General features: G+C 38.8%; 1 protein-coding gene across 1 annotated transcript; it reads left to right on the forward strand.

Moving 5' to 3' along the window:
- The first annotated feature begins 4,341 nt into the window (after positions 1-4,341).
- Positions 4,342-35,877, forward strand: LOC127443906 (mothers against decapentaplegic homolog 1). The gene is made up of 7 exons (XM_051702950.1): positions 4,342-4,419; positions 18,637-19,269; positions 23,642-23,920; positions 25,626-25,742; positions 31,462-31,683; positions 31,901-32,157; positions 35,668-35,877. Exons 2-7 carry the CDS (start codon positions 18,870-18,872, stop codon positions 35,809-35,811), a joined length of 1,419 nt encoding a protein of 472 aa, XP_051558910.1. The 5' UTR covers positions 4,342-4,419; positions 18,637-18,869; the 3' UTR covers positions 35,812-35,877.
- The last annotated feature ends 36,212 nt before the right edge of the window (positions 35,878-72,089 follow it).

A 72,089-nucleotide genomic window follows, 5' to 3' on the forward strand; every position in this document is an offset into this window, starting at 1 on the left:
TTACACACTGCCCATTTACAAATAACATATTGTCCATTTGAACAAATGCCAGTCATCAAATTGTTATCCTATCAGAGAGCAAAATAGGAGGCACAGTCAGCTGTCAAGGCTACTGCTCACTCATCTGTTTGGCTCACTGTGTCTTTAACTCATAAACTCCAATGACTACTGCAGTTCTATAGGAACTCAAAACTTCAGTCAGAGCAAGAAAGGCTGAATCTTTGTGTGTGTGTGTGTGTGTGTGTGTGTGTTGAAAATGGTTAGTGTGAAGTCAATGGCTAGTATAACTAAGCAATATCACACAACCAAAAGTAAACTTACCAGTTAGTTTGTGCATTTCTTCTACACCAGTGAAATTAGTTCTACAAGAAGACAAATCTTGAAGCACAACTCCTGTTTCTGCACTGCTCTCAACACTTTGTTTTGAACTGATGGTGTTTCGCTCGTAAACGAATCTGTTTTTTTTTAACAAATCTTTTAAATGGCATATTCCGGTCTCAATACAAGTGAACCTCAATTGACAGCATTTGTGACATAATGTTCATAACGTCAAAATACATTTTGACTTGTCCCTCCATTTCTTTAAAAAAAAACAAAAAAAAAAAAACAGCAAAAATCTGGGATACAGTGAGGCATTTACAATGGAAGTGAATGGATTTTATGCAACAAATGCTGTCGATTGAGCTTAACTTGTATTGAACTCGGAATATTCCAAGTGTACAAATCATTCTCGTTCACTTCCATTATTTCGGTGATGAACAACTCTGAACAACTTTACGAATCAGTTGACTCAATGATTGACTCGTTCATAACATAAAAGACGTTCATTTGTCGCCACTTACTGGAGTAAATATGCAAATCTCCAGAAATGGTCACTAAACGAATCAGTGAATGAAACCAAAATGAAAAATGAATCAAAATCCCCACCACTATTTGGATAGCTGCGAACATGGAGAAGCCAAGTGATACATGCCAGAGCTGTTTTAACTGTATATGAGCACTCTTGGGGCACCGCTTGTCCAATCAGATTCGAGGACCGGGACTGTTGTATATAATAAACCAGATCTTTTCAAACAGGTTTTTTCAAAGCTTACGGGTGCTTTATTTCATGTATTTACTATTTACTTTTATGCCATCTTTTTTTTCCATACAATGAGAGTGAATGGTGACTGAGGCTAACATCCTACCTAACTTCTCCTCTTGTGTTTCACACAGGAAAGTAAGTCTTGTGGGTTTGGAATAACATGAGGTCAGTGAATGATGAAATTATTTTCAATCCTGGTTAAACTGTCCCTTTTAGGCATTAAACTTAAGAGTAACAACTTATGGCAGTTCTAAAATTCTTCACAACTAACTCAAGCAACAGATTAAGACAGTTTCTGAGCCACGCAGGTGAGTATATGTTCTGTTGTTGTGAGGGTTCACAGGATAAATAAAAAGTCCTTGGAGACGGTATTTAAATATTACCACTCCAGATTATTTCTAGAAGAGCAGGAGTGCGGTGTCAATGGAGGCGCCTGTTTGAAATGTGAGCTGCCTGATTCTCTGCCATCAGGTTTAGCATTACTGAAAACACCAGTGCTGAGCCAAAGACCACTGATGGCACCAAAACACAAATGAGTTGCATATTTATGCAAGCTTAAATACCACTGATTTAGAGACAGTTCCTTAAGGTCCAGCTTCACATTTGCATTACTGTTCTTCGATTAGCAGCATGCTGGCAGAACATTTCAGCACTACATTCCTATGGCACATCTTCCCGGCTCCTTTGTGATGAGGGTGACTGAGGGCTCAATGGCAGAGTTGAGAGGCCGTCCTACGACCTCTCCTACCTCTTTGACAGTGGGTGATGCTAAAGACAATAGGATTCAAATTGAAAGTGCACCTGACAACAGCCCAGTGGGAGCCAAGATGAACATTGTAGTTTGCTTCCTCATTAAGTAGAGATTTTATCCTCAGGGCGTACTCACACTAGGCCCGGTTGCCTTGTACCATGCCCAAGCACGATTGTCCCCCTTCCCCACTCCCCCGCTGGCCTGCACTCACATTGCACATTGTTCCTGGCCTGAGCACCCTTACATCATTACGATGCAACTTTTGGTTTTGAAGAAAACAGGAAGAAAAACACTCTTGCACAGCACAATGGAGTCCATCATTGTAACGTTACTTACTTTGTGGCTTATTTGGAGTCGTTTGGGGCGCAGTGACACATGGCCCTCTCACATGCCTAATTGTCCACAGTGTCATACCACTGGAATTCCTCCTTTTCGTCTGATGAGCTGCCAGATTTATGGAGTGCATCCCGTACCTTCAGATCCTGAACTCACAGTTTTTTCAGCTTGACATTGCTCAGTGGTTCTTTGCTATCCGCGATCACGAAGATAGTCGCAAATTTTACCAAATAACTCAGATGTGTTATTGTGTGTTGTATCCAGTTGTTCCTGTATACTCTTGTCTGCCCAAATTTCCAGTAAACACTACACCTCTGCCGTAGACCAAAGTGATCCCTTTGACCAGTCGCATCATTGACGTCATGTTTCGAGTTCCGTGCTCGGTCACGGTTAGCGATCACTAGATGCGTACCGTGCCTGAGCCAACTGAACTGTGCCCGAGCCCACCTCTTCAAGTGGGCCAAGGCATGGTTCAGCGTACACACTAGTCAAACAAACTGGACTTTGGAGGTCAAACATGCTCGGGCACGGTACAGATCGCCTAGTGTGAGTACACCCTTAAATATAAGTGTACTGTATGTCATTAAACATATATATATATATATATATATATATATATATATATATATATATATATATATATATATATCAGAAAGGTCTCCATCCAGGTCTTTTTTTATCATTTGTGTCTATGATTATCAGTCTTATTCCATAGATGTAACAATGACATCATTTAAGCAGACTTTGCACAGCTGCTGGATATGCTCTGATGCTTATTTGGTAGCATGCTATGACTGGAATTCTTAAGGCTTTATTTAAGGACAACTGCTGAGTTAGTTTTATTGTTACTTGTTTATTGTAGCATTGTTATTTATGTATTATGAAGAGAGATAACATGTTATAATAAACTAATGCAATGCCATTCTAAGAGAATATGCTAATAGAAACGATTTAAATACATAAAGTAAAAACAATAAACTTGTAGGGCGCACTTAATATGACACTTGCAAGTCACAAATATTACTAAAAGAAGATCAGATTATTATTTATTTTTTTATGATGATCACTTTCACGCAATTTCACCATTTAAAATGACCGTTTAAATATTAATCTTTATTAATATATGACTTATTTCAGAAATATTAAAACTGTCTTACAGTTATACACGCTTTGCTCGCAGTGTTTTCCCAGATTTTACATTCACGTGCAGCTTACTCGCGCCTCACTCAGACATTCTGTCGCCAACCGCGTGACGTAATCCGCGCAAGCAGCACTCCTACTCTCGATGGTCTCCCTCCGCGCCGCGCCAAAGGATAACATAGTCCCACGAGCCCACACACTCAAAAACGTAGTGAACCTGTGTAGCTGGATTACTAAACTTTCTAAACGAAGAACAAGTTTTTCTACTTTAATATATGGGTAGGTTACTTAAGCTGGTTCGAGACATTAACCGGACATGCCGTGGAGAATTGAGGAATTTAGTGAAGACATTCTTAAATAACTTTGATATTCTTAGTTGGGCATTTGGAGGTAGAAAATATGAGGGAAGAAAACTTTTCAGCACGTTCTTTCGGAGCAGTTACAAAAAAAAAAAAAAAAAAAAAAAAGTTTTTTAAAATTACACTAATAAATAGACACATCAGCCTTCATAGAATGACAAAAAACAAACAACAACAACAACAACAACAACAAAAAAAACGCCTATTTGTTTATCATTTGGATTTGCTTGATTCATTATCATAACTTAAAATATATTAGGCTACATTGTAAATCACTTCCAAAGAAATAGCTTTTTAGGCTTTCTCATGGGCAAATGAAACTTGCAGCTACCAATTGTCAGTTAATTAATATGATACCTTAGTTAATCACCATGCACTGTATTGCACATAGAAACATTTACACCAGCTTAGAATTACAGTAGCATCACTTGTGTGCTAAGGCTTTCCCATGGTCCTACCCACCCAGGTCAGTGCCATGCTGGACCACAGACCGGCCTCCTCGGGTCCTAGAAAGAGTAGGATACGTTGTTACAATGTTACATAATTCATTCCACAGTACTTTGAAAACGTTGAATGTGTAAAAAAAAAAAAAAAAAAAAAAAAAGTAGGACTTGATACCCGCGCCGCCCCTCACTATGTCCCGCGGCGTGATACGAAGTTTAGTGCGGAGGGTGCGGCGGTCCGCGACACACTGACGCCAGCCGCTAGAGCTGCTCGAGCTGTATGAATGCTTTGAAGGAACGCACCAGGTACAGTAAACTTTACTCTTCTGTTTAAACGCGTCAACAAACTGTGAAATTACAGACGCCAATGCTCATTAGAGGAATGCACAATTTATAACTTCTTACCGAGTCTTAACATTGCGTTCACAACAGTAATGAAGCATCAAACTTGGGTGCTCTTTATAATAACTAAAGAGAGTCAGTTACTCCGCATTTGTTATGCTGTTTGGCATTTGCTTGCAGTAGCCTACTCATAGTTATGCTGTTTGTGACAGTAGATTTTGTTTGCTGTTTGTGAAAGTTGATGTTCTCTGGTTTCTACCATAGGAACAGTAATTTTCAATAATAGAAGTGTTTGTAGGCTATTATTTTTGTATTATAATGCACTTTTGTAATGCTTTTCCAAGTCAGCATTAAATCTGTACAGTCATTCTTTTATACATTATTCATTCATTATAATTACCACCCACTTTGGTTTGTGCTCTTGAAGGGGGATTGTATGATTTGTAGGAGGAGTGCACAAAAATGACAATAAGTCATGTCACTTGCTAGCACAGTGAATATTTTCCCCAGTACATGATGCATGCAGAGCCTGTGAGACCTGAGCTAGATTTCCTGACATTATTGAAGATGACATATCAGATTACTCAAAGGACAAGAATTTGTCCTTGTCCATGATTTACTTGGATTGTTTTATTCTCACACATAGTCTGTCGGGTTCAGAATGAGAAAGGGAGTGTGTTTGTCTTATAATGTTACATAGCAGTGTGTGTGTGTGTGTTTTCCCTAATGAGAAAGGGAGTATGTGTGTGTTTGTCGCCCAAACAATACAATAAGGGCTTAATGTATTGTATTGTTTGGGCAAGCTGTTACTCTGTTGGTTTGAAAACTAAATGTTAAATCTTTAAAATTTCAATTTACTTACTTTCTTAATATGGGTCACAATTAATACTGTTAGTGTTTGTAAATGAGGTGTTTTCATTAGGCTGTACAACTATGGGGATGCTCAGATATTTTGAGCAATAAATGAACTAAAAAATAAAGAATAATTAGAGATTTCCCTGTCGTCCTCTTTACCACTATGATTGGAAACCATAGCAATCATAAATCAGAATTTAAGAAGTCTGACATACATATTTGTTTACAGACCATTATAGTGCTTTTAATGGTGCCTTGATTCCACCATGGAATAAAAAAAAGAGGGTAATTCTGACTTTATATCGCACAATTCTGACTTAAATTCTCGTAATTGTGACTGTTTTGCAAATCCGAGATATAAATTCACAATTGTGTGATATAAACTCCCAATTGTGAGAAATAAAGTCTAAATGTCTAAATAAATAAATAAAGAGTTTATTTCAATTTCGACTTTATATCTCGCCATTTCCACTTTATATCTTGCAGTTGCGAATTATAAAGTCACAATTGTGAAAATATAAATCAGAATTTTGAGATATAAAGTCAGAATTATCATTTAATTTTTTTGCAATTGTGAATTTATATCTCGGAATTGCAAGTTATAAAGTCACAATTATAAGATATAAAGTCAGAATTACCGCTTTTATTTGATTTATTTTATTGTGGCAGTGTGTAAAAAAGTGAATGCATCCATCTCATTCTCAGGTCTGTGTGTATATATATCACAAGGGGTGTATATATGGTATATGTATCTAAATATGAAGATCTAAATGCCTTTTCAAACATTTGTTTTCCATAAGTGTAGCAGGATAACTGTATTTGTATCATCTGGTATGCTGTGTTTTCTTGGCTCACAGCACTGGTATCAGTGAAGCTCTGCAATGACTCACAACATACTGAGAACAAACGATTAGCCATCAGTTTACAGAGCATTAGCTGTTGTGCAAGAACCTTTGGCCCTTTTGATTTGAATGTGGCATCAGAGGGAGTTTGAAGCACACTTGCTCTTGGTCTAATTGTCTTTCTCCCCTCTCTCTGTCTCTTGCTTTCTCTTCATCTTCATCCCTCCTTCTCCATTTGTCCAACCCCCCCTTTCTTTATTTGAGAACATCGCAATTGAGCTGGTGCTTAATGGAGGGCCCCAGTTCCAGCCCTTGATAAATAATGTACGTTTTTTATAATGCAGAGTCCCCTGGGAGGGCCGAGAGAGCATCATTACTGCCTCCTAAATTGATTAACGGCACTGAAGCAGCGCAAAATGATACATAGAGATGATGCAAGGGGTCAAGGCTGTCAAAGTTGTGTGATGGGAGCCACAATAGCTCTGCCCGCTGCACCAACGCTCAAGCTAATGCTAATATTTACATGCACTTAGGCCTGGAGAGCACAAGCTGAAATACGCAATGATTGTGTTTTAATGGGCGCCCTGCATCGCAAAGGTGGAACCGAAACTGCCGTTTTGGAACATTTGCGGCATTTTTCAAACAGCGAACAAGTGCTCAGTCAGGCTATCTTATTATGCTAAGTTTACTTGATGCTCATCTGTTTAACAAATCTTACATCCCAACTAGAGGTAGGCATTTTCGTGTAATTATGTATTTGAGTACTCTAACCCAAAAGGGGGTTTAGAAAATGAACCATATGCATTATTAAAAAAGATTTAAAAATAACAGTAAAACTATTTGCACTCACCTGGAGCTTACATAGAAACCAGTACTGATGGCATTATGGTAATGCACATACTGTATATAAACAGAGTCTACATAAAAAAAAAAAATCACATTTTTATAAATTCACATGATATTATTCAGAAAAACAAGTGGTGAAAGTTTTTTTTTTTTTTTTTTTTTTTGTAAAATGCGCTCTGCTGGTGTTCAGATATTGATTGCACATACTGGTCTAATAAGCTTCTGAGTTTCTCGTACCGCTTCACATTTCCATTCCACCATAAAGACAGATCATTGTCTGTTGGTTTGCATGACTCTAACAAGAAATGAATACCAATAGAGTGGGATTCAATAAGAATCAATAAGTATTGCCACACATGGATTTGCTTGCAAGCACACAAAGATGCCATTATGTCTACTTCTGTCACTCTTAAGTCCTCGTGGTGGCATAGTGACTCGCCTCAATCCGGGTGGTGGAGGACGAATCTCAGTTGCCTCCACGTCTGAGAGCGTCAATCCGCACATCTTATCACTTGGCTTGTTGAGCATGTTACCACGGAGACGTAGCTCGTGTGGAGGCCCACGTTATTCTCCGCGGCATCCACGCACAACTCACCACGCGCCCCACCGAGAGCGAGAACCACACATTATAGCAACCACGAGGAGGTTACCCCATGTGACTCTACCCTCCCTAGCAACCGGGCCAATGTGGTTGCTTAGGAGACCTGGCTGGAGTCACTCAGCATGCCCTGGATTCGAACTCATGACTCCAGGGGAGGTAGTCAGCGTCAGTACTCGCTGAGCTGCCCAGGCCCCCCCAAAAAAGACTAGTGTTTTTAATCAACTGTCAACTAGCTGGTGTAGAACAATTACTTGATTAGTCGATTACTCTTGCACATCTCTAATCCCAACCCAAGGTTTACCCTTTCCTCTTCAACATGCACGGCACTAGTCAGGTGGACAGGTGGTTATATCAATTCCTCTGCTGTTGCAAGTGCAGCTTGTCTTAAATACCTTTAAAGGGATAGTTCATCCAAAAATTCTAAGAAAATTCTGTCATTATTTACTCAACCTATTGTTGTTCCAAACCCGTATGACTTTGGTGAAACACAAAAGATGTTTGGGAGAATATTAACCTCAGTCACTATTAACTTTTTATTGTAAGCTAAAAAGATTCAAATTAATGCAATTAAAGTAAATGGTGACTGAGACTAACATACTGCCTCCTTTTGTGTTCCACAGAAGAAAGAGTCAGATGGGTTTGGAAAACATTGTGTGAGTAAATGATGAGAGAATTTTCATTTTTGAGTGAAATATCCCTTTAAACATAGTAGGCAATGGTTGTTTTGACTGGGCTCCAGACAGCCCAAACTAACATTGTCTGAGGCATCAATACTAAGGTAAATTGACTTTTTATGTAAGTGTGAGACTAGTGGTCAGATTTTATGAATCCTTAATAATGTGTCTCAATTCTGATGACACAGACAGTGTATGCCTTGGCCTTGATGTTTAGATTGTGGAATTCCCCTCAATATCTGACATGGGATTGATTTAAACAAGGCAGCTGAACAGCAGCTTGGAGACCTGTCAGTGGCCATTAAAGACATGCATATTTTAAACCAGACAGACAAGAGAACATTTACCAAAACCAAGAACCTGGTGTGAGAAAAAGGGTACACGGATATTCAGACAGCCCACCTGCTGTGGGTATACTTGATCTGTGCTGTGTTTGGGCTAGGGAAGGGTGCCTTCAACATGTATGACAACTTCCCTAAGGGAACAGCTGCATATGTGTTGGAGTTTGAAGTGGGCTGTAGCCTGTGACAATGAAAAGACTGCCTGTGATACGTAAAAAATAAAGAGACTTTTGATGTGTGTCAGGGCGATACTTTTAACAGTCACACACAGGTGTTGTGGAGTTTTCGCCTTCAGCAAAGTCTTAAGCCACGTACACACATGCAGCGATTTCCAGCGACAAAGCGACCTCATCTCATTCATTGTCAATGAGAGCTGGCATGAGCGACAGCGAACTCTAGCGACTAGATGTGGGTAGGGTTGCAACGGTATGAGATTTTCACGGTACGATAACCGTCTCAGAAAAATATCACGGTATATGGTATTACACATTTATTATTACCAGTTACAATGAAAACAGAAGGGTTTTCTTTTTTTTTGGTTGAACAAACGCTTTATTATAATTGAAACTTGAAACCATTTTTTCAAGTATGTGTAAAAAAAATCTCCCTTTTGAAAATAAATAAAATAAATAGAATAAATAAGAAAGCTAACAGAATTATAATAAACCGAATTATAAACATGATTAAAAAATAGCATGTCACTATAACGTTACATAACTAAAGCATGTTAGTTTACATGTTAGCATAGCTTGTTAGATTAACTACTAAATGAAAAATAACATCAGCTGTGTGAGCTTTAAAGTAATGTCCTATGATTATTAATAATTAACATATACTGTAAGTGCGTGACAACGCAGCCAGACTGCTCCTGTCTGTACCTTTAACTCAGTGGTTCTCAACTGGTTTTGCTTCAAGACCCAGATTTTACATTGGAAATCAAGTGGCGACCCACCATAGTAAAAACGTAACCTGTATTTAATGTATCCTGGGTCGCATTTCCTTTTATGTTGCATAGTTTTGTTCATGGTTTTCAAGTACAAGGACATGCATCAAGTGACATTATTTTTGTTGTTGACGTCAACAACAAAAGCGACAAGAAGTTTTCTCCCCCCCTTTTAAAAATTGAAGAGCATATTTACTTATATGAGCCCATTATTATCCCATTTGTTTCTTAATTTCAAACATAATTCAAACAGAACATACATATTACACAGGACGAAAGGCTCCTCATTACCATGGTTAGGTCAGTGTAGCTAATCTTGAATAATAGTAATAGTAATAATAACAAATTATAGTATTTATGAAAAAATAAATACTAGCTGAAACACATCTTGAAACTTTAACTACAAATGCCACTGTTGATATAAAATGAGGTCTAATAGATTCTATCTTTAGATTATTTAATATGAAACTATAACATTTTGTCAAAACATAACAGTTACTTTTACTAATTTAAAATCGTGAAACATATTTGGAAAGGCGATGATGTATAATGAAGAAAAAAATAGCGCATAACACAGTGTTGCTCTTTTCCTCCTCAGTGCTATTTGGCATGTCAGGGCTGCCTACTGTTTGAGAGGTTTGACTTGACTTCCTCTGTAACACTCTAAACTAGAACTGATGTGAAATCGGTCACATCAGTTTTGAGGTCTGCGCGCTACAATATTGAGGGAAGCCCGGTTGTTGCACGCACGCGCCAGAGAGAAGAGCAGATCATGATCACGAGCTGGTTCCGTTACACTCGTGCGAAAGTGCAGATGAGAAGCCTTTAGCTGATTGCGAGATTATCAATAATCTGCCTCAGCAGTCCTAAATAGGCTATCACTTGGGCGGCCGCCAAAATATCTTCAATGGGAGAACCATGCCATTGTTCTTTCCATGCTGTCCGCGACCGAGTCCGAATAGACCTGCGACCCACTTTTTGGTCGCTACCCACCAGTTGAGAAACACTGCTTTAACTCACACACACACTCACTTATATCAGATCCCCTCGCCTCACTTCTTTCTGATATTTTCTCCGCTGCATGTGTGTGTGTGGCGCAAGTTGACGAGTCTGACAGGCAGTCGAGGAGGAAAGGAGATGCGCACGCGCAGGTGAGATTCTGCGTCCGGTTGCATTTTTTTTTCTCAATACTGTAGATAAGCAAATGTACATGGTATGAAAACCGTCAATTTTCATACCGTGGTATACCGTGAAACCGGTACACCGCTGCAACCCTAGATGTGGGTGTGGCGAGCGACACGACAAAGTTGAGAAAAGTTTAACTTAATGCAAATGAAGAGCGACTTTCAGGAGCGACAACAAATAAGAGTGAAGACGGTGTTCACTTGAGCTCACATCACCTGTCTCCTTTGAGATAATGGAGTCGAGTGCAAGCAAGGCAGAGGAGAAGTTAAAATTTCTGTGAGCAATTTCACTGTTCTATATGATTCATCTGTGACCACATGGATATAATTTAAAAAAAATGAAGCGTGGAAAAGAAATTGTCGTCAGTCTGAGTGAGTTTGATTCATACATTTATAGTTCATTCATCTTATTTATGAAATGATGCAATGAGCACTGCTGCAGTTCATATAAGAACACTCTCCCCTGCAGAATTTGCATTTTTAGGGACAATATAACTGTTTCCTTGTCAAATTAGAATGAAATTATAGTTTTACTAACAAAATGCCTCATCTGTGATCATATTTTCAAAAGACATAGCCAGACATGCAGTCCACCAATAACGTTAGAGCGACAGCAATAGAAACGCCCACTAGCGAATTTATTGTACAGAGACTAGTGACATCAAGTGATAAAGTCGCTGCATGTTTGTACAGGGCTTTAGTCATCAGAGAGAATGTAGTGTGTCGTAATAAGTTTCTTGTACTATGTATTGGCGCCAGAACCTCAGTTACTTAGTCACATGTACACTATGTTCACTTTTCTCAAACATTAGGTTTGTCTTTCTTTACACACAAGAAGGTTGACATCTACTATTGATTTTATACTTTCCAATTGCTCAATATTTTTTCACAAGAGTCTTTTGTCCCTAGTGTTCCTGTAGGTTAACTGGTTGAGCGTGGCACTAGCAACAGCAAGATCATAGGTTTGATTCCTGGGGAATGCAAATACACAGGGTTTGACATTAACGCTTGTCCACTTAACCAGGACAAGTGGATTTTTTGGTGGACCAGACAAGTAGCCAGATTAAAACATAATTAATGAAAAAATAACTGGATATACACTCATGTACCACTTTATTAGGAACACCTGTACACCTACTTATTCATGCAATTATCTAATCAGCCAATCGTGTGGCAGCAGTGCAGTACAAACAATCATGTAGATACAGGTCAGGAGCTTCAGTTAATGTTCACATCAACCATCAGAATGAGGAAAAAATGTGATCTCAGTGATTTCAACCATGGCGTGATTGTTGGTGCCAGATGGGCTGGTTTGAGTATTTCTGTAGATCCTTGGCTACGGCACGAATAAATAATCAAGTATTATATTTAAGCAATATCTCACATCTATGATGCTCTGTTATGCAGCACTTTATTTGACAAAAATAATTCAAATTTTATATTTTGGTTTGTGCTGTGAGGTTCTGTATATACAGGTGCATCTCAATAAATTAGAATGTCGAGGAGAAGTTCATTTATTTCAGTAATTCAACTCAAATTGTGAAACTTGTGTATTAAATAAATTCAATGCACACAGACTGAAGTAGTTTAAGTCTTTGGTTCTTTTAATTGTGATGATTTTGGCTCACATTTAACAAAAACCCACCAATTCACTATCTCAAAAAATTAGAATATGGTGACATGCCAATCAGCTAATCAACTCAAAACACCTGCAAAGGTTTCCTGAGCCTTCAAAATGGTCTCTCAGTTTGGTTCACTAGGCTACACAATCATGGGGAAGACTGCTGATCTGACAGTTGTCCAGAAGACAATCATTGACACCCTTCACAAGGAGGGTAAGCCACAAACATTCATTGCCAAAGAAGCTGGCTGTTCACAGAGTGCTGTATCTAAGCATGTTAACAGAAAGTTGAGTGGAAGGAAAAAGTGTGGAAGAAAAAGATGCACAACCAACCAAGAGAACCGCAGCCTTATGATTGTCAAGCAAAATCGATTCAAGAATTTGGGTGAACTTCACAAGGAATGGACTGAGGCTGGGGTCAAGGCATCAAGAGCCACCACACACAGACATGTCAAGGAATTTGGCTACAGTTGTCGTATTCCTCTTGTTAAGCCACTCCTGAACCACAGACAACGTCAGAGGCATCTTACCTGGGCTAAGGAGAAGAACTTGACTGTTGCCCAGTGGTCCAAAGTCCTCTTTTCAGATGAGAGCAAGTTTTGTATTTCATTTGGAAACCAAGGTCCTAGAGTCTGGAGGAAGGGTGGAGAAGCTCATAGCCCAAGTTGCTTGAAGTCCAGTGTTAAGTTTCCACAGTCTGTGATGATTTGGGGTGCAATGTCATCTGCTGGTGTTGGTCCATTGTGTTTTTTGAAAACCAAAGTCACTGCACCCGTTTACCAAGAACTTTTGGAGCACTTCATGCTTCCTTCTGCTGACCAGCTTTTTAAAGATGCTGATTTCATTTTCCAGCAGGATTTGGCACCTGCCCACACTGCCAAAAGCACCAAAAGTTGGTTAAATGACACCAATGGTGTTGGTGTGCTTGACTGGCCAGCAAACTCACCAGACCTGAACCCCATAGAGAATCTATGGGGTATTGTCAAGAGGAAAATGAGAAACAAGAGACCAAAAAATGCAGATGAGCTGAAGGCCACTGTCAAAGAAACCTGGGCTTCCATACCACCTCAGCAGTGCCACAAACTGATCACCTCCATGCCACGCCGAATTGAGGCAGTAATTAAAGCAATAGGAGCCCCTACCAAGTATTGAGTACATATACAGTAAATGAACATACTTTCCAGAAGGCCAACAATTCACTAAAAATGTTTTTTTTTATTGGTCTTATGATGTATTCTAATTCATTTTTTGAGTGAATTGGTGGGTTTTTGTTAAATATGAGCCAAAATCATTACAGTTAAAAGAACCAAAGACTTAAACTACTTCAGTCTGTGTGCACTGAATTTATTTAATACACGAGTTTCACAATTTGAGTTGAATTACTGAAATAAATTAACTTTCCCACGACATTCTAATTTATTGAGATGCACCTGTAAGCATTTCAGTTTATAAAAATATAACAATATTATGTTGAATATTAATTGTTTTATTTTTATTTGATTAAAGTTTTAATGAATTCATTTATTTAAACACAGTTTTGATGATAATTTTTATCTAAACATTTGATATGGAGCTCAGAAAAAAACTAAAAAAAAAAAAAAACAGGTTTGGACTTGGTATTTGCGAGTACCAAAAAGGAAGGATTTCTGTAATTTCTGGATGGGTGTTGATATGACAGTGTGTAATCAGGGCCGTAGCTAATGGGGTGAACGGTGGTAACAATTCTAAAGGGCCCACAGTTCCAGGTTGTATTTTTTAGTATGAAAGGGGCCCAGAGCAATATACAGTCAGGGGGCCCAGATATTACTTGCTACGGCCCTGTTAAAGATACACGTTATGATTTTTGTTGTAATTAGCCTAGTGGGATTTTCTAAAGATGAATGAATTAGCAGTAATTGTTTCCTTGTCAAATTAGAATGAAATTATAGTTTTACTAACAAAATGCCTCATCTGTGATCATATTTTCAAAAGACATAGCCAGACATGCAGTCCACCAATAACGTTAGAGCGACAGCAATAGAAACGCCCACTAGCGAATTTATTGTACAGAGACTAGTGACATCAAGTGATAAAGTCGCTGCATGTTTGTACAGGGCTTTAGTCATCAGAGAGAATGTAGTGTGTCGTAATAAGTTTCTTGTACTATGTATTGGCATTGGTGCCAGAACCTCAGTTACTTAGTCACATGTACACTATGTTCACTTTTCTAAAAAACAAAACAAAAAAAAAAACAGGTTTGGACTTGGTATTTGCGAGTACCAAAAAGGAAGGATCGATACTCGTACTTGTACTCCTTCTCAAATGGTATTGGGACATCCCTAGTAATTTCTGGATGGGTGTTGATATGACAGTGTGTAATCAGGGCCGTAGCTAATGGGGTGAACAGTGGTAACAATTCTAAAGGGCCCACAGTTCCAGGTTATATTTTTTAGTATGAAAGGGGCCCAGAGCAATATACAGTCAGGGGGCCCAGATATTACTTGCTACGGCCCTGTGTGTAGTTAAAGATACACGTTATGATTTTTGTTGTAATTAGCCTAGTGGGATTTTCTAAAGATGAATGAATTAGCAGTAATTGCAACAAAAATTGCATTTCTTATTTCCAAATATTTCTTCTTCAAAAGTACTATAAGAATCGGTAATAGAACCATTAAGGAACCTGAATTGTAATTCTGAGATTATGTTATGACTGTATTTTTTTTAATAATTATTTTGTATTAGTCCTACAAACAACCGAGGAAGCTAAGAATCGAATGAGACAAGTTAAGGCGAAAGAACTGAATCACTTGTATTCATGTTGATTCGAAAGAGAATTAAAAGATAAAAAAAATCACACATTTCAGATCTTCCATGAACTCTTTGCAAACTCACCTTGATCGTTATTCCACAAAAACAGATGGAAAATTATCCACATATTCTTCTTTAACCTATTTAGTTGTCTTCCTTCGCTTGTAATGTTTTTAAGAAGATGCAGCTCGGAGGTAAGAATTTGTTATTAACTCCTGCTAAATACATCCACACAGAAACCTTTAACTTCTATAAAGATCAGGTATCAGATTTATTGTGTTAGTCAAGAGAACCCAAAGATGCTTACTATTCTCTCCACCCCAAAAGGGAGATTAGTGTTTTCTTCGTTGCAGGCTGGTGATGCTCTTCCTGCCCCCTGCTCATCTCCTCCCTGACAACAGCAGAAGGTCCCAGGCTTTTAAATGAGCTTTTGGCTGCGAGAATGTGCTAAATTTAGGAGGAACTTTTTAGCCTCCCTGTCACTGTGGTCCCTGATAACAGCCGCTACACTCTCTCCTTCCCAGTTGTAAATTGCACCTGTTTTCATTGAATGACTGCAAGTCTGATGTGTCTTTTCTCAGCCACCATAGAAACAATTTCTAGCCAAGTTCATGCTTGTTTATACTATTTAAAGGCCAAAGACATATTGTCTAAAAATTCTCTTCAAAAATTGTTGATTTATTACACGACTCTCTGTAATATTTGATACTGATCAGTCAATCGTGTCATTCAGCGGTCAGATATTTCTAAATAATGACTGTCCCTACTGTAGTACCATTGTATAACTGACCGCTCATCTGGGCAATCTATGTTCTCTATGTTGCTGTGCTCATGTTCTGTCTCTGGTATCACTCGCAAGCTAATCAAATAATTTCCACTCAGTATCGATATTTAATTTCCATGTATTTATTTGTTTGACAAGTATATGTGTAATAAGACGAACATTATTGCAAAATAAACTCCTTCGGGGGTGATACAAGACCACGTTGGTTGCCCGATCACCCTGTTGATGTTTATTTTACTATAGTGACTGACTGTTTATTTTCCCTTAATTAATGAATATGTTATTACAAATTCCATTGTCATTCTTTGCCTTGATTGTAACCTACATCAGATGAGCTTTCTAAAATGAAACAGTAGCTGAGGGCAGTCACACTCACTGAGGACAACATTATTCTTAGCACTCAGCATAGTTCAAATAGCTGCTCTCTGATGTCACCTCACTTATCTAGTGTTAATAGGCCAGAACAGAGTCAGTGGATAATACTTACCTGACACTCAGACACTGATACAATGGAAGAGCGTCTCGTTAAAAGTGGATTCATGTTGATCACAGGCAAGTCCTCATATCTTGAAAAATAACCTTAGACTCTGTGTGGACAGTAAAATAATGAAAAATATAATCTGGCAGTTAAAAAAAAAAAAAAGAAAATGGAAAAGACATGAAAATTAATAAAATCTTAAAAAGTGATGGAAAAGTCATAGAATGATTCTTTCTGGTTGTGCTTGACTAAAGATTGTCAATCATTATAAAATGATTTGTAAAAATCCTTATCCATTAATCACAAGGAACTGGAAAAGTCTTGGAAAAGTAATGGAAATTAATTGGTAAAAGGTACGGGGTCCCTGGAAATAAGTATTTTCTAGAAAGAGTGTTTTGTAAGTAGAAAGATTCAATTACACTGCAAAACTGTTTTGTGAGGTAACATCTAAATTAACTGGATGTTATTTAATCTGACTAAATTTACCTGACAATTTAGGTTATACCAACAAAAGTAATTTTTATGGGTTAGATCAAGCAGAAATGTAGGTCACACTGTATATTAGGTGTCTTTAACTACTATGTACTAACATCAAAATACATTGTACTTACTGTATAACTAAATTTTGTTCTGCAGAATTCTCACAAGATTAACATTTGCTGCTACTGAGGTTGAGGAACGGGTAGGTTTAGGGGTTAGGTTTAGATTAGGGTAAGGGTTGGGGTAGGTTTTAGGTTTAGGATTGGGGTAAGGTAAACAGTGTAACTTCAGATGCAATGAAATGCAGGTTAAATGTAAGTACAATGCAACAACACATATGTACATAATAAGTACATTGTATCAAATGCATAAGTACATAGTAAAAGACACCTAATATGAAGTGGGTCCGAAATGTATCCTTCAGGAAACAATTGCAGGTTACCACTTTTCTCAATGTATCTTACTTTGATTTGAAGGTGTTCTGCCCTAAGAAATGTACCATTTCTTGCTTTAATCCAACGTGGATGCTATGTTAAACCATCTGGTAACTTCAAAAGAAGTGTGAAGTCTTGCATTATGCGCTCTTATTTCCCTTCCCATTACCATGAATGCTAGTTTGAGAATGGCTGCCTTGGGATCTCTCTGAATGGGTACTTTTATCCGTAACCCAAATGTGTTTCCTTTCTATTCTTAGGATGCGGAAAGGCTCCTGTTGTTAAATGTGTGTGTGTGTGTGTGTGTGTGTTTTGGTCTATTGGCCAAGTGACCAATTGCATTAGTTGCAGTTCCAAAGCCTATAGCAGTGTCTTGAATGGTCTTCTGTTGTAAACTACAGCATCTTTGCATATGCGGAAATGGATATGGGTCAGGATATTGTCCAGTGCTGTTCAGCATCACTCAGCAGTGTGTCACACCAGTGCTGGTGTAGTGTGGCATGTGAACACATCCCACTTCCCATATGCTGAAAGCCATTTTGAGAGCTTACCGTAGAGCGGATGTAATTGGAAGCTCAGTGCTGTGACTGAAGGCAGCCATTCCGAGAAGCCATAATGCAATGATGTCATCACAGTGTTCTCAGGGTAGAAGATGTATTGCCTCAATTGTTCTTTTTTTTTTTTTAAGTCAGTGTTAGTGCTGGGAATACCAGCATGCCCTCTTAAAGGAATATTTCACCCAAAAATGAAAATTCTGTTATCGTTTGATCACCGTCCTTTCGTTCCAAAACCGTATGTCTTTTTTTAAAGCTTAAGAAAGGACCTAAAAGTGTCATAAACGTAATCAGTGCAACTTGGGCATCATATTCATAGTCTTCAGAAGGTATACAACAGGTTTTGGTGAGAAACAAAACAAAATAAGTTATCTTACAGCCAAAGTCTCTCTTTTGCATGTTCATAAGTGAATAGTGAATAGTTGTGATAGTGTTTTTTTTTGCTTTTGCATTCACTTTTCACAGTAAAATAACTTTCGGCTTGTTTCTCACCATGCCTCGTATGCCTGCAGAAGACTTGGAATATGATGCTCAAGCCGCATTGACTACTTTTATGAAACTTTGAGTCCTTTTTAAAGCTTTATCAACTGCCACTGATTTTAAATCATCGTGTTTCACTGAAGAAAGAAAGACATACGGGATTGGAATGACATGAGAGTGAGTAAATGTGGACATAATTCTCATTTTTGTTCTCAACTATTCCTTTAAACGAATCTCAATGTTTAAATTTATGACTGTGCTGTCTGTCTGTCCACAGGTATACTAAGATAATCCAACCTAGCCTTGGAACAACGCACCTTTCTGCAATACTTCTGTTCCTGTGTCGCAGTGGTTACATTTTTGTTACTTTTGGAGGAGGTAGAGGAAAAGTTTCCTAGTTCCTGCGGGTCTCGCCTCTCATATTAAGCAAAAACACTAGACTCTTGTGTGTGTTGCTGTATCCTACGGAGTCACTGTGACAGTGCTGGCTGGGGCGCACATAGCGCCACAATGAACGTCACATCACTCTTCTCCTTCACCAGTCCAGCAGTGAAGCGGCTGTTGGGCTGGAAGCAAGGCGACGAAGAGGAGAAGTGGGCAGAGAAGGCGGTGGACGCACTGGTCAAGAAGTTGAAGAAGAAGAAAGGTGCCATGGAGGAGCTCGAGAGGGCCCTCAGCTGCCCTGGTCAGCCCAGCAACTGTGTCACTATCCCTCGCTCGCTGGACGGAAGGCTCCAGGTGTCGCACCGGAAGGGGCTGCCACATGTCATCTATTGTCGCGTGTGGCGTTGGCCTGACCTGCAGTCACACCATGAGCTCAAGGCCTTGGAGTGTTGTGAGTTCCCCTTTGGATCAAAGCAGAAAGATGTGTGCATCAACCCCTACCACTACAAGAGGGTGGACAGTCCAGGTGAGTGACTAAATATATTCAAGCAGGTTTCGTGAGTAGCACCTAATTCACATATTGATTGGGGATTTTATTAATGAGGTAGTACTTAAAATAAATGGAGTCTATTCTGTGACCTTTCAGAATATTTAGTTTGAAATAATGATTTACAAATTAGTATCAGGGCATCTTGTGCATCATGTGTGCATGCAGATCAAGGGTGCTTACACACTAAGGAAAGCTCCGATGGAGCGTTTGACGCTTGGGAATGGCAAGGGAATGCGTGTACCACAGAGGGAAGAGGCAGTCACAGATAGAGATGGCTATTTAAAATATATCATTCTGTCAATGTACCAGTAAACATTGAAACTCTTCTCCAGGATCTCTCTGCACAATTACTATATTTTTAGCCTAACAAAGAAAGATAATGAAGGACAGGGAATGAATATACAGCATGCATGTTTTTTTAATTTTTTCGATTTCACAGAGCAACATGTCCCGCCTCTCCGAGATTCCCATTGGTCAACGGATGCCTGCATCAGAGTGCGTTGTATCAAAAGTTTAAATGTTCTCAACTTTTGGTCGCATGACAGAGCTTCACTATCGGAAAACCCTTGCATTTTCCCTCTCTGTCCTTCAGACGCATGATCCCCATTAAGATCGATGCATTCGCAGAGTTCTCTGATGCAGTGTAAACTCTAGTGTGTAGGTGCCCTAAAGCTCAAAGACATTCCTCTGTTTGTCTGATCGACCCGTGCACCCTGACACATTAGCTCAACCAATGGTGTGAGTTTGAGGCAGCACTGTTTGTACAACCAATAGAAGACAGGGAGACTTTTCAGGAAACTGTTAAAAACAGTTATTTTTGCAATTGCGTTTGGTGATGATAGTGGTGCAGAAATTACACACTGCAGCTTTAAGGGAGAATTCATTAGGGCTTGGTAAAATGATTGATTTTCCAATTAATCATGATCCTCATTTGGACAATCCCGAAATCAATTTTTTAAATCCCAAGAATTATCTTTTACTTTTATTAAATTTACTTCAGTTTTGGTTGTGTTGATTAAAGTGCTGTCAGTTGATTAAAACTTTTAATTGTATTAATAACATGATTTGCAAATTAATTAATTGAATTAAACGCAGTTAAACACATATAAAAAACATTCTGAGAAAGGCCCCCAAATAAATATCATTTTGTATATAATTATTTAAATAATTAAATACAAATAATAATACTATTTTAGATAATTTAAGATAAAAAGTGGCTTTAGAAATCTTTTTTATTTATTTATTTATTTCCATATCACTAAACATTATGGCCTACTCTAGACAGCAATCAATTTTTCAATTGAGTTTGACAATCTCTCACAAGATGCATATCGCAGATGCTTTTGGAGCATCTCACTTTGGTTGCATTATTTTTCCTAAAAATAAAAAACACAGAATTAACAAGTTAAAACGACAGCCCTAGAAGATCATTTTATCTGTTAAATAAATAGTAATTGAACAGCATTGTTTGAGCCCTGTTGGTAATTTTTAGAATTAATATTTTTGCCGTGTACCCAGTGAGAAGGTTTCCTGAATAATTTACATCATTAGCTGAGAGAGAATTTCTTTCATATGAATGTAAAATGGACATTATAACTCAAATATACCCAAATGAATCAGAATCGTATCAAACTGAAATTAGAATCAAATTAAATCGAGAGCTTGTGAATTGCAATTGAATCAAATTGGGAAATCTGAAACCCAGACCTAAAACAACGCAGTCAGTACAGCCAAATAATCATCAGCACGCACAATTCATTATTAGTGAACTCTTTTTTTGTTTATTTTTAATAAAAAATAAAAGTTGAATTGCAACTCTTGTGAATCACTTCAACTTTCCAGATGGATTTTCTGTACAGTTGATTAAGTTTATTTTTAAACCTGAATAGTGTGAAAACAAAATCACTCCGTCATTGAATCCCATATGGAATATATAGCCCATATGTACCCATTTCCATGCATGTTCCTTAATTTTCCTTTCCCATGGTTCCTGCAGATGGTCTTTCTTTTTATGTCCTTCCCTTTCCATATCTCTCTCTGGCCTCTGCCAGGTGTTTTTCTCCTTTGTTTGATCCTGATACTGCATGAGAGAATCTGGTTGCATCGAAAACTGTGGAGTCTAAAACCTTCTGTACTCTGTGTGTGTTTGTGTGTTATTGGGAAACAAGAACATTTACTTTACCTATGCTTATAGTGAAAGAATGGACTTCAAACACACAGCCCCCTTTTTGTTGGCTAAGCAGAAGATGAGGGTCAGCTGACAACACAGAAACAGCTGTCCACAGTATGTGTGTGTGCGCGCATTATGAGAGCAGGGGCAGGAAATTCCAGGCGGGGGCAGAATAAGGGCTTTGTTCAGGGTCTGTGTACACTTGTGTGTGTGTGTGTGTGTGTGTGTGTGTATGTGTGTGGGTTTGGGTGGTTTACGAGGACATTTTTTTAGGTTACAAACTGGTAATTAAAAGGGTATTATGCTATAAATGTGGTTTATGAGGACATTTCTAGTGCCCTCATAATTCAAATTGCTTAAAAAAACATACTAAACTATATTTTTTAGAAAATGTAAAAATGCAGAAAGTTTATTGTGAGGGTTAGGTTTAGGGGTAGGGTTAGGGATAGAATATAGTATAAAAATCATAATGTCTATGGAGTGTCCTCATAAGCATAGCCGCACCAACATGTGTGTGTGTGTGTGTGTGTGTGTGTGTGTGTGTGTGTGTGTGTGTGCGGCAGCTGAAACAGACAAACATGTGGCTGTGTAGAGGAAGAGTTTTACAGGAACTCCTGTCACCCACACAGACAATAGCAGGAAAGACTGTTTGCCCGCCTAGCACACGCTTGTTTAGTGTGGGCCTGTTGGATGTCTGGACACCTGTCTTTCCCCTCCTCTTCAGAAAGTCACATACTGATTGTCTACATTAGTTTTTTAACAATACCAGTTGCAAGATCCTTTAAATGCAAGTTTCTAATCATTTTTATGCTAGACCTCAGTGTAAATGCTTTTTGACAGTCTACCATATTTTCCTGTCTAAATGAAAAGGCATGTGGGCAGCTTAGGCGGAAAGATGTTTATAGCAAAAATCCACTTAAAAGCACCACAGTTACCACATTTTAGTGCTGTACTATTTTTAGAGAGTGCAGGCGTGTGTGCCTATGAATAGACTTTTAGATGAGATTTGTGATTTGTATTTTTACAGAAAAAAATAATTTTTAAATGAAAGAATAATAAAGTGATAATCTCCAGCATACACACTTAATGTTCCTCAGGTTTATTATATTGCTGCTAAGTGCACAGTTGTTTAAGGCAACATTATAATACCAATAGTTGACTACTTGACTAATCATCCAACAACTAGTCAGTGACTAGTTAATCAAAAAATTTTCTTCTTTTTTGTTTCTCTTTTTGTTTTGTGTTGATATTTTTCTTTGATTAGCATATTGAACATGGACATGGTTTTGAACAATATAAGGATGAATAAATGATGGCAAAATTGTTAAATTGATGAAAAATTAAAATTCTCTCATCATTTTCTCACGCTCATGCCATCCCAGATGTGTATGACTTTCTTTCTTCTGCAGAATACAAACAAAGATTTTTAGAAGAATATTTCAGCTTTGTTTGTCCTTACAATGCAAGTGAATGGTGACCAGACCTTTAAAGCTCCAAAAATCACATAAAGGCCACATTAAAGTAATCCATAAGACTCCAGTAGTATAATCCATATCTTCAGAAGCAATATGATAGGTGTGGGTGAGAAAAAGATCAATATTTAAGTCTTTTTTTCCCCATAATTCTCCAATTTCGCTTTCAAAATGTGAAAGAAAGTGAAAGTGGAGATGTATAGTAAAAAAAGACTTAGATATTGATCTGTTTCTCACCCACACTTATCATATTGCTTCTGAAGATATAGATTTAACCACTGGAGTCGTATGGATTATTTTTATGCTGCCTTTCTGGAGCTTCAAAGTTTTTGTCACCATTCACTTGCATTGTATGGACCTACAGAGCTGAGATATTCTTCTAAAAATCTTCATTTGTGTTCTGCAGAAGACAGAAAGTCATAAACATCTGGGATGGCATGAGAGTGAATACATGATGAGATAATTTACATTTTTTGTTGAACTATCCCTTTAAGACCAATTATTGCACTAGTCGTTCAAGCAACCACTTACTAGTCAATTTTGAAAATATGTTGTTTTGCACATACATAATAAAAGCAAGAAGTCCATGCTGAAATTAGAGACATTAGTATGTATGGCCATGAATTTATATCGGACTGATGTTCAGTGGGTTCTTGAGATTATTGTTATTGCTTATGATTGAAATCTTTCTCTTCCATTTCTACAGTGCTGCCTCCAGTGCTGGTGCCACGAAACAGTGAGTTCAACGCTAAACTCTCTATGCTGCCACGTTTCCGCAACCCACTGCACCAGACGGAGCCCCACATGCCTCAAAACGCCACCTTCCCTGACTCCTTCCCCCAGCAGCCAGCAAACACCCTTCCCTTCACCCCAAACTCCCCTACCAACAGCTACCCTAGTTCACCCAACAGCGGCACAGGCAGTACCGCCACCTTTCCCCATTCACCCTCCAGCTCTGATCCAGGGAGCCCCTTTCAGATGCCAGGTGAGACAGTTCCCCAAACTTCAATTATGCTATACATTTTGGATGTGTCTTGCTCTCTGCTGTAGTACATAATAGAAAGTATTTCTGTGCTCAGTTAAACTAATATTACTTCAGGTGTGTGAAGCCATGAAGACTTATGAAAAAAGAAAAATTGCTGTCAGCACACCGAATAAAGATTCAGACCTGTGTAATTTTGTGCAAAGCCGAACCAACACTTAATTCACTTGGCACTTTTTTCATTATGCAAATTTAAAAATCAAAAATCTATTTTTGCCAGACCTTCCTAGTCTGAACTTTTATTCAATGTGTAGAGATACATTTTTGTTCTCTGATGTAGTACACAATGTAGACGAGGTTATAGTGGATGTTTTGAGACAGAACCATTGGAGGAACATCCCTTTCAATAAAGCACTGTGCTTCTACCATTGCCATATTCATATAGCATGGTATTCAAATGCACTGTAAAGACCCCAGCATACTCGCACTTCGTTGCCAAAAAGATGTTCGAAAAAGCTGAGCAATGACATACTGTTTGCGAACATTCAGACACAGTCCACACCGCTGTGGGAAGCGTTTAGAGGAGCATTTAAATATGAGATGCACAAGACTACTTGTAAAACCTAAAATATGTGACATTAAAATGTGTTTTCAATGACTTCATGCCTCATTTTATAAATAGAATTCACATGAGATCAGTAAAAGATGCTTTTTTTAACCATTTAATTATGATTTAAAGTAATATGTGCAGTAGAAAATGCGTAATTTGTCTTGTTTATATTCTGAATTCATGGTGGTAATGCGACCATAATATGTGCCGATTACACTCTATTATTGTGATTTATGATGATACTGATACTACTGCAGAGATTGGTGTAGAAAAGAGTGTTAATGGGCAGAATACAGACAAAAGAATGATGATAGGCATACCTTATTATGGGCAGATGTGTGAATGGCTTTTGGCTGCAGACGGCATATGAGTGAAGCAGCATATCATACAATAGAGTGAATGGGCACTTAAGAGAATTTGAGTAGATTTGATTCCTTTTGTAAACTAATTAAAAAAATTGCATGACATGCTTAAAAAATGTCTCTACGCAAACAATCGTACAGATGTAGGTACATTTGCACCAGCTCCCTAATAACGCTGCACGCCGGTGTGTTCATGTTGACTGATCTTAACTGACTGAACGGGAATTAGTTGTCGGCCTCAAACTAGGTGGAGCTCCAGTTCACACCTACCAATGACATTGACCAATGGCAGTTAGAAGGTGTTTAGCAGCAGGTAAGAAGTTTTCCTGAAAGTTTGTCCTGGCGAGCTGTTATGAACCACCAAAACGAATGCAAAAACATCTTCATTTTGGCAAGATTTTGTTCTAAATGACGTCACACACATATTTGTTCTTCGATTGCGTAGAAAGTGTGTAGGGGCCTTAAGGCAGGGCTGTCTTTTGAATTCATGTGTATTTATAAATACCATGTATTTATAGTAACACCATGGTACTTTTGTTAGGGACACATTGTTTGCTACTTGAATTACCTTGAATTAATTTTCATGGGAGGAGACCATTTTTTAGTCTGTGAGTAATGAAGGAACACATTATTGTAGGTACAGTTTTATAAGAGGCACGTTGATTCAGTGCAGCAGTTTTTATGTTCTTACATATCTATATCTCTTTTGTCTATGTTTTGGGTGTTGCCCCAACAGAAACTCCCCCACCTGCTTATATGCCCCCAGAGGAACCAATGACGCAGGACTGTCCCCAGCCAATGGACACTAACCTGCTTGCTCCGAACCTGCCTGTGGAGATCAGCAACCGGCCAGGTACACTTCATGAGCACCATAATGCGTTACACACAATGGACAAAAATGCACAACCATACTAAGCTTCAGCCACTCCAGCAAAGATATCGGCCATCCTTACAATCTGACATGGGCTACTTAGAGCTGTCAGCAGCTGCCTGCCCACACTGCAGGTGCAGGAAGTGCACACACAACCTCACACACAGTCACAGACAGTCTGCTTTTTTGTCCATAATATCAGGTTCATCTTGAAGCAAAGTATGTGGTGTGATCATAAACAGAATTCAGTATTTTAAAAGACTCAAGGTTATATCATATCAACAAATAATTATGTTCTTTTAATAACTGTGAACAATTATTTACCATAGAGTTCTTTCAGCTGAGAGTTAGTATTAGCCTTGGCTCATTATTTACAAGCTTGTTGAAAACTGAAAACGGAGTCACATCATATCAGTCGTTCGGACTTAGCAAAAGATTGAAATGAACTAACCAAACAACTAAACAATAACCCCTTAAACAGAGTCCAAAACGTTGATCCATTTCCAAACCACATTTTTAGAGGTAGTCAGAAATGCGTGAATATTTTTTTTTCTTTTCTGTGCTGTATCAACATGCAGTGATACACTGATGTAGTAAATGATGTATGAAATGAAAGATTCAGAGAACTTCCCCTAAATGAAATCGGATCACAAGTAGTCACAGCAGATGCATCTGAGATGAATATAAATAGCAGTTGTAAACATTAACGTGCCTCGACTGACAACTTGTGATAAGATCACCTGAAGACAGATGTTAAATCCAGGTGTAAATGGGGCTAGTGGTACATAAAATTTGATTTGAATGGTTAGAATTCTCTAATTCGGGGTAAATTACTGCTTTTCCTTTTCCAGTTTTAATTTTTTATGCACCCCATAAAACATTAGGGGCCTTATTTTAAGAGCACTGGCGCTAAGCGCAGTGTTATGCCATAAATCATACAAGCAAAGTTACTGGGCATGGCCATTAAGTTTTGGAATTTTCGTGTAAGCATGCACTAAGTCTAGGCGCAACAATTTTTCAGATGTTCACAACTGTTAACACTGAGCACCATAAACTACCAAACAGTCATGACATTTGAAATATTCATGAATGAAACGGTTTACTTATGTTTTTGAAGTGTTTTTAACTGCCCCATCCTTGAATTGTATTTTGACTGTTCACAAGCAATCCATGCTGACATGAGCCGAAAAAAATTAACACATCATAGTCTAAAGAACGGTGAAATTATACACACACATACTGAAGGCGCACTGAGGTGCACGTTGCCGGAAATACACTGAAATGTTCAAAGACCTCCATTGTCAAAGACGTCCATCATCAAAGACGTCCTATGTTTACATACACCAACAATAAAAAATAGCGCAGATGTGCGAAAGAACGTGTCCATGACAGAGGCAGCAGCTGAATGAGAGAATTGCTTCTCACTTTCAGTGTTGTAACTTGACACTGCAACTTTTAAAAGCAGCACAAGATATGTATCAAGCGGTCAAAGATGTCTGTCTAGTGCATGAATATATTCAAAAATAATCCAAAATAGTCCAGATGGGTCCCCTTTGGTGTTATGTTTGAACTAGTTAGCCACACAAGGCCTGCGCTATTGGCCTGCGTGTCAGTGGGCGGGGCCAAGGGTGCTATTATGCATGTTGTGGGATGTTTAAATACAAATGAGCAATGTTTTGTGATGTCCAGAACAGACAGATTTCAAAACGAGACTTTTAAGCAGGGTGGTATCTATACATGCTCTTTTTAGACTGGGGAGGAAGTTTTGAGTTCTGAAATTTACAGTATGTTTTTATAGTACAGTTACCACTTATATGTCTAAATTCAAATTACAATGAAACAAAAATATAATCAAAATAACGTAGTGGTCAAAAAATAATTCCAAATCCAAACATTTTACTCTCTCCAACTTCTTCCACTGGCACCTTTTGCAGTGACTTCAAAAATGACCCCCAGAGTCCCACAGGAGCTGAGGGCGAGTGTACAGAGAGAAAGTGGGCTGTTGAAATATTTGTGGAAGTTGCTGTACAGTCGCAGTTTTGAGATGCATGTCCAAGCTGCATCCTGTGCAGTGCTGTAGCTACACTTCCATTGTGAAAGGCTGATGGGAAAAGAATAGACAAAACACACCTGCAGCTCAGTTCCACAGTGTCAGAGGATGCTCAGAAGAAATATGCCTTAGATAAACACATTTCACTGTCTTTATTAGAACTGCAGATACCAGAGAGAGGACATTCTAATGAGTGCCATAATTTGTTTTGTAAGACTGGTACACTGAAGAAAAAAAAAAAAGAAAAAAAAAAGGTAACCTTAAGAATGTGCTTCATGTGGAAACATCTAAATTAACTTGTTTTATTAAAGTCAAAATATTATCTAAAGCTAAAGTATGTAATTTCTGTGCCACTAGCGCCACCAAATGGAATTGCAAAAATAAACATTGTTTTCAAAACAGCTTTATGAAAATGCCTACCATTGATCAAACAAACAGATAGTCCCACCCCCAAATCCCCCAACTCACGCCATCTTGCAACGGGTCACTCAAATCAAAGACACAGTGTTTACAGTTTTCAAGAAAATTAACTTTTGAACGTCTTACGTATAGTTATCTCTGCATATTAAGCTGGGATATAAGAAAGTATTTTAACACCGAAAAAGTAACAAACTTCAGCTTTAATATGACTGAATCAACCTGACTACATACGTTTACATAAATTAACCTAATTTAAATAAGGTAGAAATAGCTCCTGCAACAGTTTCCTCAGCCGATTAGTTGCGGTAGATTGGTAGCAGATTAATAATGTAAAAACACTGTGAATCAGGCCTAGGTCTGATTTTCTCATTCAGTGCCATTAAGAAGAAAACTGCTGTGTTTTTGGGGGCTTTTGAACATCATATTGATGGAAAAGCAAAAGCTAAAAAGCATCCTCCCAATATTACATAGAACCTAGTACATTTCATCCGATTGATTGTAGTTAATAACTTTTTCATTAATGGTAGAATAAAAAAAGAAAAAATGAAACAGAGTAATAAAATTACCTTTAATATTTTTTTGTAGTGATTTTTAAAGTTTTAAGGTAACAATTGCAGCTCACCATTTTTACAATATATTTTATGGGACCCACAAATGAAACATTTCTTGTTTGCATGTGCTATGGTGGAATTTGGTATGGCCAGCTATCTGTTTTTGCCAGACACTTATACTATGCTGACTTGGTCTTGTTCTTTTGGCCCTTGAACAGTGCAGTGTTATAACCAATCACTGAAGCCTTTTTCAAGAGTGTTACCATTAATAGCCTAGCAACAGTGACCTCTTATAAATACACTATTAAAATCGATATGCCCAGTGCTGTAAGAGATGATACATACAAATGCAAGTCAAATCCCGTAATTAATACTGCTAAAACTCAATCCTGCAAACACTAATGATGCCAAAATCTTTATTGCTATAAATGTCTTTAGATATCCACTTATTTGTCTGCAGTGCCAATCAAACTAGTTTGAGGTTTGTGTCAATAATGTTAAAAATAAACATATAAAATACATTTTGAAACCAATGAAAAGCAGTGAAACTGTCAACTTGTCACTATTGCCATGTAGTCTTACGCTGTAAAATATGTTTTCTCAGGTGACCTAAAACATGTGCATCTAAATTAACTGATTTTATTCAAGTAAAAAATAAAAAATTATTTTCACAGTGTAATAATATTTTAACTTTACAACACATTACTATGTTTTGTTTTAATACGTCTCTAAACATCTTAAGTACAGTGCTGTGAAAAAGTATTTGCTAATTTCTTCTGTTTTCGTGTATATCTCATACTAGATAGTTTCAAAGATTCAAACAAAATCTATCATGAAACAAAGGCAATCTGAGTAAACAGCATACAGTTCATAAATGATAATGTTATTTATTGAATCAAAAAAGTTATACAATACCAACTGGGCCTGTGTGAAAAAGTATTTGCCCCCTTAGTTACTAAATCCCCAAATCTATGAAACTGCATTCACAATGTGGCTCAGCTGGACTAGACACACCCAGGCCTGATTACTGCTAGCCCTGTTCAATCAAATCAACACCTAAATATAACTTTTTCAGCAGCATGAAGTTGGCTAAAAGGTCTCACCCAGTAGCACACTATGCCAAGGTCGAAAGAAATTCCAGAAATGATGAGAAAAAAGGTGATTGAAATACATCAGTCTGGAAAGGGTTACAAAGCTATTTCAAAGGCTCTGGGACGCCAAAGAACCAGAGTGAGAGCCATTATCTCCAAATGGAGAAAACTTGGCACAGTAACGAACCTTCCCAGAAGTGGCAGACCTTCCAAAATTCCTCCAAGAGCACAGTGACAACTCATCCAAGAAAAAGCCAAAAAAGCCAAGGACAACATTCAAGGCCTCTCAGGCCTCTCTCACATCACTAAAGGTCACTGTTCATGACTCCACTATCAGAAAGACACTGGCCAAAAATGCCATCCATGGAAGAGTGGTGAGGTGAAAACCACTGCTAACCCAGAAGAACATTAAGGCTCATCTGAATTTTGCCAGAACACACATTGATGGTCCTCAAACCTTTTGGGAGAATGTTCTGTGGACTGTTTAGTTGAAAGTGGAACTGTTTGGAAGACAGGGGTCCCGTTACATCTGGCATAAATCAAACACAGAACTCCACAAAAAGAACATCATACCTATGGTTAAGCATGATGGTGGTAGTGTGATGTTGTGGGGATGCTTTGCTGCTTCAAGGCCAGGGTGACTTGCAATAATTGAGGGAAACATGAATTCTGCTCTCTACCAGAAAATCCTATAGGAGAATGTCTGGTCATCAGTCCGTGAGTTGAAGCTCAAGCGCAACTGGATAATGCAGCAAGACAATGATCCAAAGCATAGGAGTAAGTCCACCTCTAAGTGGCTCAAAGGAAGCAAAATTAAAGTTTTGGAGTGGCCTAGTCAGAGTCCTGACTTGAACCTGATTGAGATGCTGTGGCAGGACTTTAAACGGGCAGTTCATGCTCAAAAACCCTCCAATGTGGCTGAACTAAAGCAGTTCTGCAAAGAAGAGTGGGCCAAAATTCCACCACAGCATTGTGAAAGACTGATCTCCATTTATTGGAAGTGTTTGGTTGCAGTTGTTGCTGCTAATTGTGTTGTGGCACAACCAGCTATTAAGTTTAAGGGGGCAGTTAGTTTTTCACATGGGTGATATAGATGATGGATTACTTTTTTGCTTCAATAAAAAAAAATATATATGTTTGAAAACTGTATTTTGTGTTTACTCAGGTTGCCTTTGTTTTATGTTATATCTCGTTTGAAGATCTAAAACAATTTAGTATGAAAAATACACAAAAATAGAAGAAAAAAAAGAAAAAAGGGGCAAATAATTTTTAACAGCACTGTATGTGTATGTGGGTCAGGGTTTTTTTTTTTTTTTTTTGTCAGCATTATAGGGACAAAATGTCCTCACAAGGATAGCAAAAACGTTAAATCTCTGATATTGTGGGGACCAGCCAATGGTCCCTATGAGGAAAACTTCTTAAATAAACTGCTTAATGCTAAATGTCTTAGTAAAAATTTTAAAAATGCAAAAAGGTAGAGTAAGTGGATATAAAATATAATTAGCTCAGTATAAAAACAATAGGTTGTATGTGTGCGATTGTGGGGTGTTTGTATTCATTGAGTTAATTCATCCTAATCTCCTGTGCAGATGTTCAGCCTGTGGCCTATGAGGAACCCAAGCACTGGTGCTCCATTGTGTACTATGAGCTGAATAATCGGGTGGGAGAAGCCTTCCAGGCCTCTTCCACTAGTGTACTGGTGGACGGCTTTACTGACCCCTCCAACAACCGCAACCGCTTCTGCCTGGGTCTGCTGTCGAATGTCAACCGCAACTCCACGATTGAGAACACCAGACGCCACATTGGAAAAGGTCTGATTAGAATCAACTGCCCCAATGCTGATAACCATTATAAGGCCTGAATTAAATACTGTGCACTGAGGATTCATTTGCACATAATATAACACAATAATATAGTTGAAATTACATTAATATGATTTTGATGATGTGGTCAGTCTCACATAGCTGTAACTTAGCTAAATATCCATTAAAACTTGAGCTTGCAATGACCTTTTCATGCATTTTACAGGAGTCCATTTGTACTATGTGGGAGGAGAGGTGTATGCTGAATGTTTGAGTGACAGCAGTATCTTTGTCCAGAGCCGCAACTGCAACTACCACCACGGTTTCCACCCCACCACTGTATGCAAGATCCCCAGTCGCTGCAGCCTCAAAATCTTCAATAACCAGGAGTTTGCAGAACTCCTGGCACAATCCGTCAATCATGGTTTTGAAGCCGTCTATGAACTGACCAAGATGTGCACCATTCGCATGAGCTTTGTAAAGGTAAGCTATAGACCAGATAAATTTTCAAACAGATGAAACCAAGGTTAATATTCACTGTAAATTATGCGTTGTCAGGCAACCTAACAAATGTGCTCCATGTGGTTACATTTAAATATCCTGGTTTAATTCAAGTCAAAATATGATTTAACATGACTAAATCAACTTGAAAACATTAGGCTACACCAATGGAAGTCATTTTTAAGAGTTACACGTTAAAAAAAAAAAAAAATGTCAGGTAACCTAAAAATGTCATGGTTACTTGTGTAACCTCCGTTCCCTGATGGAGGGAACGAGACATTGTGTCGATGTAGTGACACTAAGGGTCACTCTTGGGAGCCCGAGACACCTCTGGTCTTTGATAAAAGGCCAATGAAAATTGGCAAGTGGTATTTGCATGCCACTCCCCCGGACATTCGGTTATAAAAGGAGCTGGTATGCAACCACTCATTCAGGTTTTATGCTGAGGAGCCGAGACAAGGTCTGGCCATTTCAGCAGGTAGTTCAGCATTGTGGCAGGATGGACACAACGTCTCGTTCCCTCCATCAGGGAACCGAGGTTACACAAGTAACCATGACGTTCCCTATCTGTCACTCACTCGACGTTGTGTCGATGTAGTGACACTAGGGGTCCCTATACGAAATGCTACAACTGGCTGAACTGTGTTACGTGAACTGGCGGTGTGTGGCGGGCAGACCACTCTGTGCCTCGTAGCCAGCACACCAGGTCGACACGTAACCTCCCCCTATGAGTGTTGAACGACTTGGGGACAAGTCGACTACCCAAAAGATAGAGACAGGCTAACCCAGTCGTGGCCTCTTTTCCCCTTCTTTTTTTCCACTCCCTAAAAAAGAAGGGGGATTATCCGACTGGGCCGCCAGGTCTAGTCGGCGGGTGTCCCTCCCAAGGGGAAGACACTGCGGAGACCACACCTTGCCCAAAGAGAGGGGGGGATATTTAAGTGGAAAAATACGTCACATGGTCTTTCCGACCATGTGGAGAGTCTTCAAGGTAGATCCTACCCAATGGGGGAGGAGTTACTACAAACATGGAGATTGGGGCAGAGGGGCCCTGCCCAAGGAAGACGCAGTTTGCCAACAGGGAAACGAATTAGCGGAAGATATACATCGCATGGGGTTAGCCTTACAGGGAACCGCCACATGCGGAGCACCTACCCCAGAACAGGACTCTTAGTTAGCACGTGTACTGGGCCGGCAGCGAGTCTCTCTGAAAACTCGACTGTCACAGGGCTCGGAGGAAGTCAACCAGGGAACAAAGTTTGTGAATACTACTGGGAATTAATGGCGCACGTCTTCAGCTCAAAAGGAGGTGGAAGGCACTATGTGCAAGCGATACACCCGGCCGGCTATCCTGGGCTTATCTGCTTGTATTGCGTGCCACCGGTTCCACCCGGAGGTTGTAGAACCTTGCAAAGGTGTTGGGTGTTGCCCAGCCTGCTGCTCTGCAAATGTCTGTTGGAGAGGCACCCCTGGCCAGGGCCCAGGAGGCCGCTACACCCCTGGTAGAATGGGCTCTTAGCCCTACCGGGGGCGGCATGTCCTTTGCGTGATATGCCATAGTTATGGCGTCAATGAGCCAGTGGGCGATTCTCTGCTAGGAGACAGCGCTTCCTTTCCGCTGTGCACCAAAGCAGATAAAGAGCTGCTCAGAGATCCTAAAGCTCTGTGTGCGATCCAAATAGATGCGTAAAGCGTGCACTGGACACAGCAACGACAGGGCTGGGTCTGCCTCCTCCTGGGGCAGCACTTGCAGGTTCACTACCTGGTCCCAAAAAAGGGGCCGTGGGAATCTTGGGCACATAGCCCGGTCGGGGTCTCAGGATCACGTGAGAGTAGCCCGGACTGAACTCCAGGCACATTTCGCTGACAGAGAACACTTGCAGGTCTCCTACCCTCTTGATGGAAGTGAGCGCAGTCAGGAGGGCAGTCTTCAAGGAGAGTGCCTTAAGCTCGGCTGACTGCAAAGGCTCGAAGGGGGCTCTCTGTAGACCCTGAAGAACTACAGAGAGGTCCCATTAGGGAACGAGGCGCGGTCTGGAGGGATTCAGCCTCCTGGCGCCTCTTAGGAACCTGATGATCAGGTCATGCTTCCCTAAGGACTTACCGTTGACTGCATCATGGTGTGCTGCTATGGCGGCAACGTACACCTTACGTACAACGTACTCCTGCAGAAAGGAAAGCACTGATCCGACTGCGCATCTCTGGGGGTCTTCCCGTCGGGAAGAACACCACTTAGCAAACAGACGCCACTTAAAGGCATACAGGAACCTCGTAGAGGGGGCCCTAGCCTGAGTGATCGTGTCTACCACCACGTCCCGTCCAGGGGCCAGACATGGAGATTCCAGAGGTCTGGTTGCGGGTGCCAGATGGTGCCCCGTCCCTGAGAAAGAAGGTCCTTCCTCAGGGGAATTCGCCGGGGGGGGGGGGGCTGTCGCAAGGAGTGTGAGGTCCGAGAACCACGTCTGGGTGGGCCAGTAGGGTGCTACCAGGATGACCTGCTCCTTGTCCTCCCTGACCTTACACAGGGTCTGTGCAAGTAGGCTCACTGGGGGAAACACATATTTGCGCAGGCCAGGGGGCCAGCTGTGTGCCAGCGCGTCTATGCCGAGGGGGGCCTCGGTCAGGGCTTACCAGAGCGGGCAGTGGGAGGATTCTTGGGAGGCGAACAGGTCCACCTGTGCCCATCCGAATTATATATTATATATATATATATATAGTCCTGCCCCCAACTCATGCCATTGGTTGAGTTAATGTTGTTGTGTCAGGCTGGACAGGTCGCTCAAAACAAACGAGCAATTTTTATAGTGCCACAGAGACAAAGTGTTTACAGTTTTTGAGGAAATTCATCTACAAATAGCTTACTTAGTTGTCGCTGCATATTAATGTGGGATAAGTGAAAAGTATTTTAACATTTCATTTCAGCTTTAATTAAAACACTTTATTAATGACTACACCATGTATCGAAAACAAAAGCTAAAATAATTTGTGGTAATTTTTATTTTAATTTAGTTCGTTTTGGAGTCATGAGTCAAGTTTAGTTTCAGTTTTTCCAATTACGCTCACTGAGCACTTTATTAGGAACACCTGTACACATCAGCCAATCGTGTGGCAGCAGTGCAATGCATAAAATCATGCAGGTACGGGTCAGGAGCTTCAGTTAATGTTCACACCAACCATCAAAACTGGGAAAAAACAATTGATCTCACTGATGAATGTGCAGCTGGCAAATCTGCAGAATTTGCGCAATATACTCATGTCAACATGGACCACAATCTCAAAGAAATGTTTCCAACATCTTGAGGAATGCATGCCATGAAGATTTGAGGCTGTTTTGAGAGCAAAGGGAGGCCCTACCAAGTATTAGTATAGTGTTTCTAATAAAGTGCTCAGTGAGTGTATGTTTCAATCAACAGAAACGTATACATTTAGTTTGTTCTAGTATTCATCATCGATAATAACACTGGGTGAAATGCATATCTACTTGTGTTTCAGGGTTGGGGTGCAGAGTACCATCGACAGGATGTGACAAGCACCCCATGCTGGATTGAGATTCATCTTCACGGTCCCCTGCAGTGGCTGGATAAAGTCCTCACCCAGATGGGCTCCCCTCACAACCCTATTTCCTCTGTGTCCTAGACAGAGCTGACCATAAAGCAATGGCTGTTGGAACCCTCTCAATCTAGGTTCCCACAGAGCAGTTGATTGGTTAAAGGGAGGGAGGGAGGGAGGAAGGGTGGGAGGGGTGGCATTTGTATTCTACTTGAAGGAAGATTGATTGGGGGCATAAAATTTGGCTGAAGAGTCCTAAGTTCTCAGCCTGAGAGAATCTGGAAGATACTTGACAACTTTGTGTGACCAAGCATGTTAAATGATGAGGCCATCATACTTGTGGCAAGTATCCCCCTTTGGTCTTGTGAAAGAAATTGAGTTTTTTAGCAGTTTGTTTCTTTCTTTTTCTATTGCATTTCTTCTCCTTTTTTCAGTTTACATCTCAGTATTCCATTGGGGAAAAAAGATCTGAATTGTAACTTAGAGGCTAGTACAGTGTTGTACATGTACAGAGTAGTGGGATAGATGAACATGGCTAAAAAAAGAGACAATATTATTGTAACAAGGTTTAAAATGGGCAAGGAGGAGGCGGGAACCAGAAGAACCATCAAAATAATGTTTAATGAAAACTTAAAAAGACACAAACAACTATACACACGGCAGCTGCGTGTGGCTCTCTCTCTCCTGAACTGCTGCATCCAGCTCAGCCTTATCCCTCTCCTCGGCTAATTAGCCTGATTGGGATCCGGCCGTGCGCACTCATGGCCCGGCCCCGCCCTCCTCCTCGTCACACTCCTCCTTCTTTTGCCTCGGGCCGGGGGGTGGGGCGTTGCCCTTCCGGCCGCGCCTACCGGCAGGCTTTCCCCACCTTTCGAGACCTGGGAGGGAGACAGGGGAGGGAAAAGAGGAGAGGGAAAGGGCAAGGCGGAGCAACAGTGAGAGAGAGAGAGAGAGAGAGAGAGAGAGAGGAGAGAGAGAAAAAAAATTGCTCGCCGGTTCCCAGACACGCCATCCCCTGGTCCTCGACCACTCCTCCACCCTCTGGCAGATGACAGCCGCACCTTTCCGGTTGGACCGGAGCGAGTCCTCTGACCCTTGGCGGATGGAACGCCCCTCCACGTTCTGGCAGCCGGTAGTGAGCCCCTCCGCCCCTGGCAGCAGCTCCACCGCTCCAGGCAGCCGGCAGCGAGCCCTTCCTCCCCTTGCGGATGGTGGCCGTTCCTCTGCGTCCAGGCGGCCGACAGCAGCGACTCCATCCCCCGGCGGACGGCTGCGGCTGCTCATATGGGCGGACGGCAGTGGCGAGGACTCCATGACAGTGCATCCCTCCTCCTTCCCGGGTTTTGCACCAATGTAACAAGGTTTAAAATGGGCAAGGTGGAGGCGGGAACCGGACGGACCATCAAAATGTTTAATGAAAACTTAAAAAGACACAAACAAATACGGCAGCTTCGTGTGGCTCTCTCTCTCTAGAACTGCCGCATCCGGCTCGGCCTTATCCCTCTCCTCGGATGATTAGCCCGATTGGGGCCAGCCGTGCGCACTCACGGCCCGGCCCCGCCCTCCTCCTCATCACAGTTATGCTTTAAATGAACTGAAGGGCATGAGGATGTGTGAAGATAATAAGGCCATTAACACATAATTTCTCCCAGCCATCTTTCTATGATATCTCAGTCTTGGAAAGAAAATAAAAATGTAGCAAAAATGGACAGAAATGTCTAATGTAGAAAGAAAAACACATTTTTGAATGTGCAAATCTTAACGAAATATGTATGGGGAGTTGGGCATGTTAGTAGTGGGTAGGGATGCATGAGCAAACTCATGCGTATGTTGCTCTACTTTTATCGCAGTTGTGTTCGACTGATTTAAGAAGTAGTGTGTAAATGTACTTATATAGAGAAAGTGCTGTGCAGTCTGTTTTTTTGCAAGTGTGGTTTGATCCCCAGGATTGTAAGTCTATGGTGTGTACGAGAGCAGAGGCAGGCATTGTTTACTTTGTCCATATGTTGTGCACTGCACCACTGTGCTGCACGGAAGAACGTCCATATTTGTTTTTATTTCTGAAATGCCATGAATAATCTGTTAAAAAAAAAAAAAATGGCCGTTCCCATGCATATTCAACATTTTTAGAGTAAAAGTAAGAAATGTATTTGTTGACTAATTTCTAAATGGCACTAGTAATATTGTTTTGAAAAAAAAAAAAAAAAAAAAAAGTAGATTTTTGATTAACTTGCTTTCTGTTTTTTTTATTCCTAGTGAAATCCCATCCACTGTTAAAATGTAAACTTTTTTTTTTTTTTGGAAGAAAATATATTATTGTTCCTTCATATGTGCACTTTCATAAGTGGCTTCTTGTTTCTATTTGTCTTTTCTTTTTTTTTTTCTTTTTTTTTTTTTTTTTTGCTGTTCTTGCTTGTACTCTCAGAAAGCAGTTTTATTCCATGAATATCAAGTCTCTACTGGAAGATTCAATAAAATTGTTTCATTACCACTGTCTTCTTGTGTCTTGATGTTTCAGAAATCTGCGGCAAACGAAATATTCTCTTAGTGGTTTTAGATTTTCATCTGAAATTAACACTGTTTAAGGGCAATATTATTATTTTACAAAAGTGTGAAATCCAACATGTATCTATTGTTAATATGTAATGTAAAATGATGTCGTTTTTTTTTTTTTCAGTTGTACAGTCAGAAATACAAACATAAGGCAATGCAGTTGCCCATTTTTAAATAAGACACTTATTAGTCTTGATAGAATAAATGTACCTATACTCAAGGAGACTATCTAATAACTAGTACCTCGATTCATCACCACTGGATGAATACAAATGCATCAGTTGCACACTTCAGTTTCCCCTGTCAGAGGATAGATGTGTTTGAAGCTTTGATACTGTTATAAAATAAAAAATAAAAAACAACACCCACATCTCACACAATCTGCCATTAGCTAGATTCTAGTTGAAGCTAACTTTACATTAAGATTTCTGGTTTAGCCAATTATCATACTTGTCCATTATATAGCTCAATTAAGATACATGTCATTTAACCTCTTCATAATATTTTAATTTGCATTGAAACATTTGCTCCAGCATTCAACATTATATTACACATTAGTTGCATCTTTGCCCTTTTCTCCACATTTAAACATTACTTAATGACAGACCTACACAATATTAGGCAGGTGGTTTTAATGTTGTGGCTGATAGGTGTATGAATGTGTAATGTCAGGTGAAAGAGATCTCGAAAAGTCTTTAAACAGCTCCCTCTAATGTATTAAAGGAATATTTCGGGTTCAATTCAAGTTAAACTCAACCGACAGCATTTGTGGCATAATGTTGATTACCAGAAAAATTAATTTCAACTCGTCCCTCCATTTCTTAAAAAAAAAAAAAAAAAAAAAAGCAAAAATCGAGGTTACAGTGAGGCACTTAAAATGGAAGTGAATAGGGCCAATTTTTGGAGCTTACAATTTGATATAAGCACTTACATTAATTCCTCTGTGAAAATGTATTATTTGAGCTGTAAAGTTGTTGACATTTTAACTTTCAAAAACTGGCCTCATTCATTTCCTCACTGGGTGATTTTTGCTTTTTTTTTTTTTTAAAGAAAAGGAGTGACAAGTCTAAATAAGTTTTTGTGGTAATCAATATTATGCCACAAATGCTGTCAGTTGAGCTTAACTTGTAATGAACCTGGAATATTCCTTGAAGGTTTGTAAACTAATGCATGTTTTTCCTGCAACAAGTGCTATACACATAAAAATGGACTTCCCAGAAAGTAAGATAGCCGCGAAAAATCGTGCAACTAGTTGGAATTGTACAATGTGTGATGATTGATGAATAATAACATTTTGCCTGTCAGTTAATAATAATAATAATAATAATAACAAAAAATACTTAACTTTTAAGCCCAATGTACTTCTGTGTATAGTGAAAGACCAATTCCCATTTTGTTACAAGGAAAATAAATGGGAGCTATTAGTTCCTTGACTATAGTGCGACGCTAGGGGACAATGGGGTAAAAGGCTCCATTGATTTTATTTTCTACCAAAACACTAAATAGCAACAAAAACTACCACAGCACTTTCCTAAACACCTGTTTGTCACTATACACTGCAACATTTTCCTGGTCTATGAGATTTTGCATGTGGTGCCTAAAGGTTAAAAAAAAATAAAATAAAAAATAATGAAAATCCCTGAAAATCTATTTTGAGACAAAATACTTATCATTTTTAAATTTGTTCAAGGTCATTAAATCAAAAGATTTTTCCTCATTAAAAAAGTTTAACTCCTAAAGACATAATTTTGCAATATATGTATGAAATCATGACCATTCACATTAAAATGAAGACTCCAGTCATATCAGTAACCTATAAAAGCTCTTTTATTCTTCATGGTGAGGATCCGCACATGGGGGCTGTCATGTTAGAATAACATGACCAGCCGAATACTACTTGCTTAATCCCAGTAACTGTCCTGTTATTTGACATAGACTTTATTTGATTAAAGTAATGATGACTGACTGTTAATACTCAATTTCTATAATGGCATCTGAAACTGAAAACTATTGATTTTAAATGATGCTGCATCCAAGCCGTTAGGTGTCAGTGTAAGTCCAAGATGACACAAAGACTAAAAGTTACTGAGTGCACCTTTAACAAGAAATGGTGCATCTTTTTCTGAAGTAATTATTTTGAGTCAGCATTATCATATTTTTTTATTCAAAAAAGTATCTTGCTGTCTCAAAAAGTTTTGCATTAGTTGACAAATTTTGCATTATAAATACTGCCCCTATATGAACACGATATCTCGGGCAGCGTTCCACTTCACTTTTAACATCCACTCGCTAACTTCTCAAAGCAGTTCCCCACGGGGGAATCCCCATCGCCATTTCTGATGTCTGTTTCACTTAGTTAGTCAGGAGTTGGCAAACCTGGTATCCAATTAATGAAATGAGATTGGAGGTGTGCGTTAGAGCTACTTTGCTTTTTAAAAAGCACATTTTGAGTTTGCTATTCTCAAGAAGCATCTACTGACGAGGACCATAACTCGCAAAAAAGAGATCTCAGAAGACCTATGATGAATAATTGTTATTTTGCATAAAGCTGGAAAGAGTTACAAAGTTATCTTGAAGAGCTTAAATATTCATCTGTCCACAGTTAGACAAAGTGTCAATAAATGGAGATGATTTAGTACTGTGGCTACTCTCTCTAGAAGTGGCCGTCCAGCCAATACGACTCAAAGGGCACACCACAGAATGCTCAAGGAGGTAAAAAAGAACCCTAGAGTGACAGATAAAGACTTGAAAGAATCATTGGAACTGAGTCTACTATACGGAAAACATAAAACAGACATGGCGTCCATGGCAGGACACCACAAAGGAAGCTGCTGCTTTCCAACAAAACCAGACATCGTCATTGCTGCATGCCTGAAGTTTGCCAAAGGCCATGCTGACACTCCACAATGCTACTGGGAAAACGTTTTGTGGACTTATAAAAGAAAGGTTGAATTGTTTGAGAGAACATGCAGTACGACATATGGCATAAAAAGGGCACTGCATAACAACATGAAAACATAATACCAATGGTGAAGTATGGTGGAGGGAGCATCATGATTTGGGGCTGCTTTACTGCTTAGAGGCCTGGGCCGCTTGCCATCAGAGAGAACAAAAAATTCCCAAGTTTATTAAGATATCCTACAGCAGGGTTATTCAACTTCATAGACAAGTGGGCCAGATGGAAAAAATCTCCAGGGCATGTGGGCCAAGCCAGAATATTTTGTTAACATAAAGCTTCTATCAGATATTGTGTTATAAAAGGCCTATAATATTTGTTCACTATATAAATAAAACAGATAATTTTTTCTTTCAAGTCAAGAAATTAGATTAAATTAAGTTTCAAAAAAGTTTAAATCAATGCATCTATTACAGATTTCACTCTTATTGTTCGATAAAATTTTAGCATCAATATAATTTATTCCAACTCCTTCACTGGCAGGTATCGCCAGCGATCTTACAATCGGTATTGTTTGCATTAACTGTATGTTATTATCATTCCATTCTTATTTAACCGTGACAAACTATACATCATAAGAAAGGTCCAATACTTCAGATTTGATTTTTAGCCAATGTTACACAACAGAAATGTTACTGCATGAGTAATTTCTTAATTTATGTCAACATATCAAAATATCAAAGCGAGAGAGTTATGAAAATGAAACTGTTATAAAGACGCACATACCTATTCAGTGAAGTAAACTTCATACCAGTTGTCAATAGCAGGCTTCAGTGAACTTGTGACTAGATCATATGTGTGTTCATATTTAAATCATATTACAGATACTATTATTTGGAAAAAGGCTAGGCTCATACCTAATCAGTTTCTAATTACAAACAACTTTAAGGAAGTATCATTTAAACTCATCCATAGGATTTACCCAGTAAAATATTTTCTTGTCAAATTTAAAGATAATATTAATATAAGCTTAATTTTTGTGATAGCTGCACTGAAACTGTGATTCATTTATTTTGGCACTGTCCATTTTTAAAGGATTTTTGGCTAAATGTATGTGATTTTATTGTCAAGTATATTGATGCTCAATTCGTTTTATTATGGAAACATGTATTGTTTGGTCTTCTAGAGAAACAAAAAGACAAAGTTAGTAATGTATATATTATAAATCTTTTCAAAATTTCATATTCACAAATGTAATTTTTTTTATAGCTTTTATAGCTTTTCAGTTTTATAGCTTTCAGAAAGGAAATGGAACATTTAACTGTGGCGAGGGAGCCTTCTACCCCAGGGGATTCAACATGATATCATGTAAATATAGGAACAATAGTTATAGGGCAACATTTTAAACTTAGGCATATACTTTAAAGACAGCAAGATGCTTTTTCTTTTTTTTTCTTTTTTTTTTTTTTTTGGAGTAACAAATTAAAATTCACAAAATAACCACTTCAGAAAAGGGTTCAACATTTTCTGTTAATTTCAGTCACATTTGGCATTTCATAACATCTCAAGGATTCTATAAACACATTAATCTCCATTTTGTGATTGGATCATTCAATGTGAAACAATTTTGAACATTTTTCATAACAAATCTGTTTGCCCTACTAAAGAAAAACAATGTGTTTTATAAGTGCCACTGCAACAGGGGGGCTTTTTTTTTTTTTTACCCCAAACAACATCCTTTCACTTATTGGATGGTTATTAAAAAAATATTGATGTAATCACCTTGAACAAAACTGAAAATGATAAGTATTTTAAAAAATAAATAAATGCAATAATTTAAGGGATTCTCATAAGCTACATAAACTTGCAAAATAAAATAAAATATTAAATATTAGATCAAATTACCCCAAAATCAAACTCTCCTGGGAGGAGACCATGGATATTTATCTATGATGAAATCAGGATTATGCCATGTAGGAGAGAGGGAATGGTGTTAAAGGATATTTTTTTTTTTTCCTACTTTCCACCAGGCAGATAATATTGTGCAAATGATACTGTTATTAAATAGATTATGGTACTTAATTGTATTAGTGAGGAAAGGTATAATCAGAAATCAAAATGTGTTTACATTCTGCCTGTTCTAAATGTAACATTGGTGTGTGGAGATAATTGCTATTTATCCATTTTCAGAGATACTGTAATTGTGCTGCTATGTAGTAATAGTGAAAATTGGGTGCCGCTAATCCTCCCATGCCCTTGCTTTTCTGAAATTTACTCTAGATTTACTCTGAGATTTATTCTAGGGTTCTTGTTTTTCCAATAAAATGTATTTACTTTGCTATAGTAGTTTGTAGTGTGTCAAACCATTTTTAGTGGGTTGTATCAGAATCTATGTAAAAAGGTAGTTCATATTTGGTAATATAGACATCTTTACTGTAGGGAAAGTGCTAGATTCATCCACCGTTTTAAGTTGTCTTCTATTGTTTTTAGCAGCGGAGTGAAGTTAAGAATAAATAAATCCGATAGGTTGGGTAGATGTGTATTCCTGATAGGTGGTATTGCCTATGCTAAATGGAATATTCTGTAGTTATATGTTCTGAGGTTTTTATTTATTAGTATGATTGTAGACTTAGTCCAATTTATAGGATAATCCGAAATTTTAGAGTTTTATAAGCTTGACTTCTGTAAGTGATCTTTCTGGGGGTTTTAGGTAATGTAGAATGTCATCTGCATATAATGAAATTTTATGGTGGGTCTTACTCGATGAAAAGCTGGTGATATTATAATTTTGTTTTATGGCAGCTGCTTGAGGTTCTACTATGAACAATGCAAAAAGTAACTGAGAGAGTTGGTATCCTTGTCTAATGATTGTGATATGATATCATTAGTCATAACTGAAGCCTTTGGTGTACTATATTATGTTCTGATCCAGTGCGTGAATGATTCTCCAACAGCAATTTTTTCTAGTGTCGTAAAAAGAAAGTGCCAGTTCACCATGTCAAATATAGGCCCATACAATGCAAGTGAATGGTCGCCAGAACTTTAAAGGTCCAAAAAGCACATAAAGGCAGCATAAAAGTAATCCACATGACTCCAGTGATTATATCCATAACTTCAGAATTGATATGATAGGTGTGGATGAGAAACAGATTAATATTTCCCCCTCACTTATAATGGTTCCTACACCCCTGGGTATTAGTGTTCTCTCTTTATTGCGTTTATTTTTCTGACTTGTTATGTTCAAAATGTGTGGATCTTAGTTATTGTTTTTGGAATTCTACCTTTTTAAGTGTAATGTCTTCAAGTTGATTCAAAATTCTATTTAACTCTTTTAATGTCTGTTCATTGGGATTTTGTGATTAGGTGTTGTCTAACATTTTAAGCCTGTTTACTACTGTAGGTCTTTTTCTAATTCTTTAAAAAAAAAAAAAAAGTTTTATCCCCTTTTCTCCCAATTTGGAATGCCCAATTCCCACTAATTAGTAGGTCCTAGTGGTGACGCGTTTACTCACCTCAATCTGGGTGGCGGAGGACAAGTCTCAGTTGCCTCCGCTTCTGAGACAGTCAATCCACGCATCTTATCACGTGGCTCGCTGTGCATAACACCGCAGAGACTCACAGCATGTGGAGGCTCATGCTACTCTCCACGATCCATGCACAACTTACCACGTGCCCCATTGAGATTGAGAACCCCTAATCGCGACCACGAGGAGGTTACCCCATGTGACTCTACCCTCCCTAGTAACCGGGCCAATTTGGTTGCTTAGGAGACCTGTCTGGAGTCACTCAGCACACCCTGGATTCAAACTTGTGACTCCAGGGTTGGTAGTCAGTGTCAATACTCGCTGAGCTACCCAGGCCCCTCCTTTTTCTAATTCTTGCTGTTTTTTGTTTTTATACGTTTTATTTTCCCTCTCATTGACACCTTTGCTGTCTCCCCAAGTCATGATGTGGAAATATCAGGTGTGTTGTTTATCTCAATAAAGGATGCCCACTCTTTCTTTCAAATATTCATCAAATTCTTGCTCTTGAAGATGTATTTATATGCCATACACATTATGTGTGATTTTCCTGTTGTTTTTATAGTTAAGAGTAAGGGTAATTGGTTCATGGTCAGAGATGACGATTGGTTCAATTGTGGTGTGTGAAAGCTTTTGAGAAAAAATCAGTACGCAAGAGTGATTTATGAACAGGTGAGAGGCAGGTACGTATATTCTCTTGTTGTAAGATTATTCAGTTTCTAGCAATTGCCAAGGCCAAAATAAGTAATATATTGTTTGATGATCTCTGTAGAGTGACACATTTTTGTGATTTGAGTGATTTGATTTGATTAGTATTGGGCCAATGATAACTATTGATTGAGAGAAGTCGGATAGTATAGCAAAATAAATAAATAAATAAATAAATACAATTGTGGAAGAACTCTTCATCATCTATGTTTGGCCCATTAATATTTGCAATAGTAATGACTTTAAAGGAAACATTAATAATAACATAACGCCCCTCCTTGTCAGCTATTGTTTTGTTTATGATAATTGGTATGTTTTTTCTTATGAGGTTGGCTGCTCCTCTCTTCTTTGAATTATAAGATGAAAAATATACAGTATCTGTATGAATTGTGATATTTGGAGTTTCTTATATTAAGCTTCTAATTAGTGGGTTACTTGTAGTAAACATACGGTATGTCAGCATTTAATTTTTTTTTAGATGGTTTAATATTTTGTATCTTGTAATAGGTGAATTAATGCCTTGCATATTCCATCTAATAAACTTCCAAATTTTTATCTCATTCATATAAAATGTTTTATTTTCACTTCATCCATTAAATACAGTAATTATTACCCAGTTACCGGCTGTGATATGTGAAGTGAAAAGTGAGCATGACATCGGCTGACATTTAACACATAATGAACAAAATTTAGAAAGTTAGTTAGCAAATAGGGTGAGTTCAGTGAGATACACAAACAAAAGCTTTAGCTGGTCCAGCTTATGCACATGCACATTCTCAAGTTATCGGACAGGCAATGTCTGTATCTAAAAGGCGATTGGCTCTTTTACCTGTAAGGCAGGATTTCCTTTTCTACAACTGTCATATTGGGTGTTCCAATTTCTCCCATTAATTTTATACAAGTGGTCCGTCTCAAGCTAAACAGTCTCTGACTATGTTATGCAGATCACATATGTTGGGCTATCCTAAATTTCCTCTGCCAATCCTTGTGGATGTCATGTAACTCATTGACCACAAGAGGCTGATATTTCCTAACAAAAGCCACATGCCTCTGGTTTCTTCCACGGCCAACCATCCTGACTGCAGAATAGCACCTGCATACTTTGCAATTCAAACAAGCACTCTAATAAGAGAAGAAACTTAGGCTAACAAGGGATTGTTCTTGAAAGGGTTGATGCCATTAAGTTTTAGAGAGATCCTGCGTTGTGGAAAATATTCTAATTTGAACTCATATGGTACATTTTTGGCCTGTTCGTGAATAATTGGAAACGGAGATGGAATCTTTTTTTTGTTTGTTTTTAAATAATGGATCTATGTGGAAGTGTTTCACTTTTTATTGTTACAAAACTACAACAATAAATGAAAATGAATAATTAAATTAACTAATTAAGGACACAGGGTGGTTTCAAACTGATTTTCAGCTCCATCTATTGAATTTTCCCCACCGTCAGACAGAAAATCTAATGTTAACAGCTTACAGTGATGACAAATTAATCATATTTAGTTTATCACACTTATTAAATGCAGCTTATTTTTGTGTGTTGCTAACTACTTCTAGTTTCTATTTGAAATAATGGAAATTTCATGTCTAAAAATACAAAACAATTTCTTTAAAATTTGGGTTACAGGGTCAGTCCATCTCAGGCTTTACTATTTTTAATTTACATCTGTTCATTTCTCAAAATGCATGAATAAAGAAGGCTTTTCCCCATATTTCTACTAGCCCTAGCTCTGTAACCAGTGGAATCTCACATTCAAAATTCAGGTTCCTATCTGGTCCCCCACCAGAGATATTCAACCCGAAAATGAGGGGAATTTTAAAAAATTGCACTTTCTTGGCCCCATAAAAAAATAAAATAAGTGAAGTCTCAAACCTGAAATGTTCTGCATGCACACAGTACTTACCTAGGTAACCCCTAAAAAAATTAAGACTGAGACTCGAACCCTTCACATTATAAACTGACCCAAAAATGGAACTTTGAGCAATCTTGAGCATAACATTTGGACTTAAGTTCTAAGTGTAAGGAAAAAGAATGTGCAAAATGTTTATATATGTACATGTACCTTGTAATGTGCTCTAGAGATCAGTTTTTGTTCCAAGGGGCTAGGACCATCCTGAGCCGAGACATTGAGGTTTCTGTAAACAGCTGTATAACCAAAATTCATCATGTGCCATGACACAAAGATGACAGTTGTGGTTAAACCAAATAAAATAAAAATACCAATACACAGAGGTAATCACTCAAATTTTTTTTAGGAAAATTAAAAATGGTCAAGCAACCAACTTTACAATTATTGGACCACTTGAGATGGACTGACCCAACAGGGTTGATGGTTGAGGGTCATGGTTGTTAAAAAAATTATATAAAAACACATAGTAGTACATTTAAGTAATTTAAGTTTAAGAGCACTTGAATTTTGGTCTGCTTACTCAAAGCGATCATATAATTTCAGAAGACGTGGAATATACAACTTGATTTGGATGGATTACTTTATGCTGCCTTTGTCCTTTTTGATGCTTGAAAATTTTAGACCCAAATAACTTATATTGTATGGACAAAAACAGCTGAGATATTCTTAAAAATATCCTCTTTTGTGTTCTGATCATTGATTTCATTTTTGGGTGAACTATTCCTTTAACGGTTTAACATAAATTTAAACCTATAAAGTATTGGAAGTTAGGATGACGTCATAAAAATGAAATTATACCCATTTGAATTGGCTGGTCCCCTTCAAGGCATGTTAGTCTACTCGGCGGCCATCTTTGGAACACTCTCAGGCAGTTATTTTCTATCGAGTTAAATCAGTCTCTGATTATACATTTGTGTTAAGAGCATTCTAGTTATAATCTCAGATTATTTTCAAAATGGAAAGATTGCTATTTTCCATAATAATGGCTGGCAGAATTGTGTAACATGTTTGCCCCATATCTCAAGAGTCAGACTAGTAATGCTTAGCATAAAGTTATGAATTGCTTGTCTTTACAGGCAGAACACCTTCATAGGAGCAGTATTTGAGGTGATGGGTGCCAGTTTGTGTTGTCATTGGTGCTTTGGTCTTGTTTTTCATTTATTTAGTCTCTCCCTGTGAGAAAGGTAACAGCGACAGGGACTTGGCAGGTGCCAGCAGGAGGCGAGTGATTTCAGCACGCACTGAGGCTGTCAATGGGTGGTGCTCCTCTGACACATAGCCTCACACACTGCCAACTACCCATATAATCCAAATGTGTGTGTAGTGCTGTACTGCATTTGTTTATATCTAAGATACCACACACACACACACACCTGGGCTCTACCAGCAGGGGGGGGGGGTTGTGCTGGGGGGCTGAGCGCACTGGGAGAGGAAAAGTGATTGGATGTTGCAAGCCACTTAGCCAGCCAACCTAGAATTTTGCCAGAGCTGCTCTGTCTTGCTCCACAACACTCCCACTGTTCCAATTTATATTACAGGTTAATAAAAAACTATGCTATCCCAATCAGTGCCAGAAAGTGGCCACCACCTCCTCCACCCTTTGACCAGCTCCCTCACCAAAAACAACTGCTTGAGACCGCACATTTAAATTGAGTTACTATCCGGTTCTTTTCAGAGCTAAATTTACTGCATTTACCCCTCTACTCTTTGTGTTTAATCTTGACATAATCGACCCTTTCACTCAGGGAGCTTTCTTTTTTCGTTCTTTCTTTCACATTCGGCTCTTCTGTAATGTGTCCCATTCTTTTACATGAAAGGCAAAAATAAGACATTTCTTACTGCAACATACAAAACTTCTCATGAAGATTTAATATATTATAAGTTTATTTTTGTGTTGCTTGGTAAAGAAATAATAAAGAAAGGTAATAAAGAAAGAACTAAGCTACAATAAGAAACTAATAGAGATCACTACTATCAAATAAAATGTGGTGCTACTGATTGTTCGTTGTGTGAGCAGCCTCAGAGACATTAGAAAATCCTCATAATGGGTCAGATTTGGTCCCATGGAAACCAGGAAAAAGTTGTGTTCACATATTGAATGATGAGTGCGGTTAGGAGGTTGCATTGTGTCCATTGATCGACTGGACACTTTACGATCCCATAATCCCTCAAGAGCTGAGGAGACATCACGTTCAAAAAGCTGTATCTAAAAGAACGGCAGCGAACCACAAGTCAGGCAGCTCTTCTCATGTTGTTGTAACTATGTGAATATGACAAAGCATAACTTTTACATTATGTCACATATATTATTAAACCTAAGATATACAGTAAATGGTGAAATGTAACATTTCTCTGTTCTTTTTTTCTCCAGTTAGCTCACAAGCTAACCGGTTAGCATTTTAGCTTAGCATCTTCTTTTCATTTTTATCATGTTTCTCCTCACTGTCGCTACCTAGAGAAACAGCGATTTGATTGTATTCAATATAACTTTTACATTGTGTTATCTTTAATAATAAAATAAAATAATAAAAAAAGAAAAAAAAAAGAAGAAAAAAAAGAAAACAAAATCTTTGGTTTGCTGCTTGGCTCCAAATAAACACAACAAACATAGTGCATGAATATGACATCCATCTGCTGCAAGACTTCAGCATGTAACTTGTAGTGGGAATGCTTTTAGTTCGAGGACGCAGACAGACCCTTCTCCCAGAAACTGGAGTTTCCATATGTCCAGGTGTTCAACAACACTTCCAGTTTTGACCAGTGGAGGCAGTGGTTCGAATTTTGGTAAACACAGACCAATTTCAGCAGCAGAACCTTTGACCTGCTCTCGTCGAATTCACAGTAGTATGGGGGAGGTGTAGATGCAGATTTATTTTATTTATTTATTTATTTTTTTTGTCAGATGAATGTAACCATTATGAATGGTTTCTGGCCCTGTCCACAAAAGTCAGACTGCTTTGGTGATTCCGGACAGGTTCTCCTGACCTCATCTTTCACCCCTTTATCTCGGAACATAAACGTGCATTGAACACCAGAGAAGCATACCATTCTGAATTAGTTTGAAAATCTTTTCCTGCTTTTGAAGGATAATCCCTGGGGCTGGGCTGCTCTGTGAACATACTTTACATCATTACAGTGTTCATATTCTGGTAAATTTAGCCACCCTTCATGCTGTGATTTAAGAGTTCCAGTAGGTCTGTGCCTTACAGGAGCAAAGCACCATTTGTGGTTGGAAACATGGAGTTATTCTGAATATAAGACAAGACAAGGCCCAGTTGGGGACTTTGTGGATTTCAAGCTGTCCTCTTTTAAGTTCTTTGAAAATATCTTGGTGTGCTATTTGGATTGATGGAGTCCTAGATATATTAAGAAAGCTTTTCCAAAAGCTAAGCTCCTCTTGCTCCTGTGCCACCCATCATAACTGTACATTTCTTAACACAGGAGACATATGAGAGAGAATTCAATCTTCACAGAGGGTCATATGAATTTAACAGCAGAAAATCTAAAGTTACAATGCAAGAAATGCAATCTAGACCTCACCCATTATAAGGATATTCCTAATTCATAGTTAGGTACTAAAATGGAATTGGAAATAAAAACCAGTCAGACCCTGATTCTTCCCGAAGAATGGTTTGGTAGCGTATTTTTATTATGAAGGAGGAACTTTAAATGACCATTATAGATGCTCTAGTGCATGGGGTTTTCAAGGGGTCTCTGGAGTCTGGAGTCCACAAAAATTTGAGAAAAAAGAATATTTTCATAATATTTTAAGACTGTCAAAGATAGCTATTGAGTTAACTTAAATTTGTTTCACACATTATTTTTTCATTTATAATTTAGTACAATATAGAAGCCAATTATTTAATTTAGCAAACAACAAGTTGTCTTTATAATGTTATAAATGCTTTTTTCTCATATGGGTCTTTTTATACGAAAGTATATAACTGCCATTATATTTTAGGAAGGGGGCTCCTTGCAAGGGGGTCATTATATTTGCTGGTCTTTGCCATTAAACTCTAGTGTCACAAAAGGACATATTTGCTGCCCAGCGCAAAAGGTTAAGAGAGTAAACCAGGAAGCACTCAAATCTTTCAGGAAATGATTAAGAGCTGTACCACTCTCTTATGGAACTGGGCAGGTGGCTTTTTCAATCACTGGGCTAAGCTCTTGGAAACAGCACGTTATGTCTCTGTGAGTGGGTGTGTGCCGGAGCATGGTCCCAACGGGGAGACTTGTAGTGCAATAGTCTTGGAAAGACTTGCAGAAGAATAAGCCTGGGTCAGATCACCTTAAGTGAAAGGGACAGCACGAGTAACACAGGGGTCTGTGTGGTTTTACACTTCAGTGCCTGTGTTTTGAGCATGCACTCTTTTTAGCAATGTGGGTGGTGGGTTACACTATCATCCCTCCACCCTCCAACTCCCCTTAGCTCTGTATTGTCACTGGCTCTTTGCAGCCCTTCCAGTCATTGCTCAGCTGCTTGGAAAATGGTAATATTGTTTCTTAATGAAAGCCGAGCTGAAGGCTGAATTGCTAAATAGATGGGCTGAAAGAGTTGTTGTCACTGCAGATGTCCAAATTAGATTTACATATTAATTGTTTTCACTAAGAGATTTAAGAATTTCTAGTGGGGTACCAATAGCAGCAGTCCCCTTGGTGTCCCTCCACAGGAGCTCTTAGTGTGTCACGTAAACAGCAGAGAAAAATAACTACAAGACAGAGAGAAACTTTCCACTGCTGTGTAGGTTTTGTTTTCTCTCCAGGTTCACTCTGACTCCTTTCCCTGCTCTCTAAGCTTCCTCCACTTGTTTGCTTTTTATTTGTAGTGCCAAGCTTGGCGTTAAATCTTGTTATTTTTCGGTAAATAAACCAGTTTCTGGTAGGAATTACATACAACTTGGTGTGAGGTCTGCTTCATAAAAGGGGCCTGAAACCCTTTACCTTAAATGTGTTGTTTGTATCTTTTGTATAGATGCTTTCTGACAGCTTTGAATGAAAAAGAGCAGGTTTTCTTGCGTTTCTTGTGGTGAGTCGGTGGAATTTTTCCCCTCTCCAGGCATTGTGGTCAAAGTTATTTGAAGAGGCTGTATGTTCCCTCATTTCATTTCTTTTTGCTCGGCTGTCCCGTAAGTAGTTCCAGGATTTCGAGTGCTCTCTCAAATGTCCAATGTGACACCTGCTGTGGTGAACAGGAATGGAGTAAGGGGTCTGGATGCAGCTGCCCATTCCCACTGCTGCCAGTGGTCTCACCGTACCAGCAAGAGACTGACCTGACCTACAAATTACACCACCATTGTACTTTCATCACTCTCAGAGCTATTCCAGTCAACCTTTCCATACTCTGTACTCTCTCTTCTTTGATCTAGAATTAAGAAAATATATATGAAAATGTAAATATTAAAGGGATAGTTTACCCCCAAATACAAATTGTCTCATCATTTACTCAACAAAAAGCATATAAAGGCAGCAAAAAAGTAATCCTTAAGACTCCAGTGGTTAAATCAATGTCTTCAGAAGTGATATGATATGTGTGGGTGCGAAACAGATTAATATTTAAGTCATTTTAACTATAAATCTCCACTTTCACTTTCTTCTTCTTTTGTTTCTGGTGACTCACATTCTTCATGCAAATCGCCACCTACTGGGCTGGGAGGAGAATTTATAACAAAAAAGGACTTAAATATAGATCTGTTTCTCACCCACACCTATCATATCTCTTCTGAAGACATGGATTTAACCACTGGAGTAGTATGTATTACTTTTATACTGCCTTTATATGCTTCTTGGACCTTCAGAGTTTTGGCCACCATTCACTTGCATTGTATGGACCTACAGAGCTGAGATATTCTTCTAGAAATCTTTGTGTTCAGGCGAAGAAACAAAGTCATATACATTTGGGATAGCATGAATGTGAGTAAATGATGAGAGAATTTTCACTTTTGGGTGAACTATCCCTTTAAGAATTTATAAGAGAACAGGACTCTATAAAACCCTCTCAGTTATTATGGTCAACAGAAACAGACTGCAAATACATCTTTCCACTAGAGGTCAGCATTTTATTATTAAATATGGTCAGGCAAAACAACATAAAGTAGTTTTAAATAATGCATTACTTTAAACATTAAATTTTATTTTTCAAAGGCTTATTTATTTAAACCTACCTTGTTGTTTTGCCTTAATAATAATTTTATACATACATACTGTATATATAATCAAAAATCATCTCTCTTTTCTTGCTCTAAATAAATACTCACTAAAAGTTCTTGTGCAAGGCCATTGGATCATCTATGGAGCAATAATATGACAATTAAAGGTGCACTCAGTATTTTTTACCCTCATTAAATAAGCTTTACTCAAATAGAAATAAACTGTAATTCTGAAACATAAATAAAATCAAGACCACTCACATGATATGTGGACTCACAGTCATATCAGTAACCTTACTGTTTAAATCTACATGGAGAGGGTCCCCTCATGGGGGCTGCCATGTTAAAATCACATGACCAGCCTAAAACTACTCACTTAATCTCAGTAGCCGCCCAGTTATTGGACACTTTCACTCATGGATTAAATGAATCATGGCTGACTGTGAATAGTGAATTTCTACAATGGCATTTTTAACTAAAAACTATTGATAATGAATGATGCTACATCCATGCTGCAAGGGGTCACTGTAAGTCTAAAATGACACAAATGAAAAAAGTTACTGAGTGCACCTTTAACATACTAAACCAGTTACCATTGTAATATCCCCACATTTCTGAAACATTTCTAAATTTATGATTTCCAATTCACTTTCTATGTTTCACACATTATTTTTCTTTAATATATTAAAAAACGTGCAAATTTTACTTTATATTAGACCCATTTTTTAATTGTTATAATGTGTGTTGTTTAGTTTTGAAATGGTTTAGTCAACCATTAAACACCAAGCTGATGAAGACCCATATTAGAAGACATGCTGGATCTTTTGACAATTTCGCCTTGTTTGAAATGTGAACAGCTGCTGGCCATCCCAGCACTACCTCTGTTAAAGCAGTTTCTATATTGGCCTGGTCTGTTTGGAGAGTTTATACTGGAAGTACATAGTGACCCAAGACAGTCTATCCCTCATTTACCACAGCTGATGCCATCTCCCGTGTAGTGCTTCTCACAACTGCTCCAGACTCCAATAAGTCTCAAATGTCAGACTCACACATACACTCATGGGCAGACTGAGTAGTTATTCACAGATAATCTACCCCTTTGTCAAAGCCCTGAAATGGACTACAAAGAGCAATCAAGACTATAAAAATTATGTATTGTCGCCACGGACACCAAATGGCACTGGTTCCCATGTGTTTGTGACCAATCATCATCAGGGGGCATTTTTCAGTTAATAAAGAGTTGTATAGACTAATGTATGATACTTTTATGGTGTTTTTGTTGGTGTCATTTTGGAACTTGACACACCCATTCCCTGTTCTCTTTCATTATATGGACGAGAGCAGCCAGAGTATTCATCAGAACTTCACCTTCTGTATTCCTCAGAAAAAAGAAAGTCATACAGATGTGGAAAAACATGAAGGGGAGTAAATGATGTCAGAATTATAATTTTTTTGGGTAAACTATTCCTTTAATTAACAGCATGCACTTGCTCAGCTCCAATTTATCTTCACTGAAAGACCAGTCTACGTAGTTATGATGACAGCAGCATTGTATTAATACACTGTAAAACCTCTAGCCTTTGACGTCTCCTATTTGGTATACCTCAACACGTGACTGTGTCCTGCAGTGTTCCTAAGACATATCCCTCCTTACAGATGCAAATGAAACTCCCAAAGGTGTTCCTGCAGGATTTGCGTCCTGTGCAGGTGTGAGAGTGACCTTCACACTCATTTATGTCTACAAAAGACATCAGATTAGAAAATGCAATAAGCAACAGTCATTATGATCCATTGTGTTAGAATAATAAAATTAGCATTTCCACAGCAGATCCTCAACATCATGATTCAGTTCTATCATGAGAATAGCCTATATGTACAAACAAATGTTTAAAGCAGTGTAACAGTGTAACTGCGCAATATGAACAGTATGCAGTATGAACAAATCAAACAGGATCAAGCAACACACAAATACATATTCACAATTACAAAGTACCTGGTAAGGGACTCCAACAGACTCTAAACAATCTCAAGCCCTTGTTAAAAAGAACCCTTACATTATGTTAAAACAGCCAGAAGAAAACAAATGACTGCTTTGACCACCAAAATGTGCACCTCTGTTAACAAGGTAAAAGACGACCTGCAGATGGTATTTATCCTCTTAAAGCAAGTAGATTAAAGGCCCCCTGAACGTCAACATCACAAGGTTTTTCAGCTATGTCCATGCTCAATGTTAATTTGTGACCTTTACATTTGACTGTCATCTACACAGCCATAAACAGAGACTAGACATTTCTGTAAAATAAGAACATAAAGAATATGCTTGTAGTGGCTATGCAGTAACAGAAAAGGCTTAAAACGGGCACTCACCTATCTCAACTCAATCTGTTGAATAAGTACTGGCCTGTCTTTTCATCATGTTCTAGGAATGTAAGCTTCTTACTACTGGTTCCTGCAGTGACTGGATTTGTAGGAAGTCTGGCCTGGGCTTCCCAAATGATCTACTCTGAATGTTCAGGGTTTGCAAGGTAATGACTGGGGGACAGTCTCAGGAACATTAGGCTGATGGTCCATGGCAGTATAATGACAGACTTTATCACCATACAGGTAGGAGCCATTAGTTTGCTATGCGAGGGTAATGAAATGTCCTTCATGCTGCATGAGAAGCTGTCTCCCCACCTGTTCACTGTGAATGCCAAAGCGATATGTTTCGGCATGGGCTGCTTCACCTCAGTCCAACAATTCTGAGGAGGCTGTTTACTACACCATCCCTCACCAGGCAACAATGTTTTAAATGTTTTTTAAAAATTGCATATTCTTGTCACAATGCCATATACAGTAAAAGGGATAGTTCACTCAAAAATGAAAATTCTCTCATCATTTACTCACCCTCATGCTATCCCAGATGTATATGACTTCCTTTCTTCAGCAGAACACATTTGAAGAAAAACAGAAAAATATTTCAGCACAGTAGGTCCTTATAATGCAATGCTCCAAAAAGCACAGACAATCAGTATTAATGTCATCCATATGACTCTAGTGTTTAAATGAATGTCTTATAAACTGATATGATCGCTTTTGGTGCGAATAAGTTCAATATTTAAGTACTCTTTAACTTTAAATAATTGCTTCCGTTAAGCAGCAGTATGCGTGTTCGCGTGAGGGCTGAGTTTACGCGGTCTCTCACGTGTGACGTATTGACGTTGGCATGTTCACGCGAGAAGTGACACGTGCGCGACACACCCAGAAGAGCAGCGCTGTTTACAACTGAGTAGGAGGAACGCTGTGCAGACCGAATGCCGTAAACAAATTTAAGCAAATTTAAACAAAGATGTCAGAAGATTTTGAAGTAACAGGAGAAGAGGAGATACAAGTTTTTGCACAGATATATTTATTTGAGCCTGAGTACTCTGACCATGAGCACAGGGATTGGAGTAGGCTGGACCAACACCAGCACAACAACAAGCCTCAGAGAGACAGAGAGTTCAGGAGATGTGGTAGTGCACATGTAGGCAATGCCAGGCAATGCCAACAGAGGTAGAGAGTGTCTGCTGCAATGAATGGAACATTGCCATGCCATTGCTGGAAAGACAGCGTGACCTCAGCCCTCTCGTGAATGCGCATACTGCTGCTTACCGGACGTGATGATATATACACCACCGGTCAAAAGTTTTGAAACACTTACTCATTCTTTATTATATTTTTTTTCTTCATTTTATAATAATAGTAAAGTCATCAAAACTATGGAATAACAAATGGAACTATGGGAATTATGTTGTGACTAAACAAAATCCAAAATAAATCAAAACTGTGTTATATTTTAGCATCTTCAAAGTAGTCACCCTTTTCTTGAGGTATCACCCTGGGATGCTTTTTGTGATTAACATTTTTATTGATTCATCTATTAAAAAGGAACAGCAAAACATATATACACAGAATCAATATTTAAACCTAACTACCCCCTCCATCCCCACCCCCCTGCCCCCCTGCCCATTCCCTCACCCGACCCCCATCAACACCCCGGTGGTCACATAATTACAGACACACAACAAACAAAAAAAATATATATAAAGAAAGAAAGAAAGAAAGAAAAATAAAATAAATAATAAATTAATCACACATATCCCCAACACCTCTTTCCACTGTCCCTCCCTGAGAGCCCTCCAAAAAAGACAGATATTTGCCCCATTTCTCCCCAAACAGGTCTAGACTCCCCAGTCTTCTGGATATCCCCTCCTCAAGAGCTGCCACTCTGGCAACCTCTGAACACCACTCCTGAAATGGGGGCGCTCCAGCTGACTTCCAACTCCTTAAAATAATCTGTCTGGCAATCATAATACTAGTTAGGACCCAGTTTTTCACGTGTTTATTCTCCAAATTAAAGACTGCCCCATCTCCTAAAATACAGAGTCTGGGGCAGAATAAAATCTGAGAGGCCAAAACCTCGAACATAAAACTCTGAATCCTCAACCAGAATTCTTGAATCTTAACACATCCCCAAAAGACATGGTTTGTGTCTCCATCTTTTGATTGACATCACCAGCAGGTGGGTGTGTCTTTAAGACCAAGCCTATGCAATCTAGAGGGGGTCCAATAGACTCTATGTAAATTCTTAAATTGCATAAGGCGAACCCTTGCATCTCTAGATGCAGATTTGATGTTTTTTAGAATCCTAGCCCACACTCCCTCCTCCAATACCAAGTTAGATCTTTCTCCCACAATCTCTTAAGAGAAGCTGAAGTTCCATCCCCCAGACTCTGAATTTACAGGGAGTAAAACACTGATGCCTCATGACCTTTTCCAAAAGCAGTAATCACCACTCCCAGAGTATCTGCCACTTTAGGGGGGTGTAAACCACTCCCAAAAACAGTACAAAGCAGGTGGCGCAACTGTAAATACTTATAGAACTGAGATCTGGGAATCCCAAAAAGTTGAACCAAATTTTGAAAGGATCTCAGCAATTCACTCTCATATAGGTCACCGAGTGTAGTAACCCCCCTCGCAATCCAATCTGACCAGCAGAAAGGGGACTTGTTGATGCATAATTTGAGGTTCAGCCATATGCTCGAGGCAACATTTAAATAAATGTCTGAATTAAAAACTCTGGATACCTTTGTCCATACCGAGTTCAAATGCGAGATAATGGGCTGTAACTTCACTTCTCCGATTAATTTGATAGAAAGGCTCTGCAATGGTGAAATAGGGGCAAGAACTTCCTGTTCTATACAGGACCAGGGAGGGGCTCTCTCAGGTGGAAGCGACCAATGAGCCAAACGTCTGAGACCAAATGCATAATAATAAAATAAAATCTTGGGTAGGCCTAGCCCACCTTTGTCAATCGGCCTATGTAACTTAATGAAATGTAATTTGGGACGCTTACCATTCCAAATGAAGGACTTCTCTATGCTATCAAATTGCTTGAAATAAGAGAGGGGGACATCTATAGGGAGAGACTGCAGCAAGTAATTTAATTTTGGAATACAATCCAAATTAATAACATTAACTTTCCCGATCATAGATAAATGCAATGAAGCCCACCTGCCCACATCGCTTGAAAACCGTTTTATTAAGGGGTCAAAATTAACTCTAACTAAATCACACAATTTTGCTGGGAATAAAATGCCCAAATACTTAATGCCTTGTTTGGGCCACTGGAAAGCGCCCGGCTGGAAAGCCGTTACTGGGCAGTACGCTGTCAAAGCCAAAACTTCGGATTTAGACCAATTGACTTTGTATCTGGAAAACTTAGAAAAGGAATTAATAATTCTGAGGAGGCAAGGCATAGATCTAGTAGGGTCAGAGACGGATAATAAAATATCACCTGCATAAAGCAAAAGCTTGTAAAAAGGGATAATTTTCTATCCGTTCCGGAGTGGAACTTCAATAAATTGCCCTTGAAGGTCTCTGCATTGTTCTGTCTTTTCTGAGTGCTGAAGTAAAGCAATTGTTGTTAATTTACACTTTTGATTCCGTTATTCATTTTATCTGACTCCAATTTTATATTAATCTGACTCCAATTTTAAGTTGACCTCTAATTTATATTTAAGCTCTAATTAATTTCTGATCATTCTTTTAATTTAACATTTTTAGGTTATTGATTACTCTAAATCCTCTTCTATTCATTGTCCTTTCGATCTTTGGAGACTTACGCTGGCCATTACTAAATTACGTAAACCTCCAGAAAATGGATAGCCAGTTCCGTTCTTAGTCAGCGGATGTAGGGTTAACTAATATCGTCTGGTTTGTCTTGTCTCCTAACCAGACGATATTGCCGCTTAGTCACGTACAACAACTTGCTAAGACGGGTGGTGAGCAGTGACTGAGAGTCTTTAAATGGCTTTCTCCTACATGGTTGTCCTAGGTGGTTGTCCTACCTGGTTGTCCTGAGTGAAATTCAAACTGAGAGTCTTTAAATGGCTTCGTCCTATATTAAAGCTCCAGTAATGATATAAATGATTCTGGAGGAATTCAGAATAAATCAAATAATAACAATTTATTTGTCAGTTAGGATATAAAACATTGTTGCAGAAATTCATATCAAAGCCAATTTCACATGATCAGAATAAACAAGCATTACTAAAAATAAAAGACAAGTAAAAAAAACATACCTGACAAAACTACATGCAGCGGTACAACATGGGAGATCTGCTTACAGATTCCCAGAGCTTCTTGCCAACTTTCCTTAAATACCCAGACAGAATAAACATTGTGTACCAAATGGTATTATCCTTTGAACAATGAGAATTTGGGGGTGAATGTGTTCTTGACTTCCTGGGGTTTAACCTTGTTAACATACAGGAGATCATTTAAATTGTAGGTCAAGGAGGGGGATAGACCTCCAGAATTATGCAGTATTTGGACCTTATAACTTTGTCACCATTAGTTTTATCAACATGGGAAAGAGACCACTATACCAGTCGCACAGAGACCTCTTAAATGATATCAAATATATACAGTTGTATTCTTTGTTTTCATGGTATTTGTTATATTTTTACAGAGTGAAATTAATCCATTTGATTGTACCACCGCTACAGGGTGTCTATAAAGTAACTTAATCCAACCAATAAATGTACTCCCGAACCCATATATTTCCAAAATCTTAAAAAGATAATCCCATTCTACCATATCAAACGCATTTCCGGCATCAAGTGAGATGGCAGCGACCGGAGTCTGATCATTTGCCACTGAACACATGATATTAATGAGACGCCTATTGTTGTCAGAAGAGCAGCGGCCTCTAATAAAGCCCTCCTGATCTATATGTATAAGAGATGTCATAACTTTACTTAATCGATTAGCCAAAATTTTTGACAATATTTTTACATCTAGCTGGATCAGGGAAATTGGATGATAACTCTTACACTCGCTTGGATCTTTGTCCTTTTAAGAATCAGACTGATCCGAACTTGCGTCATGGTTGGTGGAAGCTTTCCATTCTTTAATGATTCCGTATAAACTTCTAACAAAAGTGGAGCCAATTCTGTAGTATAAGATCTAAAAAATTCAGCGGCAAAACCATCTGGCCCCGGAGCTTTTCCTGAAGGCAAGGCCTTAATTACCTTGTCATGCTCCTCCAAGGTTATCTCAGATTCAAGATAATTTTTTTGCTCAGTCGTCAATTTAGGGAGTTCTAATGGTTCCACAAATGTTCTAATATATTCATCAGTAGACGAAGATGTGGAACTATAGAGATCAAGATAGAACTCTTTAAAAGCATTATTAATATCAATGGCTGAGGTAAAAATTTCACCACCAGCAGATTTCACTGAGGCAATGGTAGAAAAAGACACTCTCTGTTTTATATATCTAGCCAGAAGCTTCCCGGGTTTCTCCCCTGACTCAAAGTATAACTGTCTTGCCCTGAACAACCAAAACTCCACTTTCTGTGACAAAATAGTATTATATCTGTATTTCAATCGGGTCAATTCTCTGAGGCCATCAGACGACATTCGGTGCTTCAGCTCTGCCTCTGCACTTTTAATATTCTCTTCCAGCTCTACGAGTTCTTGTGCTTTGTATTTTTTAATGAATGAGGCATACTGTATGATCCGGCCCCTAAGAACTGCCTTAAGTGCCTCCCAAGCCACGCTCACAGAGGATACTGAGGACCAGTTGGTCTCCATGTAAACATTGATTTCAGTCTTTAACATCTGTTGGAAATCAGGATTTTGCAAAAGGGATATATTAAAGCGCCAACTATATGATTTATTTTTCTCTGTATGTGGCAACATCTCTAAACTCACCAGGGTGTGATCTGAGACTAAGATGTTTCCAACTGAGAAGTCAACAACAGATGAAATGAGGGATTTAGATATAAAAAAAATCTATTCTAGAATAAATCTTATGAACTGATGAAAATTTTTTATGGTTCCTACTAGATGGGTTCAAAAGTCGCCAGATATCTGCAAGACCAAGATTTTTACACATCCTGTGAAGTGTCACTGTTGCTCTAGGGGGCTTACACACTTTTACTGCACTATGATCAAGGACTGAATCCATCAATAAATTAAAGTCTCCTCCCAATATGTCATGTGTATTCTGTTGATTCATGTCTTTTATTTTGAAAAGTTTAGTTCCTGTTCCCTTATCATGTGATTCCTGTTTTCCCTCCATGTTCATGTGTCATGTTTTCATTGGTTTATTGTTTAATTAGCTTGTTATGAGTTCTGTTTGTTCTCCAATGTCTTGTATTTAAGCCCTCATGTTTGCATTGTCTAGTTGTCAAGTATTGAATATATGTGGATGTGTTTTGTTCTAGCCAAGTCAAGCCATGTTATGTTTATGTCAAGTCAAGTTTTAAGTCTAGTCATAGTCAAGTTCATGTCCATGTACTTCGCCTTGGCCTGTCGGTCCCTCGACATTGCCTCAGCTCTGCATTCGCTCGGCTCCACTGCGGTCCTTCAGCCTGTCGGCTTTGCCGGGGTCCCTCGTCCCTCCGGCTCCTCCTTGGTCTGTCGGTCACCTGGCTCCGCTTTGGCTCTCCGATCCTCTGGCTGCATCTCGTCCCTCTGATCTGTTAGCTCCACTGGGGACCTCTTTCCCTACGGCTCCACCTTGGTCCTCAGTCCCACCGGCTCCACCTCAGTCTTCCGATCCCCCAGCTCCGCCTTGCTCCTCCAAGCCTCCAGCACCGTCTTGGTCCTCCCTGCCATCGGCTCCACCCTGGCCCTTCGAGTCTTCGGCTACTCTCCGGGCACCAAGTTCCATGGCTCCGCCCCTCGAGCCTCTCACGACTCCGCCTTCCATGGCTCCTCCCCTCGAGCCTCTCATGGCTCCACCCCCCCACAGACTCTGCCCTGGTCCCATGCCCCTCGCCCTTGCTCGCCACGCCCCACGCCTCAAGACACCCCCGCCCCAAGCTCCCTACAGAACTTTGAATTTATGTCATGTTTTACGTGTTTTGTTTATGTGTTGGGGCATCGGGAGCCGCCCCTTAGTGGGGGGAAATGTCATGTGTATTTTGTTGATTCATGTCTTTTATTTTGAAAAGTTTAGTTCCTGTTCCCTTGTCATGTGATTCCTGTTTTCTCTCCATGTTCATGTGTCATGTTTTCATTGGTTTATTGTTTAATTAGCTTGTTATGAGTTCTGTTTGCTCTCCCATGTCTTGTATTTAAGCCCTCATGTTTGCATTGTCTAGCTGTCAAGATTGAATATATGTGGATGTGTTTTGTTCTAGCCAAGTCAAGCCATGTTATTTTTATGTCAAGTCAAGTTTTAAGTCTAGTCATAGTCAAGTTCATGTTCATGTTTTATATTTCACGTTTGTAGTTAGGGTTACTGGTTATCACGTTTGTAAATAAACTGCTCTTGGGTTCTTTTCATCATCATCATCATCGTCTTCATCATTGCCAGCAGCCAGCATCGTTACACAATATTATATCATGAGGGGTGCCAGCGGTTTGCAACATCCCTTCAAGATCTATAAAAAAGCCCTGATCATCAGTGTTAGGTGCGTAAATATTAGCCAAAATCAACCTTTGCACCTGAATGTCTGCTAAAACAATAATGACTCTTCCTATTTTATCTTTAATCTAAATTAAGGAAATTTGAATTGTAGATGTTTATTTAACAGTATAATGACTCCCCTACTTTTACTTGAGCCAGCACTAAAGAAAATATGCCCACCCCATATCTTCCCAAATCTTTCAGCTTCCTCTGGGGAAAGATGCATTTCTTGAAGAAACACTATATCATATTTCTTACGCTTAAGAAAAGAAATGACCTTCCTTCTTTTTATGGGGTGCCCCTACCCATTCACATTCCACGTGGAGAGAGATAATCCATTCACATTAACATTTGATATTTTGATATAATAAAAAAAAAACAAAATTGTGTGTCAAAAGCAAGATTATAGAGACCACATTCCCCATTAATGCAACAATCAAACCCCGAACTTCCCCCTGAACAAAACAAACAGAAAAAAGAAAAACATGCGCACTAACCCCACGCACGACAGTGCCAAGCCACGTCAATCCCTCCAAACTCAAAAGGTCCATGTATGCATGCGAGAGCCCCCGCGACAACTTTGCTGTCGGATTGCTAAAGTCCGGTGCTTCTGCACAGGTTTTGTGAGGCAAAATTACATAACAGAAAATACTCTGTAAAACAAACTCCAGCCAATAGGCAGAACAAACACAAAGAACGTCAAGATTCATTCACAGAACTGTCTTGAAGGTGTATTCCTCCACAAAACAAACTCCAGCTGATATAAAGCTGTTCAGTTTCCTCGGACAGACAAACAATTGTTCTGTGAGCCAGCTGTTATGAGTGCAGCAGATGACGAAATCGTTCCAATGTCCCTTAAAATTACTCCACAAAACAAACTCCAGCCAACAGGAAGCGTAAGCACAAAGAACGATCAGATTCATCCACAGCTGACCCAGAGGAGTATTATTCAACAAAACAAACTCCAGCCGCTAGGCAGAGCCAGCACATAAAGAAACAAAACAGGCATCCCGGTTCCTCGGATGATCAAGTGTGTATTGAGCGAGTCAAATTCACTTGGAGGCCGCATAAAAGAATACATCATGACTTACTCAGTCCGTCAACTTTATAAAAGACGTCCTTTATGTGAGCATGTAGATATTTTGCGGTCATCCATAGTGTCCATTCTCAATCTGGCCGGGAACTTCAGTGTAAAAGCGATCTTCCGTCAATGCAAAAGTTTCTTGGAGTGTCATGCCACAAAACAAACTCCAGCTGCTAGGCGGAGCCAATGCAGAAAGAAACAAAAAATGGCGCCCAGCTTCCTCAGACAATTGAGACACTGAACAGCGAGTCAGTCCACTCACATAAGAAATGCCCAATGGTTTACTCACCCATAGTTTGTATGAAAGCCAGTGCCTTTTTAGGGCATAAAAAATGCTGCCGTCCTTGGTGTCTATTCTCAGTTTGGCCAGAAATGTCAGTGCAAAAGCGATCTTCCGTTGATGTAAGAGTTTCTTACATTCCTTGAACCGATCGCGTTTCTCTCTTGTCAGATTTGCAAAGTCCGGGAACAAGAAAATATTGTGATTCTTCCAAGAAAGCTTTCCTTTGCTCCTCGCCTGGCGCAACACGAGATCTTTATTGGATGATCTCAGAAATTTGGCCAGGATTGTTCGGGGCATGTCTCCCTCAGTAGATCTGCGAGCCAGGACTCTGTGAGCTCGCTCGATTTCCAGCATATGGCCTGTTATGTTGAACAGACTCGGGAAGAGCTCGTCAAGGAATTTCACCATATCTCTGCCTTCTTCATGCTCAGGAATTCCCGACAGTTCGTATGTTATTCCTTCGGATCATATTTTCGAAATATTCAAGTTTTTCCAAGATGTGTTCCAAGGCTGTTTTTGACGCGTGCGGATTAGCGGATAATTCCCTTTCCGAAGACTCCAGATAATCAATTCCTTTTTCAACACCTGTCACTCTTGTGACTAACTCTGATAATTTTGTTTCCATTGCCGTAATCGATCGACATATTACAGCGAGATCCTCCAAGTCAGCAACAACCTTCATCAGCATCACCAAGATGTTGGACAGTTGACGCTGGATTTCATCTCCCGACATGCCATCCAAATCGAGTCCCTGGCTCGCAGTCCCATCAGAGGCCTCAGCTTGAACACGTAAGTGTCTTTTAATGTCTTCAGAGTCTGAGGATTTTGACTACTTTGCCAAGTTTACCTCAAAGAACAAATATGTAACTGTATCGAATCTCACCGGTTATAACATAAAAATAATTAAAAAAACAGCAAAGTGCGCAGAGCTAGCTGCTCACACGTCTGCTTCTCGCATGGTGTCACGTGACCTCCACCCTGGGATGCTTTTTAAACAGTATTGAAGGAGTTCCCATCTATGTTGGGCACTTGTTGGCTGCTTTTCTTTATTATTTGGTCCAAGTCATCAATTTCAAAAACTTTTTTTATTTTTTATAAAATTTTAGTTTTATAATTAAATAAATTAATATTGTGGCACAATTATATTTTTGTCTACAAAACTAATTTCAAACATTTAAGCATACGCCTTCAGATCAAAAGATTTTTAAGATCATGAGAAACATTTCAGTCAAGTGTTTCAAAAGTGTAGTTAAAATATACAGGTGCATCTCAATAAATTAGAATGTCGTGGAAAAGTTCATTTATTTCAGTAATTCAACTCAAATTGTGAAACTTGTGTATTAAATAAATTCAATGCACACAGACTGAAGTAGTTTAAGTCTTTGGTTCTTTTAATTGTGATGATTTTGGCTCACATTTAACAAAAACCCACCAATTCACTATCTCAAAAAATTAGAATACATCATAAGACCAATAAAAAAAACATTTTTAGTGAATTGTTGGCCTTCTGGAAAGTATGTTAATTTACTGTATATGTACTCAATACTTGGTAGGGGCTCCTTTTGCTTTAATTACTGCCTCAATTCGGCGTGGGATGGAGGTGATCAATTTGTGGCACTGCTGAGGTGGTATGGAAGCCCAGGTTTCTTTGACAGTGGCCTTCAGCTCATCTGCATTTTTTGGTCTCTTGTTTCTCATTTTCCTCTTGACAATACCCCATAGATTCTCTATGGGATTCAGTTCTGGTGAGTTTGCTGGCCTGTCAAGCACACCAACACCATGGTCTTTTAACCAACTTTTGGTGCTTTTGGCAGTGTGGGCAGGTGCCAAATCCTGCTGGAAAATGAAATCAGCATCTTTCAGCAGAAGGAAGCATGAAGTGCTCCAAAATTTCTTGGTAAACGAGTGCAGTGACTTTGGTTTTCAAAAAACACAATGGACCAACACCAGCAGATGACATTGCACCCCAAATCATCACAGACTGTGGAAACTTAACACTCGACTTCAAGCAACTTGGGCTATGAGCTTCTCCACCCTTACTCCAGACTCTAGGACCATGGTTTCCAAATGAAATACAAAACTTGCTCTCATCTGAAAAGAGGACTTTGGACCACTGGGCAACAGTCCAGTTCTTCTTCTCCTTAGCCCAGGTAAGACACCTCTGACGTTGTCTGTGGTTCAGGAGTGGCTTAACAAGAGGAATACGACAACTGTAGCCAAATTCCTTGACACGTCTGTGTGTGGTGGCTCTTGATGCCTTGACCCCAGCCTCAGTCCATTCCTTGTGAAGTTCACCCAAATTCTTGAATCGATTTTGCTTGACAATTCTCATAAGGCTGCGGTTCTCTCGATTGGTTGTGCATCTTTTTCTTCCACACTTTTTCCTTCCACTCAACTTTCTGTTAACATGCTTGGATACAGCACTCTGTGAACAGCCAGCTTCTTTGGCAATGAATGTTTGTGGCTTACCCTCCTTGTGAAGGGTGTCAATGATTGTCTTCTGGACAACTGTCAGATCAGCAGTCTTCCCCATGATTGTGTAGCCTAGTGAACCAAACTGAGAGACCATTTTGAAGGCTCAGGAAACCTTTGCAGGTGTTTTGAGCTGATTAGCTGATTGGCATGTCACCATATTCTAATTTTTTGAGATAGTGAATTGGTGGGTTTTTGTTAAATGTGAGCCAAAATCATCACAATTAAAAGAACCAAAGACTTAAACTACTTCAGTCTGTGTGCATTGAATTTATTTAATACACGAGTTTCACAATTTGAGTTGAATTACTGAAATAAATGAACTTTTCCACGACATTCTAATTTATTGAGATGCACCTGTAAGTACTTAAATATTGATCTTTTTCACACCAAAAGCGATTGTATTGCTTTTTAAGACATTCATTTAACCACTGGAATCATATGGATGATGTCAGTGTTGATTGTCTGTGCTTTTTGGAGCATCAAAAATCGAGTTATCATCTACTTTTATTTTAAGGACCTACTGAGCTCTATAAATCTCACATTCTTCCACATTTTGAAAATGAAAGTGGAGATTTATGGTAAAAAATGACTTACTTATTGATCTGTTTCTCACCCACACTTCAGATTGATTCTGAAGGTATGGATTTAACCACTGGAGTCTTATGGATTACATTTATGCCTTTATGTGATTTTTTGTGCTTCAAAGGTCTGGTCACCATTCACTTCTATTCTTCTAAAAATCTTCATTTGTGTTCTGCAGATGAAAGAAAGTCATACACATCTAGGTTGGCATGAGGGTGAGTAAATTTCCATTTTTGGGTGAAGTATCCCTTTAAGTTTAATCATTGCATGTTAAGTGAATTTAATTTGAGTTAAATAATACCTGCAACAAATATCCAGTATATAATTAATGCAAAAACTAAATAATTATGTCTGTAATTGAAGTTCAAACAAAGTCTAACACAGTGGAAAGTGGGAGAAAGCAACATTGGGAATCTGGGATCACCTTTGAAGGTTCTGTTATCTGGAGCCAAGTGGAACCCGGGAGGACAAAAACAGCCCACCACTCCATCTCTTATCAATCTGGCAACCAAACGGGCAGCAAAGGGAGGCACAGTCCAATTCCTCTGGACAGGAGAGCAAATTAAGAAAAACAGTGAGAGCCTAATATATGTAACATGTATACACACTCTGACATACCTAAAAGTTCTCTGAATGGAATAAAATTTAAATAACTAACTATGCATATGATATGCACACATGAATCTGGCAACCATTTGGTTCACCAAAGATCATTTCACAACTCATCACTCAACACCTCATGCATTGCCTTACTAATACAGGATTTGCCATTAGTTTCAAGCTTGTTGTATCCATGATTGCAGAAACATTGGTAATCCCCACAGTGTTCATGCAGCTGTGGGAACAGGGCCTCACAGGTTGCCCACACTTATTGATATGTTTAGTCAAAAATAGAGTACAAATAATAAGTAGCTGATAAGTAGTCAGTAGCTGAACATAAACCATTGCTCAATTCTATTTTTATCTGTACGCCACACATGGTAAAACTCAGTTTATCATATATCGTGTTTTGATAAAATCAATACGTTAAAGGGATCAAATCATAAATTATTATTTTTCATATATTTTATTTTTAAAGGTCCACTTACTGTATAATGTTAGTCAAGGTCTTTTGCACCAAAAACAGTAATTTAGTTTTAAATGTACTCTAGATTTTCATATCTATTGAGGATCTCTCTAATGCTTGGTCTGATTTTTTTTTGCTCCAATGCCTTTAAGACTTCTATGTAAAAGCCCTATTTGCATGTGAAATAAGCAACAGCACTTTGCTGCGTTTTCTCACAAGCTGCAGGTTTGCTGTCGGGTCAAATGTACAAAAGTTGGCACTCCTCTAGTCTCCAATAGTCAGACTTTTTGCGGCAAAAGTTTTAGTCCATAACACAGCTTATTATGGCTAAGAACCGGCCATTTAGACTGGAAGAGCCATCTGAAGGGTTCCTGCAAGCCGTTTAGGTTATCTGAGATGGCACGGCATACCCTACGTATGATTGTACAGAATGTACAGAAAAATAGTGGAAATGTGTAGAGACTCTAAGTACAATTCAGCACAGAAAATTAGTGCAGACTATTTCACAGACATAACTAAGAAAACAAAGCAGAATATTTGGTTTGGCTTGTGGATATCTAGTTTACTTTCAAAGAATTTATGCCACTAACCAGGCAAAAACAAATCCAGTAATTATTTAACCAATTTAAGTTGGGACTACATGAATACTTTTTGTGGTGTTAATGTAACATTGAAGAAACTGAGTTGGGGATTTCCATTTCCCAGCATGTTTTGCATAGGACTCGATAGGCAGTAAATGTTAACTTTAAGAGTTATTTTATGTGTTTTTGTGCAAGATGAATATAAAGGGGGATACTTGTTAGTGGTTAATGTTATGTTAAATGTTGAGATTCAGAAGAGTTTCTGTTATGTTGGAGTTTTGGGGGTTACCATTGTGGTGAGAGTGGAGCTTGAGCTAACAATGAGGACAGGTATATATGGGATCAAAGTCCCATCAAAATTATTTCGGTCACGGATCCAAAAATAATAAGCATGAATAAAAATAATAAGCGCAGATAAAAAAATAATAAGCACAAAAATAAATAAAAAGCGCAAATCAAAATAATAAGCGCAGATCAAAAAATAACAAGCACGAATCAAAAATATATAAACATATTTAAAATATGCTGCAAAAAAATTATAATAAAAAAAAACAAAAGAAAAATGTAATCAAAGTCATCAGAATTGCAAACAAAATCATGTTTTCCTTGGTTATGTTACTGTTTTTGTGCTCTCTGACAATTTTGCTCATATTTTAATTTCTATCTTTTTTTTTTTACACTTACGCTGTATTTTCCTTTGCTTTTGTTTCCAAGTTCTGCGCTTGGTTTTCCAAAACTTGTGAATAGAGTTTCATGTAAATCAAGGGGTGTTTTCGTCCCTATTGGTCCACTAGTTCTTGATCGACAGCTCCTCCTCTAGCCAATCATTCGAAGAGGGGAGGTGACGTCACTCCAATGCAACTCCGACGGCTGCTGCTCAATATTATATTATTTGTGGTTGATAGATACGCTGCTTGTGTCTGTTTTGAGTATTTTCTGCCAGCTCTTGGAAACAATGTGTTGTCCGAGTAGGCCATTGTCATAGTTTGATAGTTTATTAGAGATTAGAGTTTTAGTTTAGGCATTATTTAAGACTTCCTTGTTTGTAGGTTACTGGCTACATATCTAAAAAAAAAGAAAAAAAAAAAACAGAAGGCTGGGTTGGTGTGGATGTTTGATGCATGTTTTTACTGGCTGTACCAGTGTAGTCGCGAGTTCAGAACCCAACTTGATCAACTTTTCCATGAAATAAAATCAATTTTACAATACTGATGAATATAGAATTGCTTACATATAATTTGACTTTTTTTATTATTATTTTATTATTATTATTATATCAAAAATGTAAAAAGTGTGCATTATTGCTGACACCTACATGCACACTTTGGAGTTGGTTGTATGCCTGTAAGTCATTTGCTTCAAATGTTCCAGAAGTTGTATACTCCTATGTTATGGAAATGTTTTAAATGTTTTGGATATGTATGCTCCAATGTTGCCTGTATCTTTAGAGATGGCCCCTAAATTTGTGAATTTGTGAATAAAGAACGTCCAAAGTCAAGCCAACTTTATTGCATTATTTACTGACGTGGAGATGCTTGGTCACTTGTTTCTGATTTCGCTGCAGTATCGTGGAAAAATAAACTACATGTAGCCATGCCAACGATGCCAACGTAGGATCAGTACATAACGGCACATTCAGCAACATGGAAAAGCAGATCAAGCTGGGTTCTGAACTAATGACTACATTGGTACAGCTAGTAAAAATATGCATCAAACATCCACACCAACCCAGCCTTGTTTTTTTGTTTTTGTTTTTTTTAGATATGCAGCCAATAACCTACAAACAAGGAGGTCTTAAATAATGCCTAAACTAAAGACTAAATAAATTCAGCTGACTTGATACATGTGTTAACGGACTATGATAATGGCATACTCCGACAACACATTGTTTCCTAGAGCTGGCAGAAAATACAGACACACGCAGTGTATCTATCAACCACAAATAATATAATATTGAGCAGCAGCCGTCGGAGTTGCATTGGAGTGATGTCACCTCCCCTCTTCTAATGATTGGCTAGAGGAGGAGCTCTCAATCAAGAACTAGTGGACCAATAGGGACGCAAAACTCCCCCTAATTTACATGAAACGTCTTGGTTACTGTTGCAACCTCCGTTCCCTGATGGAGGGAACGAGACATTGTGTCGATGTAGTGACACTAGGGGTCATACTTGGGAGCCCCAAACACCTCTGATATTTGAGAAAAGGCCAATGAGAATTGGCGAGTGGGATTTGCATGCCACTCCCCTGGACATACAGGTATAAAATGAGCCGGCTTGCCACCACACATTCAGGTTTGTGCTGAGGAGCCGAGACAGAGTCCCGGTGTCACGAAAGCCGGTGAAGATTCCTCAATCAACCACCGGAGGTCTCACTCACCAGAATATTAACACTGAACTACATTTCCAAAGTGCCCACATGCCTGGACTGATTACCCTACACCTGCCTCATATCACTAGACTATTTAAGCCTGATGTGTGTGTTCATTCATTGCAAAGTCTTGTTTGCCCCGGCTACATTTCTGAGTGTTATTACTTACTCTGTTGATCTACCCGTGTTTGACTCTGGTTTGGATTTACCTTGTACGATTCTCTGCTGCCTGCCTATTACTGTGTTTT

This window comes from Myxocyprinus asiaticus, chromosome 7 (assembly GCF_019703515.2).
Source record: "Myxocyprinus asiaticus isolate MX2 ecotype Aquarium Trade chromosome 7, UBuf_Myxa_2, whole genome shotgun sequence".
NCBI lineage: Eukaryota > Metazoa > Chordata > Actinopteri > Cypriniformes > Catostomidae > Myxocyprinus > Myxocyprinus asiaticus.

Bases quoted from the DNA above. Each gene is read 5' to 3' on its own strand.
- LOC127443906 (XM_051702950.1), top strand. From the start codon at position 18,870: ATGAACGTCACATCACTCTTCTCCTTCACCAGTCCAGCAGTGAAGCGG. The intron at 23,921-25,625 runs GTGAGACAGTTC...TTGCCCCAACAG, and splicing joins GAGCCCCTTTCAGATGCCAG to AAACTCCCCCACCTGCTTAT. The intron at 32,158-35,667 runs GTAAGCTATAGA...CTTGTGTTTCAG, and splicing joins TTCGCATGAGCTTTGTAAAG to GGTTGGGGTGCAGAGTACCA.